The sequence below is a fragment of the Eumetopias jubatus genome, unplaced genomic scaffold, assembly GCF_037043125.1.
Source record: "Eumetopias jubatus isolate StellerSeaLion01/CBP00866 unplaced genomic scaffold, mEumJub1_p1.0 scaffold_11, whole genome shotgun sequence".
NCBI classification, from domain to species: Eukaryota; Metazoa; Chordata; class Mammalia; order Carnivora; family Otariidae; genus Eumetopias; species Eumetopias jubatus.
In genome coordinates, this window is record NW_028274817.1 from 11,126,977 (window position 1) to 11,199,065 (window position 72,089).

At 39.7% G+C, this 72,089-nt stretch overlaps 1 protein-coding gene across 1 annotated transcript; it reads right to left on the reverse strand.

The window, feature by feature from the left end:
• Nucleotides 1-36,106: 36,106 nt before the first annotated feature.
• Nucleotides 36,107-36,979, reverse strand: HAPSTR2 (HUWE1 associated protein modifying stress responses 2). Its single transcript, XM_028123818.1, has one exon. It carries the CDS (start codon nt 36,977-36,979, stop codon nt 36,107-36,109), a length of 873 nt encoding a protein of 290 aa, XP_027979619.1.
• Nucleotides 36,980-72,089: the final 35,110 nt, after the last annotated feature.

A 72,089-nucleotide genomic window follows, 5' to 3' on the forward strand; every position in this document is an offset into this window, starting at 1 on the left:
CAATCTTAAAATTTATTACAAAGCTACAGTAATGAAGACTATGTGGTATTGGCATAAGGATAAACATACAGATCAATGAAATAGAAAAGAGCGTCCAGAAATAAAGCCATCTATCTATGACTGATTGATTCTCAGCAAGGGTGCCAAGTCCATTCAATGGAGAAGGAATAGTCTTTTCAACAAAAGGTGCTGGAACAATTTATTATCCACATGCAAAGAAAAAAAAAGAATTTGGGCCTCTAACTCATACCATATAAAAAAATTAACCCCATATGGATAAAGATCTAAATTTTAAAACTAAATCTATAAAACTCTTAGAAGGAAACATGGACATAAATCTTCAGGGCTTTGGATTAGGCAACTTTTTTTTTTTAAACATGTCATCCAAAGCACAAGCAACAAAAGAAAAATTAAATAAAGTGGACTTCATCAAAATTAAAAACTTCTGGGGGTGCCTGGGTGGCTCAGTCATTTAAGCGTTTGCCTTTGGCTCAGGTCATGATATCAGGGTCCTGGAATCAAGTTCCACATCGGGCTCTCTGTTCAGCGGGGAGTTGGCTTCACCCTCTCACTCTCCCTCTTTGCTCTCCATCGCTCTCTTCTCTCTCAAATAAATCAATAAATAAAATCTTAAAAAAAAGAAAATTAAAAACTTCTGTAGGTCAAAGAACAGTATAAGGAAAGTGAAAAGACAACCCACATAATGGGATAAAATATTTGTATATCATATAACTGATTTAAGAAAAACTTGTATAGACTATATAAACAACACTTAAACTCAACAACAAAAAGGCTAAAAACCCAATTAAAAATGGGCAAATGATTTAAATTGAAGATATACAAATAGCCAATAAGTATATGAAAAGATGCTCAACAACATTAGTCATTAAGGCAATGCCAATCAAGAGCACTCCAAGATACCATTTCATATTTGCCATGATGGCTACAGTTAAAGAAAAAGAAAACAGAAAATAACAAGTGTTGACAAGGATGTGGAGAAATTGGCATACCTAGTGGAATAAGGTATGGTATAACTACTTTGGAAAAAAATTTGACAGTTCCTCAAAAAGTTAAACATAAAGTTACCATATAACCTAGCAATTCTATTTCTACATATGTATACTCAAGAGAATTGAAAACATGTGTTCACGGGCGCCTGGGTGGCTCAGTTGGTTAAGCAACTGCCTTCGGCTCAGGTCATGATCCTGGAGTCCCAGGATCGAGTCCCGCATCGGGCTCCCTGCTCAGCGGGGAGTCTGCTTCTCCCTCTGACCTTCTTCCCTCTCATGCTCTCTCTCTACCATTCTCTCTCTCTCAATAAATAAATAAAAATCTTTAAAAAAAAAAAAAACATGTGTTCACAGAAAAACTTGTACAAAAGTGATCATAGCAGCATAATTCATAATAGCCAAAAGTAGCAACAACTCACATACTCATCAACTAATGAATGGATAAACAAAATGCAATCTATCCATAAAATGGGATTCTATTCAGCCATAAAAATAATGAAGTACTGATACCACATGTGTGAGCCTTAAAAGCATCATGCTGGGGCACCTGGGTTGCTCAGTAGGTTAAGCATCTAACTCAATTTCAGCTTAGGTCATGATCTCAGGGTCATGAGATAGAGCCCTACATTGGGCTCCGCATTTAACGGGGAATCTGCTTGACATCCTCTCTCTCTCCCTCTCCTCTGGCCCTCTTCCCACTCACGGGCATGCACACTCTTTCCCTCTCTCTCTCAAATAAATAAATAAACCTTTAAAAAAAAAGAAAGCATCATGCTAAGTGAAAGAAGTCAAACACATAAAGCACATATGAAATGTCCAGAATAGCAAATCCATAGAAACAGAAAATAGATTAGGAAAGAGAGGCAGAGTTTACTTGCTCAAGGTCACAGGGCTACTAAAGCAGCAAATTCAAGATCTGAAATCACATCTTTGTGATTGAGTGGCTCCTAACAACCTTTCTGTCTTCATACATTGATCATTCACCCAACAAATAGTGATGTACGTAAAACATGCTAAACACCGAGAATAAAATCATGAATAAGACACAACAAACCCTACCTTCCAGGAGGTCACAGTAGACTATGGAAGACAGATGTGAAAACAACAAATAAGTGTCCACTCAAGTCTGAAATGAGGAAAACTGTAGAGGTACCTCAGAGAAGGGAGGGTTGTGTTAGTTCGAGTCTTCTGAAAGCTGAAGCCAAGACAGGATTAAGGGAGCAAGGATTATATTAAAGGAAATGCCTATGTGAGAGAAAACAGGGAGGAAGCCAGGGAAACACTAGGAGAGTCATCAGACCATGATGCAAGTCTGACACGAATGAAGAAAAGAGGGAGAAAAGATTGGATGGTAGCACCCAAGACTGCCATGCAGCCTAAGGGAAGTCACAAAGCTGTTGTTGGGGACTCCTTAAGCCAAATTCACAGTCAGAGAAGAGTCACACCTCCCAGGAAGAAGTCAGCCTTAGTCATCCTTCTGTCTTCAATCATTCACCGGGAGCAACCCAGGAAAAACATGGCCTCAATGCAACCCTGAAGATAAGATTTCACAGCACATCAGCTGGGACTCTTGGTCAATTATGCTCCCTGTAGTTGGAGGTCCTCAAGGTGAAGTCCTTACTGTCACCACAAGGGTTAAGTGTCAGGGAAAGCTTTTTCTGGCATTGGTAATTTATAACTTAGGTTCTAAGATTATACTCTGCTTATGGATAGGGACAGTATAAGGAAGAAAAGCAAGCACTGTGTAGAAAAGGAGACTGGATGAGCAATTGTGGTTCTTGCAAAGACTTAGCCCTTGGACATTCAACAAAGTTTTTCTTGTTCTAGCTATGTCCCCAGTGTCTTATGCTTATAATCTAGTATTTATTAAATATGCTACAAAATAAAATATAACTAGATTATCATTGAATGTTGCCTTGCTCACTGTAATTCAGCTCATCATTTAACACATGGAAAACTTTGTAAATTAATATTCGGTCATTTCGGGCAGAGTACTTCTAAAGATTTGTGAGTTCATTTACATGTTTATCTGCTTTTTTCTCCTTGAGGGTAGGACTGTTCTTCCGCCTGATGATTAGAATGAATTGGATATTTTGAACTCATCCATCAGATTTGGAAATGATATCTTAATTGGCGAAAGTGTTTAACACTTAATTGAACATTTCTACTGTGAATTTGCATTTTTCTTAAGTACAGAAATAGCACAGCAGGGCCGTGGACAAGTAAAGAATGTCATACAAACACCTTTCTGTATCTGTCTTGTTCTCTGCAATATTCCTGCTTCCTTGCAAACTCCTATGCACAGAGTAAGGCACTCAATGAACATTTCATGATTTCATTTTCTATGAATTTGTAAAAATTTAAGTATATGGGAACAAGTGTATCTTTGTTACATGTGGCTACTGAGAAATCTAAGGTGATTTTTTAATAAACTTTGAAAATCTGAATGTTACCAATTCATGCAGGTAAAGTATTTGGTGTTCAGCTCCTATCCAAATATATCATCGGACATTTATATTACATCTTCCTTCTCCTTTCCCTCTTCTTTCCAAACCCTCACCTTACAGCTGCCTAGAAGTTATAATAACATATAGAATCGTCTTAAAGTCTAAAACACAGTTACTTTCTTTAACCCAGAATAGAGAAAATAATCTCTTTTTTTGTGGAATTCTTTCAACCATGAAAAATAATTCTCTATATCCTTACTAGAAAGTCGTGGCCATCGTTCATCTTTAATCTTTCCAGAATTGGTGCCAACAAAGAGGCATTCATATTTCTTCTGATTTGTACCAACCAAGAGGCATTATATTTGTTCCAGTCTACAAACAAGTGTTTTAATGAAACTATTTGTTGGGAGTTGCTAATATGCATGTTAATTTAGTACTCATAACCAAATTATAATTGCACCATCACCTGAAAAAAAAAAGTTATTCAAAGCATATGATACACTGGCCATTTGTCTTTCTTCAACAGTTCCATTCTGGCAGTCTATCTTTCTCTTTGCATTATCCATTTATTTGATTGGCCTTTTCATCTTATTTCCAGATATTACTTACCTGGAGAAGTCTCAATGCAACAGGAAATAGGGTCCACCAAGAAGGAGAAGATACCAAGAGGGAATTATGGGAGAAAATACATATGAGGGGAAATACACCATGTATATGGAGAGAGCCAGAAGAGGCTCAAGAGCTGTCAGACAGTAATACATACCTAACTCTGTGAAGGAGTGAGGGAAGGAAGGAGGGCTGGCTATGAAAAGTCTTACACTGCAGCATAGTTCTAAGAAAATTTCAACAACACCAACAGAAAGTTCTTGAGCCAAAGTCACCCTTCAGAGGAATTCTGTATCTCCCAAAAGTAGGTCGGCTTTAGTATCTATGATGTATTCAGTCATTGGCTGGGAGCAGCCCATGGGAAAACTGGTTTCACGCAAATGCAGTGGAGGATTACAGAGCTCAGCAACTGAGATCATCATTCAACGAGGCTCCTTGAAGTCAGAGATCTGAGAGGTGCCTTTCATGGCCACCACAGTACTCATAAAAGAAAATAAAGGTCTGCATCTCATACTTCACACTCCTTACTAAAAAGCATACAAATAGGAAGCAAAGTATCATTTAGGGCAGAGGTGACTTTCCCCAGGCCAGAAATTCACTGATACATTCAGATCATACTTTAGGTATGCAATTAAGCACATAGTTTACACAGAGTTGCATTCACATCCCACCTCCCACACTTGGTGGTTGCATGAATTTAAGCAAGTCACTTAAAAACTGAAGAAGTCTTAAAAACACAAAAAAACTTAAGTCTCAACTGCTTCATCTGCTACATGGAGATAATGATGACCTCACTTACCAAATTGGGACTATTGGGAAAATGAAATAAGCTCCAAGGTCCCATGAGTGAAGGTATGGCTTGGCCCCTAGTTTTTCTTTTTAAGAGAGAGAGAGAAATAGCATGTGTGTGTGTGCATGAATGGGATGGGGGGGCAGAGGGAGAGGGAGCAAGAGAATCCCAAACTGACTCTGCACTGAGCACAGAGCCTGACATGGGGTTCAATTCCATGACCCTGAGATCATGATCAGAGCTGAAATCAAGAGTCGGACACTCAACTGACTGAGCCATCCAGGCACCCCTTGGCTCCTAGTTTCTTAGCTCAACTCTCCTTCCCCTTCTCCAGTCACTACATGATGCAAAGTCTAAAGAAAGGAATCTCTATTTGTCATCTCTTTACCCAAGAAGTCTGGCTTATTTCCCTTGACCTCAGCTATTATTTATTTTTAAATAGTACCTTCCCCGCTAGGAAGAGTAACCCCCACCTCAGATTCAGAGAACCATGCTTCCCCTTAATCTAAACATATAGTTCCCATGGAAATCACCACAGTCTAACATGACCCCACATGGCTGTACACTTAAGCTAAGCTGGATCAATCAGAGTCCTTCCTGAAAACTTTTAAAAACCAGAACTGAGGAGCAAATCAGTCAAAATCATAAGATGTAATTGTCTAGCACACTCTTCAACAGTCATGGTTTCTGTCAGGAGGAGAAGAAAGTCAGTGTGCACAACCAGAGATGATGAGTCTGGCCATATACTGCTCTAGATTAATGACAGAGATTCTTATTTGTACTCAATTCTCTGGATCAAGTTATTCCTGTGGATGGGTTGGTCAAACCGTCCATGGATTCTGATATCCATTTTTACCTAATGGACTTTGAATTGGTTTGCTCTCACAATTAAGTGTCCTAACAAAAATAACTAAGATCCAATCACTGGCTCCCTTGACTGGTCCATGTTCTTTCCCAAGTAAGAAACTACAAGCCAGTGAACTTCCTTCAAAAGAAACAAGTGTGCACCTGAAACTAATATAACATTCTATATCAACTACACTATAATAATAAAAATTTTTAAAAAGAAACAAGTATGGACTTGGTTCTTCTGTCATGGCCTTTTTCTTCCCCCAAATCTTATAGAGTCGAGTAATTAAGAGCATAGACTTTGGAATCTTACAGACTTGGGTTTGAATCCCAGTTCTTCTATTTATTGGCTATATGATCCTAGGCAAGTTAATTAAACCATCAGAGCCCCAATTACCTCATTTCTAAAGTGGAAACAATAGTTACCTCAAAGTGTTGTTGTGACTATTCCTTGAGTCAGTGCGCACAAAGTACTTTATACAGTACCTACAACAAACCAAGCCATAGTGGGCAAATGAAAAGAAGTAGTTCTACTTCCATGTGCATGGGAAGAAATAAAACACCAGCTGGTCACCTTTAAGCACAGTGGAAAGCTTCAGAGTTGGCATCTATCTTTCCGACAGGAGGCCTCCAATGGGAAGATCAAGGCAGATCAAGGATGCTGTCTACAAGGCTCTCAACCTTCCCCTCCATACTCAAAGTAATCTAGTTACAACTGGACTACCAGAGAGAAAGACTCACTTTTGTCCAATAACCACCTGCCAGCTTACCCCCACCAGGTCTCCTGAGGTCAACAATACTGAGCTATTTAGACCCATACTGATGAATATAAACATAAAATAAACTAACAGACACAGTCAACAAGGAAAAGTTCTTTCAGAAGATTGTCGGCCAATAACTGAAGAAGGGATGATAGAAATAAAAAACCACCATTTTCCTAGCCATAATGAAATAATAAATTCAAGCCAAAATCATCAATAAACCACTGGTTATAAACCACTGGGTAAAAAGCTGATAGAAAACTGGATATTCCCATGATGCCAAAGTATCACTCCACTGATTGTGTTAATCACCAGGAAGAAAATATTACAATGGGAGTATTAGTCTGTCACCACCTAAACCCACTGTTCAATCTTGTTATCACTGATAGTGGACTTATGTGCCATTACTATGTGCTCCTTGCTGTATATACCATCACCTCTGAATTATTCATGCAGAAAAATATTTAACCAGAACCAGATCAAGCTCTTAGTTCTAATACACAGTTTCTATGAAATACAGAGGATAAAATAACAAGTTAGGGGTGCCTGGGTGGCTCAGTCAGTTGGGCGTCTGACTCCGGATTTCAGCTCAGGTCATGATCTTAGGGTTGTGGGATGGAGCCCCACATTGGGCTCCACACTTGGTGGGGAGTCTGCTTGGGATTCTCTCCCTCTCCCTCTGCCTGTCCCCCTGCTCGTGCTCTCTCTCAAGTAAATAAATAAAATATTTTTTTAAAAAATAACAAGTTAGGGGCACCTGGGTGGCTCAGTCACTAAGGGTCTGCCTTGGGCTCAGGTCATGATCCCAGGATCCTGGGATTGAGCCTTGCACTGGGCTCCCTGCTCAGCAGGGAGTCTGCTTCTTCCTCCCTCTGCCTCTTCCCTGGCTTGTGCTTGCACTCTCTCTCTCGCTCACTCTCTCTCTCAAATAAATAAATAAATTAATTAAAAAAAAAAAAAAAAAGTTAATACCATGAGGAAACCATGAGAAAAACTCAGAAAGTAGGGCATTCCACAGGACAGCTGACCTGGTATCTGAAAGAAGTCAATGTCATGATCTTTTGTGTTCTGCTCACTAAATGCAGATGTGGGGTGGGAGGTTCCCCACACACATCCTACGAACAACTCTCCAAACACCAACTGGGTGTGCTGCTATTAAACTCAATTCTGACACTATCTACCCAGAAATAGGATCAGATACCACAGGTTAAGGGTTCAGTACTACAAGATCATCCCTTCCCCCAGAGTTGTTCCCATTACTTGACCAACTGGCTATAAATCAAAGGTTCCCATGACCTCCACCTTGGCTTTGGTTAATTTCCCAGAGCAGCTCTCAGAATTCAGAGAAACATTTTACTTACTAGATCACTAAGTTATTATAAAAGGGTGTAACTCAGGAATAGCTGGATGGAAGAAATGCATAAGGCAAGGTCTGGGGAAAGGGCACAGAGTTTCCATGCTCTCTCCAGGCATGCCACTCTCCCCACATCTCCAACAACCTGGAAGCTCTCCAAACCCAGTCCTTTTGAGTTTTTATGGAGGCTTCATTACATAGGCAGGATTGATTAAATCATTGGCCATTGGTGACTGATCCAACCTTCAGCCCCCCTCCCCTCCCTGGAGGTGTGGGGGGTGGGACTGAAAGTTCCAACCCTCTAATCACGTGGTTGGTTACCATGACAACCAGCCCCCATCCTTAGGTGCTTTCCGAAAGTCACCTTATTAACATAACAAAAGACACCTTTTTTTGCTCTTGCTTTGGAAATCCCAAGGGTTTTTAGGAGCTCTGGGCCAGAAACAGAGCCGAAGACCAAATATATATTTCTTATTATAAATCACAATATCACACATGGGGGGGAAAAGGTGGAGACACAGCAGGACTGTTCTAGATTAGAAGAGACTTAAAAGCTATAACCACCAAATGACCCTTGACTGGAATCTGGTTTGAATAAACCAGCTATAAAAACTCATTTTTGGTACAATCAGGGAAATTTAAATGCAGCCTAGATGTTAAAGGATATTATGGAATTATTGTTAATTTTGTTAGATGTGATAATGGTACTATGGTTATGTAGGAAAAAATGTCCTTTTTGTTAGTGATGCGTGTAAAAATATGTAGGGATGAAATATGACGTATGTAATTTATTTTGAAATATTTCAAAAATAGATTAAACAAGTATAATGAAATTATTACAACTGTTAAATCTGGATGATGGTATATGAGTGTTCATTGAGCTATTTATTCTACTTCTTTATATGTTTGAAATTGTTCAAAATAAAAATGTTTTAAAATAAAGACTTTTTTCATATATACAAAAGCTGAAGGAATTCATTACCAGCAGAACTGGAATACAGGAAATGTTAAAGGAAGTCTTTTAGGCAGAAAGAAAATGTTACCAGATGGAAATCCGGATGTACACAAAGGAATGAAGGATACTTGAAATGGAAAATATATGAGTAAACATAGAATTTTTACTTTTAAAATCACTTTAAAAGATAATTGAGTCTTTCCCACTTGGACCTGGACTAGAGATTACACATAGCCTATGGCAGATTGGAAAATTAAAATCTGTCAAAAATTATAAATGGGCAAATAACCAGTAAAAATATGTATTCTCACTTCTCTTAGAAATTTGGAGACTCTGGCAAGTCTGGTCCTTACATTTCTTCACAGCAGCAATTGTCTTGAGGTGAATGATGGTTCGCCTTGCTCTCCTTTCATAAAGGGGAAAACTGCAGAATAATGAGACTGATATTTGCTTTCTCGGACAAAAAGAACAACAATTTTATAGTTAAGGAAAAATCAGATGAAGGAAGATAGGCTTTAGAAGTACAAGAAAAGAAAGACCAGAGGGAGGCACCAGAAACTGTTCCACCCACAAGTTCATGGCTAGTCTGCTAGGACACCAGGCTTGAGAAGCAAAATGGCTTCTGACGGTGCAAGCCCTTCAGGGAAAACAAATGTCTCTTGGTTTTTTCTGGGAGTTGTTTGCCTGCACTGAATATTTAGTATGACTTGTTGGGGTTTGCAAGAGATAGTGCTTTAATTTTTTTTCTTTTAATAAATGTCTCATGGGTTGGAATAGGTGATACAGTTTCACTAGCTAAAGTGTGCTGTTTTTGTGAAAGTGGGTGTTAGCACTTTCAAAAGAAGGTGGGATTTTCTTAAAGCCATTTTGGAAGACCTCACAGAGGTGAAAAAAAATATATGAGACTAAAAATTATTTTTTTCCTCCTTTTTCTCAAATTTGGAAATTTGTTCCTCTATGAAACGGCCATAAAAATTGTGGAACTCTTTAATGCCACGGTTAGGGGAAGGAATGATGCTTTTATTTATTGCCTTAGAGAGTGAACACTCAAAAAACCTGGTTTCTGGTCCCATTCACTACACATGTGAGTGATGTGAAGAAAGCATCACAGGGATGCTTAGCATCTCAAGTCTTATGCTTTGTCCCTCTCTGCACTGCTTGCAATCTTATCATGAACAAGCATAGAGTCACAGAGTTAAAAGTGTTTCCCAAACTTAGTGGTCTGAACTTGCTTATGTGAAATGGAGAAAAAGAATTTTCCACACAAAACGAAGATAAATGTTTAAATGAAGGGAAAATACTCACAGCTAACATCATACTTAATGGTGAAGGACTGAATTCCTTCCCCAGAGGATCCCAACACAAGACAAGGTGGTCGGCTCTCACCGGTTCTATATTCAATGTTCTACTAAAATTCTAGGAGGCGATTAGACAAGAAAAGGACATAAAAGGCATCCAAATTGGAAAGGGAGAGTTAAAACTATCTCTATTGGCAGATAACATGATCCCACATAGAAAAAGCCATGAAGAATCCACCAAAAAGCTACTAAAGCTAATAATAAATGAGTTTAGAAATCTCATAAGATACAGATCAATATACAAACATCAATTGAATTTCTATATACTTGCAGTGAACAATCCAAAAATAAAATTAAGAAAACAATTCCATTTATAAGAGCATCAAAAATAATAAAATAGGGGCGCCTGGGTGGCTCAGTCATTAAGCATCTGCCTTCGGCTCAGGTCATGATCCCGGGGTCCTGGGATCGAGCCCCACATTGGGCTCCCTGCTCTGCAGGAAGCCTGCTTCTCCCTCTCCCACTCCCCCTGCTTCCCTCTCTCACTGTCTCTCTCTCTGTCAAATAAATAAATAAAATCTTTAAAAAAATAATAATAATAAAATAGTTAGAAATACATTTAACAAAAGAGGTGCAAGACCTGTCCACTACAAATCACTAAATGAAATCAAAGGAGACCTAAATAAATAAAAAGATATCCCATGTTCATGGATTGGAAAATCATGTCACTACTCCCCCATATTGATCTGCAGATTCAACACAATCTCCATCAAAAATCCCAACTAGCATTTTTTGCAAAAACTCTAAATCTGATCCTAAAATTCATATGGAAATACAAGGAATTCAGAATAGCCACAATCTTAAAAAAGAACAAAGTTGAAGAACTCACGCTTCCCAATTTCAGAAAACTAGAGGAGTTAATACTGTATAGTACTGGCATAGGATAAGCATATGGATCAATGGAATTGAGAGTCCAGAAATAAACCCTTATATCCATGGTCAATTGATTTTTGACAAGGATGGCAAGACAATTCAAAGGAAAAAGAACTGCTTTTCAACAAATATTGCTGTGACAACTAGATACCCACATGCAAAGGAATGAAGTTGAATCCCTACCTAACACCATATACAAAAATTACTCAAAATGGATGAAAGCTCAGGGCACCTGGGTGGCTCAGTTGGTTGGGCATCTGACTTCAGTTCAGGTCATGATCTCAGGGTCCTGGGATCAAGCCCTGTGTCTGGCTCCCCACTCAGTGAGGAATCTGTTTCTCCCTCTCCCTCTGCCCCTTTGCCCCTCCCCCCAGCCCCTCACCCCTACTCATGCTCTCTCTCTTACCCTCTCTCTCTCTCTCAAATAAACAAATAATCTTAAAAAATGGATAAAAGATCTCAATGGAAGAGCTAAAACTGCAAAATTCTTCAAAGAAAACATAGATATAAATCTTCATGACCTTGGATAAGGTAATGATTCCTTACATAGGACATCAATATTACAAGTGAGAAAAGAAAAAATAAAGTATATGTTCTCAAAATCAAAATATTTTGTTAATAAAATAAAAATATTTTGATTTAATATTTATTAAAATATTATAACTCAGTAATAAAAAGACAAAGAACCAAATTTTTATAATAGACAAAGAATCTGAATAAACATTTCTCCAGAGAAGATATACAAATGCACAACAGGCACATGAAAGGCACTCAACACCATTAACCATCAGGGAAATGGAAATTGAAACCACAATGAGATACCACTTCACATTCACTAGAATGGCTATAATCAAAAAGACAACAATTACAAGTGTTATAGAGGATGTGGAAAAATGCAAATACTCATACACTGGTAGTGGCCATGTAAAATGGTTCAGCAACTTTGGAAAACAGTCTGGTAGTTCTTAGAAGGGTTAAACATAGAGGTACCATATGACCCAGCAATTCTATTCCTAGGTATCTACCTAAAAGAATTCAAATATATGTTCACACAAAAACTTGTACACAAATGTTCATAGTAGCATTAGTCATAATAGCAAAAACTCTTAACTGCATTGCACTTGTGCAGAAAAAAATGTCCTTTTTGTTAGAAAAGCACATAGAAATTATGTACAGGTGAAACATCATTAGGTCTGTAATTTATTTTTAAATATTTCCAAAACAGATGAAGCAAATATAGTAAAAGTTTTACCCAAGTGTCCAATAACAGGTCAAAAATTTACTCACAGGGTGCCTGGGTTGCTCAGTCAGTTAAACATCTGACTCTTGGTTTCTGCTCAGGGTCATGATCTCAGTGTCTTGGGATCAAGCACCAGGGTGGGTTCTGGCTCAGGAGGGAGTCTGCTTAGGATTCTCTCTCTCCCTTTCCCTCCACCCCTCCCCTCCCCATTCCCCCCCCTACTTGCAGGCACTCTCTCTCCCTCTCTCTCTCTCTCAAATGAATGAATAAATCTTTGAGAAACACTCACAGATACATTCTAGCTATTAAATCTAGCTAATAAGATATTAACTATAAGTAAACACGTCAAAGCAGAAGACAAAAATAGTGATAAGCAAATAAACAAGTAAATTTTAAACACAAATCACTCCTTATCATGTGATCAGGAAGTGTAATGCCTCTATTAACAAATATTTCTTGAAATAGAGTTATAATATAAGGGGAGAGTGTAATACTAATCCAGAGCTCATTTTCCAGACTAATCCTTTACCAATGAGAGGGAACAAGGGATAAAGTAAAAGTATAATAAATTTCTCATCTTGTCAGGGTGAAGTGGGAAGGAGAGACAAAACTACTGTTTAACTTTTTTAATTGATGGAGAAATATAGGTTCAAGTATGTTGTTAATCATTTAAAGGAAAATGATAGAAGAGAAATTTGAAGTATAACTTTTAATTACCCTAAAAAGAGTAAAAACCTAGACAATATGAAACATGTTTGTTCTAGTGAAGTTGAGAAAATAAAATTAAGGAAAACAATAGGAAATCATACTAACCAGAAAATATTTTTTAAAAGATAGAAGGAATAGGGAACAAATAATCTATTACAATAAATGCAAATGTGCTGATTTTCCTTATTGAAACACAAAAACTCTCAAACTAAGTAAAATAATTTTTAAAATCTAGCTATTAATTGTTCACCAAAGGAATACCTAAAATAATTTGATACAGTAAGGACAGTCATTAAAATAAGGGAAAAGAGGAGCACCTGGGTGGCTCATGGGTTAGGTATCCGACTCTTGATTTCAGCTCGGGTCCAGAGATCTCAGGGTTGTGGGATGGAGCCCTGCCTCGCACTCCACGATGGGTGTGGAGCCTGCTTAAGAGTCTTTCTCTCTCCCTCTCCCTCTGCCCCCCTCCCTCTATAAAAAATAATAAATAAAATAAAATATGGGAAAAGATATACCAGGCAAAGCAAATAAAATAGACACAGGAGGCCATATTAATCTCAAAGTTGACTATAAAGCCAAAAGGATTAAATGAGACATGAAGAGATAATTCATAATAATTAAGGGTAAAATTACAAAGAAGATATTAGAAACACATAGGTAATTCATAAACCTAGAATCATATGGGAAATTTTAAGAGGTCCCTCTCAGAATTTTACAATTTAGGTTTAAATAATGCATTGGGTAAGCCTATTTTTAATCAATATAAAAAGAATTTTATATCCTGAAGACAATATGTTTCCTTAAATGTTCTTAGAACACTTCTGAAAAAAATAGAACACTTTAATTAGCCTCAAAGAAAACCTAAAAATTCTAAAGCTTTACATACTATATTGCCTGGCCACAATTTAAAAAATAGCACAAGAAATTAATAATAAAAAAGTAGGTGTGAACCATCCAGAAGAAATCAAAACTGAATTACAGACAATATGAAGACTATAGAAAAGGATCAAAACCTATAAGATGCAATGAAAATCATGCTCAGAGGAAAACCCATAGCCTTAAACTATTCTACCATTAAAGAAGAAAGACAAAATACAGAAGCAATATACTCAAAAATGAACTAGAAAAACAAATTGGGAAGCGAAACAAAGTATGGTGAAGAAATCAATTTAAATCAAACAGAAATTAATGTATTATTTTAAAAACATAAAACTAGATATGATTAGTAAAATCAATGGCTTCCTTTAAACAAACAAAGTGACTAGATAAACAAAACAAATCAAAATCATATACTATAGAAATGATAAAGTGGATGCAGAAGAGACTCTTCAAGTTAAAAGAAAATAGTATGCATAATTTTATGCCATTGAAAACTAGATAAAATGGACCATTTTCTGGGCAACCATAAAATTGCAAAATTGACTTAAGCAACAAACACTATAAGTAGAACAAAAGTCACAGAAGAATTCAAAAAGTGTATCAAACATCTATCATCAAAAGATTGTTTTAAATCTTGCATTCTTCAAATGTTTGGGAAATGAGTAAATGTTGTGTTATTTAAATTATTCTAGATTGTAGAAAAAGTTTATTCGATAAATTTGGAAGATTTTTAACACTTGTACCAAAATCTGATGATGATAATACTAATTCAATCTCACTAAAAATTTAGATGTGTATATCCTAATTATTAGTAAATCAAAGCCAGCAGTGCAATAAGAGAACAATGTACTATAACCAAATAGATTTTAATTTGGGAATGTAAGAATAGTTCAACATAAGGAAGTTCATTACATTAACTGGTTAATGAGAGTTTTTTAAAAAATAAAAAGGTCATGAGGCGCCTGGATGGCTCAGTAGGTTAAGCATCCGACTCTTGATTTCCTCTCAGGTCATGATCTCAGGGTCCTGGGATCCAGCCCCACATGGGGCTCTGGGCTCAGCGGGGAGTCTGCTTGCCCCTTTGCTTCTCCCCCTGCTGATGTTTCTCTCTCTCTCTCTCTCTCTCAAATAAATAAAATCTTTAAAACATTTTTTAAAGTAAAAAATAAATAAAAAGGTCATCCTCATTATGTGCCAAAAAGGCATTTAGTAAATTTCAATAGCCATTCCTCTTATAAAACCCAGGAAACGTAAGAATAGAAACATCTTTGTCAATACAAAAGTATCAGAAACCAATGCAATATCATGATAAAGGTCAATGCTCAATAAAAATTAAAATTGAAACCAAGACAAGGATGTCACTGCCTCCATATTGTTCTCAATCTTTTATCTGTTGCAATCAGACAATAAAAGAAAATGAATAATAAATGTTTAAAAGGGAAAACATATGATACAACCGTCTTCAAAAAAATAAACTATTAGAATTAATAAAGGGTTCAGTAAGGGGACCCATCATAAGCATGCATAAAAACAGTCACTTTCACTTTTCTTTATACGAGCAATAACCTATTGGCAGATGTAATGAAAAGAAAAAATCTCATTCACAATATCAATAAAAATTACTCTCATTTTCAATTACAATAAAAATTATGAAATAGCCAGGAAAAAAAGAGATAACAAGATAAGTATAAGACCCATACTAAGAAAATGATAAAATCCCAAAGAAGTACATGAAAAAAAGACCTAAATCTTGCATGGGGGACTCAATTTGGTAAATCTCTGTTAGTCTCCAGAGATTATTTATGAGCTTAATGTAATTCCACTCAGAATTCTATTTTTTCCAAATTATAGACAAAATAATTATTTTATTTATTACAGATTTATCACAAACTTAAATAAGAATAATAGCTATAACTTATTGTGGACTTACTGTGTGCCAGGCATTGGGCTAGGCTCTTTATAATCAGTAACTCTAATTTGTTTAATACTTGGAATGATTCTATTTTGAAACCCTTTTTACAGATGGGGAAATCAAAGCACAGAGAGGAAAGATGATCTGCCTAAGGTTACACAGCTAGAAATTAATAGAGCAATGATTTAAACACAGACTTTCCTACTTCAGTACCCCTGCTATTTTTTATTTTTAACAAAAGTTGCATATATTTAAGGTGTGCGATATGATGCTCTGATATATGTATATGACAGGAAATGATTACCACAATCAAACTAATTAACATATCTCTCATCTCCCATAGTTACCTCTGTGTGTGGGGGGGGGCATATGTTTGCGTGTGTGGTGAGAAAAGGAGATCTACCATTATCATTGTGAGCCTTGCCTATTTAAGTGTGTAAAAACTTAAAACCACACAAGCATCAGAAGAAAGGAGAGGCTTTTTGTATTTTGTTTGTAATCATGGATTGGAAGGTCTTTCTTTCCTTGACATCAGGGCCATGAAATAACAAGGAAAAACCTAACAGCTCTGTTTACATAAAAATTTAAAACTTCTGTATAGAAATGAAAAAGACACCAGAAACAAATGTGAAAAAAATGACAAACAGGAGTAAATATTTGCAAACAGCTACTAGCCATACAATGCAGAAAGCTTCTACATATCAATTTTAAAATAATAACAACAGAAAAACATAAACAGGGAGTTCACAGAGGAAACCAACAAAATACCAAAAAACAAAAAGATACCAAATTTTATCACAATCAATACGATTCAATTTTATGGAACACTTTAAAAAGATAGGGTGGATTTATTTGTGCTCACATAAAAAATGGTCACAAGATGTTATTGAGTAGAAAAATAGTTACAGAATACCGCGCAAAGTCTGATTCCAATCTATAATAAATTTTATATGTGTGCACATTGTAATTAGAATTTGAAGGGTATACACTAGTTAATAGTGAGAATTTAGGGGAATAGGATTATAAAGTAGGGGAACGTGGAGAGAGTTTCATTTTTTGTTGCATGTGATTTTGTAGGGTTTTTTTTTACAATGTACATGTGCTTTGATAATGTAAATGTATTAATTTTTATAATAATATTGATTAAAAGTAATATACATTGGAAAATCTACAGGATCACACAGAGCAAATTATATATTATACGTTATGCACGTTAGACCTCAAATATATATATATATATATATATATATATGAAACAAGCAAGAAAATGTGAAAAATACAAGGTAAAATAATGATGTTTATATTTGTATTAGGGGAGGGGAGTGCAGAAGAAATACACTTAGCTGTGAATGGTTATCTCTGAGGTTCGGGGATGCAGAGGCCTTTAACTTTTATTTAATATGGTCCATTTCTGTATTGTTAGACAAGTGGAGGAAAACTGCACCTGTTAGTCATGCGTAAACTAATAAGAATTTCACTGGCCCAGGGCTGAGAAAAACAAGGTTCTTTTTTTTTTTTTAAAGATTTTATTTATTTATTTTGACAGAGAGAGAGACACACAGCGAGAGAGGGAACACAAGGAGGGGGAGTGGGAGAGGGAGAAGCAGGCTTCCCACCGAGCAGAGAGCTCAGACTGGGGCTCGATCCCAGGACTGAGCCACCCAGGTGCCCCTAGAAAAACAAGGTTCTGATGCTAACTCTGTCCTTCCCTCTTCCCATCTGAGCTTCCAGTTTTCTCATCTGTAAGATTGGTTAACTCTCTCCAATTCCTAAAGGTCTCCCAGTTCTAACAAGCTGTCATTTTATGATTCTACATAATTCAAATTTCGTTCATTAAAAAACAACACTATCAGGATTTGAAAATTACCTAAAAATGATAACATCTCCCGAGGGAAAAACCCTGAAGAGTTCACGAGTGCCATCCTCAGTGCCTCTTGCACACCCATTTAGATTGCCTCCCCAGACAATAATCTATATCCTGATGGTTGGAAGCAGCCAGCAAGTAGGGACTGGGGTTTTGCACAATAGGAATGACCTCTGGTGGTTTCGTGATCTAAAAAAGCACAGGTCAAATTAGAAAGTTTTGTTTTGTTATTTTGTTTGTTTTGTACTTTTGTAAACACACATAAGTTAGACATTCAATTCCTCCTTTGACATGGTTCTCTGTTTTTACCAGTTCACAACCCCCCACACGCCCCGCCTCCACCCCATTCCAAACCTCTGCCCCATAGGTTCCTTGTTAGCAGCATTCGCTCTCAGAGAGATTGTAACATTACTGAAAGAACACCAAAATACAATTCTGCTCACCATTAATCCTTGTCTTCTCCAGCCCTCCACAGTACAATTGCCTCTCTATTTCATTCATTGCTCCCCCATCTACAACCTGCACATATTTGCAGTCAATCGGAGAAGTAATTACTTTTGTACGGGAACACCACAAACCAACTCTTATTTCCACTAGAACACAAATATCAATTAAGCATAAAATTCAATTTAGAACTGAAGTGCTGCCGAACCTCCCACCAAAAAAAGAGAAAAAGATTCAGTCCTATTCTTTAACAGGATTTCAGGCCTCATTTTTTAAAAGGTTGGGGGAAAGCAGGAATCCCTTCAAACAGTTTAAATTGTCCTATTTTTCATTCTTGGAGCAATTTTTTTGGTGCAAAACTTAGGTTAAAAGCTGCAAAAACAGATCTAAGAAATATAGAAAACGATGTTCTACATTTTTCAGTAGCTCAAAAGATCTTTTTTGTAAATCAGATAAAAATTGCCATTTGAAGAGTATCACTTGGATAATAATGGTAGAAACATATTCAAGGTAAATGAGAGTTGGTAAGGATTAATTCTGCAAAAATAAGAAACTTTGTTCATGTGATTGACTTTACTGAGTCATGCAACCATTTGAAATGCATATGCTATGAGAAATCAAATATTGCAAAAAAAGTGAGAATCAGATTTCATTATATAATCAAATAATTTCTCCTATATTATAATTGCTTTTCAAATACTTAAAACTTAACGAAATCCACTATCCTGGCAAACACAAGAGAATCCTCCTAAACTAAAATTGCATGAAGATATTTTGTCTTGGGAAATGGTCTTCCCTTTACTGTTCCAAGTTCTGTTATTCTCTTAATGATCTGTTTTTCATTTGAAGTTGTGTGTGTGTGTGTGTGTGTGTGTGTGTGTGTGTGTGTGTGTGTACATGTATACAATTCATCCACACAGAGACAAATGCTCACATACCTGATACAAACAAGGCGGGGGGGGGGGGGGCGGTGCACTGGTCCTTGACCAGCCTGTCTTCCTTCTCTTATTAATACAACTTCTAATCACACACCAGAGCCTATAATCTTGAACTTTGAAAAATAAAATACATTCATCGACGTTTGAAAAGTAACCCCCAAGAAATACATTCCTAAATCCTTTAAAATAAACAAATTAAGCGTCCAAGAATAGGAATTCAAGGAGATTTAAATTTGAATTAGCTTAACTACTTTTGACAAGTTTACACATGAAAGACACCAAGATTGTATGTACTACTTGCTGCTTTAAGAAGTTTCATTCTGTCTGTCTATATAAAAAGTTTCGGCCAAAGTTAAATCAATCTCCTCTACTGATTTTCAACATTAGACAAATACCCAGCCCTTTTTTTCTTTCTTTCTTTTTTTCTTTTTTTTTTTTTTTTGAACCCTGCTTTCAGCCTGACTTTTTCCCCAATTGAAATTCAGGCCCTCAATGGTTGGTTTTTCTTGGTTCTAAATGTTGATAAAAAAGGGTTTTCTCCACTCCCTCAATTTGATGTGACAGGCTTCTGACATGAATAATGGAAGCATTTCTTTCACAGGCAAATCAACTTAATTTAGCAAGCCTTTATACTCTCAGTGGGCAAGCCACAATCCCCGAGATTCCATGAGAGCCTTTAAGTTAGACGAAATCTTTAGAATTTGCAGAAAATGTATAAAGTAAACAACACTTATTTTGTCACAATACTTGAATAACTTTTATGCAGGAGTTACAGATGAATATATTACTTCCTAATCAGATCTTGATTTACAAGCAATTTACAAGCTCAAGGGAAACTAGCCCTTAGTAAGAAAAATAAGAGAAGTCTCTACACAAATAAATTTTAAAGCCTAAAGATTGAAAACAAAACACAACGAAAAGCTGAGAAAACAAAAAACAAACACCCTCTCCCTCCGAACAAAAAAGACAAATAAAAAACAAGATACATATACCTTGCAGGGCCGAGTGGAGTTTATAACAGCATTAGAGAAGAACTATTTTGAACAATCCTTTTAGGCAGGATCTTGGGAGAACTGAGAGGGCAGCACTTCCTAACCATCAGACTAAAAGGAATAGATCCTACAGTCATTTCCACTTCCAAATTCAGGATCCAGTTATTCCCTGCCCCCCCCACCCCGAGAACATTTCAAGACAGAAAAAGACATGTTAATAATGCATTAGTGAAAGAGGGATGGGACTCAGAAGAATAAAACTAGACATATGGCTTCTGAGTTGGCCATTGAGGAATGATTAAAAAATGAAGGAAACCAGACTCAGAGCGCAACAGATTTTGCATTAAAACAGTCTCTAACAGAATATGGAGGTTGGCATTTGCCCTCTGGCCTTCTGTATCATTTTTTTAAGGGGAAGATAGGAAGAAAAGAAAGAACACAGGACTGGGAATCCGGAGACCTTCTCCCAGCTGAGCCAGAACATTTCCTGTGACCTTCAGTAAGTCCCTTCCCCTCTCTGGACCTCTGAGTCCTCTTCTTTTCAATGAGAAGGCAGAACTAGATGATCTCTAAGGTTCCTTCCAATTCTAAAATGCTCTATTTCCATACCCCAGTGACAAAAGTCTAGATGAATAGTGATAAAAGTACACAATTATTACATATAATTCAGAATTCTTTCAAGAGTGCTTTACAATTCTGGGATTGGGGCTTGAGCAGATTTAGCAGATCCACCTTGAGCTTCCTCTGGCAGCTTTCCAGAATTTTCTGTTGGCAAATATATAGAAAACAATGTGCTCGCATCTGCCAAGGAAAACCCCAGCAACTGAGAGTTTCTTGGAGCAAAATCAGTTCTTTTTATCCTCAACTGTTTTTCTTATCCTCAACTTCTGAGAATATTTATAAAATGGTAAATGATAATTGAGAAGAGAATTTTACCTACATGCACACTTTTTGCAGGGCTCTTGATACATTACAATTTTCAGCGTACAAATAAAAATAGAATTCTGTCCCAATAATATACTCTTTTAGTTAAGACAGTTTCTGTTTTACTGTTATTTAAAATTTTTATAAAGATCCGTTCAAGTAAGAAAATAACTGGCTTCTTTCCTCAATATCAGACTTTTCACCTTATATTTCAATCTCACTCTATATGTTAAGGTTGTGGAATTTATAAATTAGGAGGCAACTGTTACAGTTAAAAAAAAGATGCTCTAAATTTCATATAATAATAAACTGCAGTGAACTATTTTCACATAAATATTTTTTCAAAGAATAAAGAACCATGTTTTTTAAAAAATACACACTCTATACATCTTTAAGCCATTCTCCACCCCTTCTCATAATTAGTTAATCAGCCAATTAGGGGTTCCAACAATTACAAATGTCAGGGAAGGTACAAAGGAAAGAAAAACAGGAACCTATCAAGGTAGAAGAAAATCCTTTTACTTTAAAGGGTGTCCACCATTAACCTCTGAAGAATTCTACTCCACCTTGACGGATTTGTTATGCCCAGTCTCGACCCCTCCCACCTTCTCTCCCTATTATAATTGTTAGGTCAGTTAATTGGCTGATTAAGGATATACTGGAATTTTTATTAAGTGGCAATTAGAGTCAGACCCAAGGCATATAGAATCCCTTCTGATTGGGAGTGTCACTTAAGTTACAAAGATTAATAAAGTCAAATGGGTTTTAAAGTATGGTTTGGTTAATTTAGCCTTCTCATATGGATATTTTAGCATCATCCATAGCTTTACTATCATCTCAGTTGCTTTCCAACCAAACTGCATTTGAGAGCAGCAATCATTTATTCTCCAAACAGGAAAAAAAGGGAGGAATATTGTATAATCACAAGCCCTAGAGATGTTTCCATCCGCTATGATAACAACTCCTGCATTTTATTCATGACATTCTTTTTTTTAAGATTTTATTTATTTACCTGGCAGAGACAGAGATCGTGAGAGCAGGAACACAAGCAGGGGGAGTGGGAGAGGGAGAAGCAGGCCTCCCACCGAGCAGGGAGCCCGATGCGGGGCTCGACCCCAGGACCCTGGGACCATGACCTGAGCCGAAGGCAGAGACGCCCAACGACTGAGCCACCCAGGCCCTATTCATGACATTCTTATTTCCTTTCTATCCAGGTCCATTCCAACAGAAGACCCAAGTTCCGCCTTCAAAAAACCCACAGGAGTATGATACATGGCATGCCCTCATCCCCTTGGCCTAGTTAAATCCTCTCACAGTCTCTTTTCATAACTTCTCTAAGACAAGGTGGCACTTACGAAGATCCATTACACAGGATGTCCAGTTATGGCCAAGGTAAATGCTCCCTTACAATCCAAAAACATGTGATATTATAACAGAATAGTATCCTTGTATTAAAATTATGACCCAGTGAGGTAGAATGGAGCATGTCAATAATAACATGGACAAGAAGCTGCAGAATGCACATGTGGAATGGGTTGGATAATCCCAGAAAAATGCTAGAGGCAGTATAAAGTAAAAGTTACATCCAAGAGCTTTGGATCAGATATGGCCCAAGTCAAAATTCTGGCTCTACCAGGTACTTAAAAGTGTGACCCTGGGTTAGTTACTTGGCCTGTGTGAGCTTTGGTTTTTTTCATCTATAAAATGAGGATAATAACAGAAGCCATCTCATAAGTTTAATGGGAGGATTACGAGATAATGCATGCAAAGAGTTTATCTCAGTGCATGGCACATAGTAACTGTTCAATGAACAAAAGCTATTATTGACATGACTGTCTTTCCTTGTTCAATTTACTGGCTGTTTGAATAAACCAACAGGCTTACAGGAACATTTGCTATTCTGTAGACAGTCTGAGAACTTAGGAAAACCTATAGGACAGAGATCAGAGAACACAAAATCCCAGGGTGTGAAGGGTGGAAAGAGCGCAACAGTGGTAAACCCAGGACTGGAGAAATGTAACATTCCTGGGATCTAGGTCTACATCAGGTTGACAGGACTGGGAAGGCCATGGGGCTGTCCAATTGCTGAGGCCTGGGTTATTCACAAAACCTATTGCACTTTCAGAGTTAGGCACATGGAGAATTACACCAGACAACTCGATATCCCACAGGCATAGAGGTTAAAAGCAAGGATTGTGGAGCCAGACTGCTTAGGTTTTAAATGCTCCTTTGCATTTAAAGATTTTAGTTTTTTTAAGTAATCTCTACCCTCAACGTGGGCCTCAAACTCATGACCCCAAGATCAAGAGTTGCAAGCTCTACCAACTGAGCCAGCCGGCTGCCCCAGACTGCTTGGGTTTTAGTTTCTGCGGTCAATAGCTGTGTGACCTTAGGCAATGTAGTTAACCTCTCTGTGCCTCAATTTCCTCCTCTGTAAAATAGGGGATGGTATTAGTTCCTAATTTATAATCCATGTTATAAAAACTAAATGAGTTAATATTTGTAACTCTTAGAAGAGTACCTGGTAAAAATGAGCTTTATACAAGTTTTTGTTAAATTAAATAAATAAAACCTGTAAAGCAGCATTCACTTTGCCCTCATGTCACTAGCATCCTGCCCTCCAAACAGCAAGTGTTTAGGAGACATGATGATGTATTTGATCCTTGCAGCAGCTTTGCAAGATGGCAATGAGATGACCAGAGGCCAGAAAAGGAAGACAGAGATGGAGCCAGGAATCCAAAAGCCAGTACTCACTTTTCTCAACACTGGTTTAATACCCCAGTGACACACAGGGACATATAGTATCCATCACTTTTGTTAGTCCTTTAACCTGAGAGCAAAAGGGCAGCAAACAGTGGACAAAACTGGAAAGGCAGTGAAGTCTATCTTTGAACCTTGATTCTTTTTTTTTTTTTTTTCAGATTTTGTCTATTTATTTGACAGACAGAGACATAGCAAGAGAGGGAACACAAGCAGAAGGACTGGCAGAGAGAGAGGCAGGCTTCCCACGGAGCAGGGAGCCCAACGTGGGGCTCGATCCCAGGACCCTGGGATCATGACCTGAGCCGAAGGTAGACGTCCAACAACTGAGCCACCCAGGCGCCCCTGAACCTGATTCTTTCAAAACTCTCCCTCAACTCAGAAGTTGCTTTCTACCAGGGCGCCTGGGTGGCTCAGTCGGTTAAGTGTCAGCCTTCAGCTCAGGTCATGATCCCAGGGTCCTAGGATCAAGCCCCACTTCAAGCCCCACATCGGGCTCCCTGATCAGCCGGGGCTCTCTGCTTGTCCCTCTGCCTTTCCCCCTCCCCCACTGGCTTGTGCGCTCTCTCTCACTCATACTCTCTCTCTCAAATAAATAAAATCTTTTTTTTTTTAAAGTTGCTTTCCCCTCTCCCTCCAACACACAAGTGTTAAACCTACTCCTGTAAAAAAATAAAAAAAATTCAAACGGAAACACAGAATGTTAGAGTTGGAAGGTCTATGTCCAAGTTTTATGTCCTCATATTATAGATGAGGTCACTGGTGCCCACAGAGGGGAAATGACTTTAGTTAAATGATCAAATTCATACTTTTTTCCATTCTCTTCAGATTCAGTATCAAGTTGCATTTAGAGAACAATGGACTGCTCTCATCCCAACATTTGCCGTTTGGATTCTTTGTAGATTGGCATGCCTTCCAAGAGTTCAAGCCAAATGCCACTTCATGAGTTCTGATGTGCTGTTTGCATGGGGCATTCCAATGCAAATTGAGTGTCTTGGTCATAACATCTTGGTCTTGTTCTTCTCCCAGATTTGCATCACTAATATATGCAAGTGCCATATAGTCCAAGGGCATCTGGGGGATAAAACTACATAGGAAATGTTGCCCTTTCATGGTTCTGTTTTCTCAATGGAAATTGAGTTACTATGGCAAGTTTCCCCAAAGCAGCATTTTTACTCTAATTGTGAACCTGAAGGATTGTTAATCACATGACCAAGGAAAAGTAGTGTGTATTGCGTGTAGGAGCATGGAAGCAGAGGTAGAATTTAGAGATAAAAAAAAGAGATTGTACATTGTGACTACAGTTGATAACACATGGCGACTATAGTTGATAACACCATATTGTATAATTGAAATCAGCTAAGAGAGGAGAACTTAAATATTCTCAGCATAAAAAATAAAGGCACATACGGGAGGTGATGGCTGTGTTAATTAACCCGATGAGGTGGGGGGAACCCTTTCACAGTGTATACATACACCAAATCATCAGGTTGTACATTTGAAATATCTTACAATTTTATTTGTCAATTATACCTCAATAAAGCTAGAGAGAGAAAAAGAAAGATATTGTTGCATCCAACCTTTCCTTCATTTTATGTATGAGGAAACGAAAGCCCAGAGAAGGCAGGGCAAGTTAGGATTGACAACCTGGTCTCTCAACTCCTGGTCCAGAGTTCCTTCCCCAGCACAATTTGGTGTACAATTTTCAGTTTATACGAAATTCCTTCAGCAATCAATATATGCATCGAAGTGGAAGTGCATCATGTTATCACAGGGTACATCCCTGGAACTTAATCTAATTTACATTCACAATCCCTTCTGTGTTAAACATGTTGCTTTCCTTTCTTGGGCAGAAAAATACTATAATTTCAGTTAAAACCTTTCCAGGAATTCCAAGTATGGGAGGTGGATGTTGCTAGGGAATGCTAATAAGAGGTCAAAATAGCACTCAAACCCTCTATGTGTCAGAACAGAAACTTCCCAGAAATATTTACTCAGCACTCTACCTTTTATCATTTGAAAATGCTTTCAATTAAGAAGAGGTCTCTTTTTAGAAAGCCATACTGCATTTAGTGAAATCCAATCACATAGCGTTTTAATAGTACATCTCTTCCCCTAATTTTCGTAGTTATCTGCTGATCTTAATTTTCCAATGAAAACCATACATTAACATTGCAGTTTTGAAAAAAATGAATAACATTTCTTGTTATGTTATAGGTCAATAGTTAATGCAGTCGAAGTTTCATTTATCTCCCATTAAAATTGCTTATTTGCCTCATCTCGATGTATATCAAATGGTAATAAGATACGGAATATATAAGGTTGTGACCCATGCCAGGAGGTTTTGCTGTTTCTAGGGTTTTCTTGTTAATTGGTTGCATTGTATGTCAGATCTGATTCTTCCATGCCATTGTTAAGGCTGATGATTCTTCAGAACACCACTGAAAATAGAACTAGAAGGAGTTTCACCAAAACAAGGAAATAGAAGTAAAATTTCCTAAAGGCAGAGCAATGGTTTTTACTTTTTACTTTTATGGTTTGGAAAATAAAATGCATTCCATCCTGTGAAACTCATTGAGTATGAAAAAGAGTGTTTTACCAGGAAAAAAAGAAAAAAAAAAACTACTCAATATGTAATTCATCACTGATTTCAGAGGTTTCAGGTTAAAACACATTTCTGGAAATAGAAAATTGACATATGAAGAAAATACTCTTGCCAGCTTCAAGAAATACCTGCTCCATGGAGCTATGTATATTTTCCTTCACCTAATAAACGCCCTCCTTAGCTATCGGGCATAAGATATTTTCGTAAATGAAATTGTATGCTAACCCCTCCAGAGGAGCTCACTTTTTGAACCAATGGAATAATTGTTTTGCAATGTGAATAATCCCTCTCTCATTTATCTATTGTTAGTGGTTGGATTTTTGTTCGTTAAAATTCATAAAAGAGAGCTAGCCTACATATTCTTATCTCTCATCACTTGAAGGATAGGGCTTGGGGAAAGTGAAAAAGCAAGGTAAGGACACTGGCCAGGAAGTCAGAAGACCATGGTTGAATCCAGCTCCAGCACTTACTAGCCAAGCGACTGGGGGCAAGTCACTATACCATTCTTGGCCTCAGTTTCCTTACCTGTACTGGTGTCAGATAAAGAAACTAAAAGAATCAAATGTAATTATCTATGCAAAAACACTTGGTAAACTATAAAATGCTTGACAGATAAAGCTGATAAGCATAACAACTAATTAAATGCTCCCTACTCCCCCTTTCAAAGCCAACAATGGAAATGAAAATTAACAGCTATGTAACAGGAAAGTCGGACCTCAAAGAACATAATTTCAATCAAATAGCCTAAGGTTGGAGCCCTGGCTTGAAAAGGAAATGAACTAGTCAGGTAACATCGGAAAAGTCGCATTCAGTTGGAGCTAACTTAGCCTGTGTGGAGTCTCTGACACTGGCACCAAGGGGCACATTGTGAGGTTGGAAAATAATTTCACTGAAGCCTGACCCAGTGCAGAAAAGGCGTGCAGAAAATCCCCAGGTGATCAGTGAATTTCGACTCTGTTAGAATCTACTTCAAATTTGATTCTGTATATGTTGTGAGTAATTCATTAGATTTGAAAACACTTGATCCTTTAAGGCTCAGTTCAGTTACCGCTTCCGTAATCAGCTGTTAAATCTCTTCAGTTGGAATTAAACTCTCCCTAGTCTGCGCCCCTAATATAAGTGGTATGCCTCCAGTATGACACTCACTACAATACAGTTTATCTTAGAGTATGTCTGTGCGTGTGTGCATGTGCATATGTGTATTCATAATCTTGGGTACTGCCTCAATCACAAAAGTATAATCTAAGCTCCTGAGGTCAGGAACCACATCTTGGTCATCATTATATATCTTTCACAGCATCTAGCACATTGTCTTACATATAGTAGTTGCTCAGTCAGCACTGCTGATTGTTAAAGGGAATGAGAACATACATTTACTGTTAAGAGAAGTATTTCCTTTTTTTCTATACTATAAAACGATCTATTTGAAGCTTTTTTTTTAAAGATTTTTATTTTATTTATTTGACAGAGAGAGAAACAGTGAGAGAGGGAACACAAGCAGGGGGAGTGGGAGAGGGAGAAGCAGGTTCCCCACTGAGCAGGGAGTCCAATGCGGGGGCTAGATCCCAGGACCCCAGGATCATGACCTGAGCCAAAGGCAGTCGCTTAACCAACTGAGTCACCCAGGTGACCCTATTTCAAGCTTTAAGGTGTGGTTGATGATCCCAGATCTGACAATAGGGATTCACATTCTTGATGGAGCTGAGTATGGTTGTTAAATCCCTCAAGGGAGGTCAGTGTACTTGAGTTATAAGTTCCATCCCATCTGGAGACTACGTCCATTTAGGACAGTGTTGTCCAGTACAGGAGTCACTAGTCACATGTACCTATTGAGCACATAAAAAGTGCCAAGACTGAATCGAGATATACTGTAAATACAAAACACATACCAAATTTCCAAGACTTAGAACAAGATTTAAAAAATAATATAAAACATCTCATTAGTAATTTTTATATTGATTGCATGTTGAAATGAAAATATTTTGGATATACTGGGTGAAATAAAATATATTATTAAAAGTAATTCACCTTTTTTAAAAATTTTTTTAATGTGGCTACTAGAAAATTTAGAATTACATGTGTGGCTTGCATTATTTATTTTTTTAAAGATTTATTTATATGAGAGAGGGGGGCAGAGGGAGAGAATCCTCAGACTCCCCGCTGAGCAGGGAGCCCAACAAGGGGCTCGATCCCAGGACCCTGAGATCATGACCTGAGCCGAAATCAAGAGTCCGATGCTTAACTAACTGAGCCACTCAGGCACCCCGTGGCTTGCATTATATTTCCAGTGGACAGCACTAAAATTGGAAACCAGCCCCCAGAAGAGAATCTATCATTAAAACAACCCAAATGCTACTAATTAGCACATCCACTAATTCCTCTTGAGACCAGTAAGACCCCAAAAACCAAAGGGCTATGACACAAAGCACGGATACAATACTACGTCTTCATCTCTGAAATACCTAAGTCTGTATCCAAGCAAGGAATAGGAGTTCCAGATGAAGGCCTTCCAAGCAGAGAAGAGAATTCTAAAATTTTCAGGAGTTACAAAGAGAAAAGGCATTCTTAAAAAGTTTCTGAACAAAACCTCGATATGTACCAACTTAACTTGTGCTGACATGGTGCCACAACAAACTGAAAAGGTAAAATAAAATCCAAATGCTTTGCGTGAGGTAGCACAGTGCCTTGCATCCTAACAATGTTTGTTGAAGTGAATTGAATTTGGAAGAGGTTGTCTAATTGGATTTGATCTCTTTTTAAACTGAAGTCAATGAACCAGGGTATGTCCATACACAAGGCTAAAGCTCTCCACTGAGTCTATTACCATGTATTGAGGGTGGATACTGTGCTCTCTTGGCCCTTTATATAGCAACGACTGGATCCCTGCTAGATCATCAGCCATTACAGAGAGGAATTAGGTATAAATTTAACCTTCATTGTAATAAATACCATCTTATATCTATGTTTCACCTTAAGCAAGAGGGCTCCTGTAGCATCCCTGAGACAGCATCATAACAAAGCCTTCGACTATTGCACACACCTGCGGTAGCTACATTTCATCAGCCACGAAGATTTAGGTGCCATCTATGAGGCACAGACAGCACCTGAAATTGGGAAAATTAAAAAGAGATTTTAAGAAATAGGAAGAACTCGATAACCAACTAGTGGGGGGTGGGGCTTTTACAATGTGTAAGTACATCAAATCATTATGTTGTACACTTTAAACATCTTTCAGTTGGATTTGTCAATTATACCTCAATAAAAAAAAGACATAGGAAGAACCAATTTTTAAGCAAAGGGAATGTAAATACTGAAAGAACAGCCCTGTTAAATTACACATAATTCCACTTAAGACGTGAAAAGCCAAGAGCATTATCAACAAGTCTATTCAGTTAATTCAGGGAAATATAAGAAGAAAAACATTCGACCCAGGCATTTGGCATTGTGAAAACAGACTAAGCAGTTGATTGATTGATCTATTTTCAACAGGTTGTGTGGACATCCTGTAGGCACAGACTTAGTCTGAGGCTATTGGCTTAAGAGGTAAAAATCCAATCAGCTATAGTAAAGTGGAGATGGCCACAGTGACCCAATAACCTCTGTTCAAACTTTACCCATATTAGGACACTCTCATACTAAGTTGTTTTGAATGAGACCCAAAGGTATTTATGTATTTTCCTAGTCTTCTTTATCACCTTCTTGTGTACTACTGAGCAGTTTTTGAGGAGACAAGTCACTATTACAATGTTGTCAAGGCCCTTCTCGTTTTCTAGTTCAAATCCTTGTTCATGCTGTTTGCTAAGTACTTGTTCCCTGTGACAGCTTTCAGCCAAACAGAACACTCTGAATGCTGCATTCCAAACCACTCTGTCCTGCTGGGCTCCGGGTGAAACAAGCTCTTCAAACTCCATCATGTGAACTTTTCACAAGGAACAATCTCCCTCAGACAATTCCATTCAGAGATACTATCCGTGAAACTGGGACTCGGGGAAGGGGTGACATCACAGGCTTCCCCTTCTGGCCAGGGTCATGACCACCAAAGTTGTACTTAAGAGGCTCCCACGTGGTTCAGCACATGATTTTCTTAATGATCTAACATTTCCCCTAACTTTCCCATAAGCTTCCAATTTAAGATATTCACACTTAAACACAAAATTGGGTACCGGTGTCAAGAAAGCCTGGGATTTCAAGAATGAGAAATTTGCAACCAGGGTCTCTATTACTATTAGGGGTAGGAGGGTAAATATAAAACATACTATATAATATGTGCCATATGTGGGGTTTTTTGGCAGTGTTGGGAATCATAGAAACAAACAGTATTATATCCAACCAAGAGGATGGAAAAGAAAAGAGAGAGAGAGAGAGAGAGAGAGAGAAAATTAGATTGTTTTAAATGTCTAAAGCCAAGGTTTGGACACGGAAGCTATAAAAAGATGCAGGATTATTCCACTGAGATGGACAGCCAGTTTGCCTGCAGTTAGGTTACAACAGAACGGAGCAGCACACCAGGCTACATTTTGAGGAATCTGGGATTGTTTTCAGAAAGACCTGCCTGGTAGCTCCTGAAAAAGGCGGCTTTGGACTCTCCTAAAAGATGTTTAAGATGAAGACGGTAAGCCACGGATCCAGGATAATTTCCAGTCCTGTTCTCACCAGAGTTGGGGCATGTGAACTGGGTGGCTTTCTAGGTCCCCCTTTAGTCCACTGAGTCTAGGAACTTCTCTGTGTAACATCGTACGGCTCAACTTATTATTTTTGAAAAAGAATAATGCCTGAATAAGGGGGCATTTGCCCGTAAAAAGCCCCTTAAGCATTCAAAATTGTTTTTATAATTCTTGACCTGCTGAGGAAGATGGAACCAAAAGAGAGAGGTAAGCCTGGGAGTCCTTGTTTCAAGGGGCTTGCGGAGCTCAGCTAGTCAGACACGAGATTATCAAAATGAGAATATCATAGAAAGAAGGTAATTGCTACCACTGCCTATTGAATTAGATCACAGATCAGAAAGTGCCAGAGCTGTGGACACCTTAAATATCATCTAACATAACTAACTCCTTTATTTCATATATAAAAAGCAAAAAAGGCTGACTTGTTCCAGGTCACTTATTGGGAAAGTCAAAACTTAAACCCGGATCCCATGGGCTTGCCACTGACGCCTGAGACACTATAATCATATCTACAAATAAGGAGGAATGTTGATAACTTATTATTATAGGCTACACTTCTTTGAGGAAACACATATAATGCCCCATAGAATAAAACTGCTCCTCCAAAGTTTTATTTTGAGCTTTCCTTCCCACAGTATAATTTTATGACAAAAATAATTCTTCCGTTAAAAAATATAAAAGTATGGTATAATGTTGAATATCTTTTTAACCTACACATGCAGTAATGGAGATGTGTACACACCTCCCTAGGGAAGAGACCCCACTGGGATGAGACTTAATGGTTTGCAGTCTAGTGGGGCAGACTGACACAAACTGACAATTCCCGTGATGAGTCCAAAATGAGAACTCTGGGGAGGGGACTTTAACCCCAACTTGGAAGGGAGAGGAAGGTATGAAAATTAAAAAGGCTAGAGGCCAGAGAAGATAGAAAGGAAACTTAAGTAGTCCTGTTTGGCTGGTCGCTGAAGTGTGCTGGTGGCAAGGGATGACCTGTATTCCCTGAATGCACGAGGCCAACAGCTTCCCCCAAAGAAACACAACACAGTAAAGACAGTATGCTTGCCATGCCAGAGTGGCCTCACAATACAAGTTTCCTAGCCCCACTCAATCATCAGCATATTAATTAAAAGGTCATACACAATATAACTCAGGGAGGCACAGTGAACAATGGACTGGAACCTGGTATGTGGTATTAGTCTTACCAATGAGTCACTGTAGCCCTCCTGGGTGAGGTCACTTGTCCCATCTGTAAACTCAATAGTTGACCCTGCCCTAGATGATCTTTAAGGTCCCTCTTGGCTCTGAACTTAGGAAGGATCCCACCATGCATTTGCTACTAGAAGAATTCTGTAAGCCTCCACGAAGGCCCGGGCTGATCAACAACCAATCCTCCCCTGACCCCCTACTCAATCATCATTTCATAAACGGCAAAATGATCTTACGGCAATGTTTCCTAACTCTCAGTTCATAAGGAATTTTGATTAGCAAGCAGTGGTTTAATGGATAAAATAGTCAGCTAGAGTTTAGGAAATCAGAGCCTTTTCTCAGGTTCCTATAAAAGGACACAAATGAGGAGATTTCATTTAATAACAAGTTTTAGACTCAGTCTTCTCATCCGCACTCCTAGAAGGAAAATTTATGAGATATGCAAAGTGAGGGGTGCCTGGCTGACTCAGTCAGAAGAGCATGTGACTCTTGATCACGGGGTTGTGAGTTCGAGTCCCACGTTGGGTGTAGAGATTACTTAAATAAATAAACTTAAAAAAAAGAGGGAGAGATGCAAAGTGATGATAAAGATAGTAAGTATGAAAGGAGGGAATAACTTTAAGCCTGCACAGAAATTTCACCACCAATGATCGATTTTAAATTAGCTCCTTGAATCAATCACAAATCTCACAGTGGGGTCCCTTGGGTTTCAGACTTCTCTGTGGTTCTTTAACCACGCTATCGTGGAAGGTTAAGGTTAAGGTGACAAGATTGCTGACTGTCTCAACAGCCACTTCTTAGGCCCTTCAATATAGGATAAATACATACATGCATACATGCATACATACATAGAAATTAGCTGAGGGGCTTCAGACTTTACTAGGCATCACAATCACTGAGGCTTCCTCCTGAAAGCAGGTCGCTTCAGGACCCTCCTATTGAGATTTTAATTCACCTGGAGCTGCTACCTTCATAAGCAACTCAGGATATTCCCAAGGGAGGTGGTCATGAGACCACTTTTCAAAAAGCTGAATCTGATAGTTAGGAATAAGGTTAAAGGCATGCAGGGGAGAAATCATCTAGAAATTAGAGCATGGGCTTCAGGTGTCCTTCCTGGGCAGTAAGTAAACAGAAAGGGAGAAAGGAAATAGCTATGCCTGAGTCTGGACGGGGGCTCACTCATCCACTCATCTAATAAATATTTACCGTGTACCCATATGGATCAGGCACTGTGCTAGGCACTGGGAATTACAGAAGAAAACAAGACAAATGAGGTCCCTTCCCTCATACTGACATGCCCTCTTACCACTCTCCATACCTACCTGTTAAAGTTACTGTGGTTGCTCAGTCAATCCTGCAGCCCCTAATGCCCCAGTGATTCCACTGGAAGAGGGCTCTGGGACACAAGAAGCAGGAAGAATGACAGAAGGGAAGGCATGACTATTTTGTTTCTTCAAGACTAGCCCTCCAGGAGATTCTGCAGCTGGAATTAAGGGCTTTCTCAGTCTCCAAGAAGCAGTACAGAATGCACACTGGGGGTGCCTCCTACCTGGTATGGTTTGAGGTGTGGGAGGGTATGAGTGAGCAAAGGCTTCCCAGAGAAAGTCCTGTCAAGGTAAACATCTCCACAACCCTGATTAACCAAAAGGCAATGTCCCCAGTAACAACATCCTATAGGGAAACCCTGTGCTATCCCTGCTGGACATCCAGGCATCCTGCTATCTTCTTAAAGGGGGTGGTATCATCCCCTACCCTAGGATAAAATCTAAAGTACTGGGCCAGGCATTTGAGACCTTCAAATATAATTTGGCCCCTGCCTCCCCTCCCTAGCTCCTGTGATCCCCTGAACACACTTTACTGTTTTTCCCTCCTTCTCAAACTTTGTCAGATACTCTTCCCCTGCTGGTATCGCCTGTGCCCTCTCTTTCTACACATTTTTCTGGGCTCAGTTCAAATGCTACTTCCTCCAGAAGCTGTAACCCTCTTGGCAAGGAGGACCTTCTTCCTCTGAATTCTTCCACACAGTCCTTAGGTGCTTTTCCTACAATTAGAAGTGCTTTTTTTACTACATTAATTTACCTTCCAAGTTAGGATGTGCCCCTTGAGGATAAAGATTGTTTTTGTTTTTGTTTTTACATCCCTTCTCAGGACCTAGCACAGTGCCTCAGTAAGTATGTGAAGATTGCCTCAACAGCAAGTTTTTATTCTATCCGGGAATTCACTTTATTTTGTTGTATCATTTTAATGCATTCGTTGATTACAAATCTACTCCAAAGCCCACACTAATGAAACAGAAACAATCTTCTGATATGAACCTAAAGGCAAGGTATTACTCAACTATCTACAATATTTTATATACTTGCTTTGGAAGAGCCTGGGGGAGATATGTACATTTTAACTTCCTCCCACCCCTTCGATAACTTCACTGCCACCTCCTCTGCCTCCACACGGACTCTTTGATCACCTCCACTCCACCCACCCCTATTCAGAACCACTTTGGCCTTTTAGGTGTCCCTAGGATTTTCATTTCCAAATCCTTTCCATTCTTGTCCCCCCCCCCCATATTTTTTCAGGCCAGAGGAAGTAGATCTTTCATAACTCCAGTTATAAGGTGTATCCCTCAGGCAACTTCAGGAACTCCAAGGCTGCCCTAATATGCAGAGTGACAATCCTGAGTACTCACGAGCTAAACACACAAGACCTGGGATATTTAGGCAAGTTTCAACTATCAGAAGAGTAGTTTCCTGTTCAAACACAGAGATTCTACTGATTCCTAAATTGATGTTTTCCTGCTTTTTCTAAAATATAGTGGATTTTAATGTTTTACTGACTTTTACTTATAGAGAAGGGAGAACATTTATTGAGTACCTTTAGGTGTTAAGTACTGGGCTAGATACTTAAATTACGGATGTCATCTTATCCTCATGACTACTTTAGGAGACACACAGTTCCATTTTACAGATGAAAAACTGAGGTCAAGAGACATTAAGTGATTTGCCCAAAATAATGTAATGAAGATGTGGGACTGGGATTTTACTGTTGGTCCTTTTTTAATACAAAGCTCATGCTCTTTTAGTTATATCATGCTGTATCCTTAAATAAAACCCAGTTCATTCTGACTGTCTTCCAATTCAAAACAGAGATCACCAAAAAGATGTAACCTTAGGAAAAGGAACTTTTTACATTCCTCAGAAAAAGGAGCACTACTGGGCCACCAGGAATACCATCTTTGATCTCAGGATCTCAATTTTTGGTTTAATTTTCCTAAAGAGCACTGAATTGACTCAGTATCAAGTATTACCTGCCCAACCATTATAGCACCCCCTTTACACCATCACATAATCACCATAAGCAGCTATATATATATAAAAAAAGCACCTCACAGCCTAATATGTATTACTTGCACACTTTGTACAAATTAGGTGCATGGTAAAGTGGAGCAAAAATAGAAAACTCCAGATTTCACCAAGATGTCAAGTTTTACATTTTGATAAGATGTAACTGAACTGGCAAAAAATGGTTAAAGCAAATAACCAAATAATAGAGGATAAAAGTATCCTATAACCAAGTAAACACCTATTAGTCCTTCCCCTTTAAGAATTTTAAATAAGGTCACATTTTTCATTCAACAAACATTTATTGAGCACCAGCAACTGTGCTAAGTGCTAAGGAATATAACTGTGAACAAGATAAACCAGGCTCCCGCTTTGACCAGATACTTCTGTTTTTTCTGATCTTGCTAACTACTACATAATACTTGTTCTCTGCTAGAATTATATTTTTGGGAAAGTCAGAGTCATACGAGGCCTCTTCTAGAATACTTTAAAAGTTTCTTTATGGCAAACTTGACAGAAATCTTTGTTTAACTTTGAGAAGAAAACGATGGTCTCGAGCATCCTTTCGACAAGCATGTAGAAGGTCTAATTAGCTCTCAAACAACATGGCGGCTGGCGGCCAACGGCACGGTTCAGACCATTCGGTTGCGCTTGTGGGTTGGGGAGTCTGTGACACTATCCCCGCACTGGGCCGAGGTGCGCTTGCGGGTCCCCCCGCTGTCCAGGCGGAGGGCCAGTTCTTCTGAGTTGAAGGGGTTCAAGTCGTCCTCGAGGAAGCTACTTTTTCGGCGCCCGCCGCCGGTGCCATTGGTGGCGACGCCATTGGTGGCGACGCCATTGCTGGCGACGCCGCTGGCTTGAGGCGGGGAGCCGGGTGCACCAGATCTCACGCTGATACTCGCCATGGCACCACTGAGGCCATGCAGGGCGATGGCCTCGTGGAAGGGCTGCAGGTCGACGTCTACGGACGAACTGGATTCAGTGGCTGTGGCCTGGCTGGTGGCCGCGGCGGGCGGCTTCGGCGGCGTCCTGGGGGTGCGCGATGATGGAGGTGCGGGGGGCACTTTGCCGCACAGGAAGCTAATCAGGTCTTCGCGGAGAATGGTGCTCCGGCCCTTCTTCACCCACTCCAGGACGTCTTTGATGCGACGCTGGTAGCCAACCTGGACGCCCAGGTCAAAACTTCTTTGGTGGGCATCCCCGCTCTCTTTGTAGAGACTGGTCACGGCCATGGCCGCATTCTGGAAGGGGTCCCACATGGACAGTTCTGGCTGTTGGCACCCGGAATCTTTGTAGAGCTGGGCCACGGCGGTGGCAGAGGTCTGGAAGAGGTGCCACAGCCTCTGCTGCTCGGTCTTGAGCCCCGCTGCCTCAGCGGCCGCCTCCTCCTCCAGCTCAGGGGGCAGCTGCTCTTCCTGCTCGGCCTCGGCCAAGCACTGGCGTTCCCACTTGGAGAACCAGTGCTCCGCGACCTCGGCCTCGCCCTCCTTCGGCTGCTCCTCCATCCTCCTTCTGGCCGCTTGTCTCCTCCACCGCCGCCTCCTCCTCCGCCTACTCTTGCTCCTCCACCTCCACCTCACCTCCTGCTCCGAGCTCCCCTCCTCCTTCTGTGGCCGCCGCCTCCTCCGCGTGCGCCGGCGGGCGGTCGCGCGGGCGGCGGGGCCCTGAGGCCAACTGTTCCGGCGCGCGCCGCCCGCGGCCCTGGTGCACGCCCCGCCCCGCCCCGCCCGGCCCGGCCCCCAGCTACGCCGCGGAGATAACTCCGCAGCCGCCGGCGCCGCCTTGCTGCCCCCTTCCGGCCCCGCAGTCCGCTCCTAGGGCCCCCCCATGGCGCCGCGGCCTCCCCGCAGCCGCCGCTGCTGCCGCCTCGGTCGCCGCCGCCGCCGCCGCCTCAGCCGCGGTCCCGCAGCTCAGCCCCAACCCCCGCTCCGCCGCGGCTGCCGCACCAAGAACTCGGAGGGGGACCGGCTGGAGCGCTGCTTCAACGCGGCGCTTGCCTACCACTTGGCCCCCTTTTCACACATTTTTGAGACTTGTCGGCTTCATCCAATGAGCTGATCAAATTTTACATCCTATGTTGCCAGAGAGGATTATGGGGCAACTTCATGGTGTCGATCACATCCAGGGCGCCGATCCGGGAAGGCCAGGGGGTGGGGGGGAGTGGGTAGAGTGGAAAGAGCATGGCCCCCGTGAATAGGCAAGCAGTCTGAATCCCAGCAATGCCCTCTACATAGTAGGTACCCAAGAAAAGTATTTTCCGCTGATCGACGCAGTATTTTGTAGAAGAAAAAAAATCATATAACTCTGCCCCCGCCCCCGCTTCCTGGGCCTCAGTTTCCCCAAGTGCCAAATGAGGTTGCTGGACCAGGTCTCTGAAAAGCACTTACAGCCGTGATTTAGAACTTTCCTGCTGCCTCTGCAAAGCACCTCTTCCGGGCTAGTTGCATACTTATCAAATCTAAGAGTCACGTCAGAAATGGTAATAATTTTTTTCCCTCAGTATCCTTGCAAGGTTTTTGTCATTAAAAAACCTGTGGTCTCCTTTCAACTACTGAAAATTCCAAATGAAGTAAGGGAAGAGAAAATAGGAAAATGAAATCTCAAACACGGTATTCTCTGCTCTAGTGTAAAAATTGACTGTCTTTTAGGAAAGAAAAAAAACTTACCTAATTCAACACCCTAAAAATTATAGCTAGGCAAAACATCATAATAATACCACAATTAAGCTAAACCTATGTGATACTAAAGTCTTTTCCTTGGGTTCAATAACAACCCTCCTCTCCTGTAATGATGCAGTTCTTTTTCAGTGCAGACAGTTCCAGAGCAAACCGTGTTAAGAGAAGAAAAATTATCACTGAGCTAAGAATAACAAAAAATGGGAGGAACTAACATGTAATAAGTTTTTTAATTTAGGAAAAAAGTTAGAATTTCACAGTTTTTGTTGTAGACAATACCTACTAGGTCTCTATGAAGCCTTACAAAGATAAAGGAAGCTAAATCTTCTAGCAAAATATGTTTAATAATTCTCAAATATGAAAATTAGTATATAAAATAAAATGATCTAATCATTAAGCTTTATCATCTTCCTTAAAAGAAATACATGTTTCTAAGTTAAATATAAAAGAGAAGAAGAAGAAGAGGGGATTGTGCCCTTTCTCTGCAAACCAGGCTTTTTCACGATTCATTAAACCCTTTTTCCATATGTGTAATTGGACTCTTCTCATTTACATAAACGAGGGATGAGGCAAAAGACCTAAGATCAGTCCAAAAAGAGAAATACATTTCTCATTCTCCAATGTTAAAAAAATATAATTGTAGAAAACTCCAAGAAGGCAGATCCCCTTCCTCCCACACACACCCACATACACCAGCCCTGAAATAGTTCATGGCCAAGGAGATACTGAGTTTGCCAGAGCTTTGGGGGGTTGCTCTGCACACAGTGCCTCACAGTTATTATCAGAGGCACATGTTTTTATTTTATTTTCTCTACGTAAAAAGCTTAGACTGAAATGACTGACAGTAGGACACGATATCCTATTTTCTCCCCTCATTTTTGATTGGGTTAAAAACCAAGAAGAAAGACTGCACTGTCTTTGAAAGAGCACAACCCTCTACTTGGGCTTCAGTTGTCTGGCTGGTATCCTCCATTCAGTTGGTCTCAGCACCTGATTAATTAGTTAATTAGTACTTAGAGCTGACTAGCCCCAGTCGGCAATTTTCATGCCCTGCATGGTGAAATGTTGAATCCAGCATTGAAATTTCTGTGTCGCACACCCTAATTATTATCACCCCACTACTTTTAAAACCATTGCACCAAATTATTATAATAGACAGAGCCAGACAACTGTGTGGGAATATGTTCTTCCTGAGAAATAATGGTAGACTTCTAATATTTTTCACTATTGCCCTTAACACATTTAAATAAACCAATGAATGGGAAAAATCCTAATTCAATTAGCCTCCAACTCCTTCCATAGAGAAAATGATTTTATATGGGAGAGATGTTAGAAAAATCACAGCCAACATTTTTAATTTTTATCAGTTCTTCAGGTGGCAAAGAGTACATTTACAAGATAACCCATCTGAGATTAATTTTGTTCCCATATAAGTCTAAAACGTCAGGAATAAAAATCAAAATAGAAAATAGAAATAATATAAAACCAAAAAAACCCTAAGATCATTTTAACTAGCTATAAGGAAATGATGCTATCTGTGTGTGTTTAAGGTGGGGCGGGGACTTTTGATGTTTAAAAATACTAACATGATTTAGGAATGAGTTTTCTATGGGAAAATATTCCTTGGCCGCTGCCCCATTCTCCCATAAATTTGATGTCATAGCTAAGGTTAAATATCAACTAGGGAAAAATAGTTTTAGAAAATAAATTAGGACACAAACCTAGGGGAATCTAATTTTTTGGCATTTCTCAGTGTACCATTACCAAAAAGGGCTCCAGTGTGTCAATGATTTTCAGTATTATTGGTATCTATTTTCACCTGAAACAATCCTTATATATCAGTAGTGGGCTGCCTGTAATTGTAAGAGCTAAATGGTACACAAAACTGGATACACAACCACACAGATCAGTAAATGGGTCGGACTGAAAGCAAAAGTAAACACCAACCTTAGGAAATGAAAGAAGTTAAAAGATAAGTGTTAAGGACCTTATTCTTTTTGGAGAATAAAACAAGATTTAGTAGCTTTCCACTTAATTTAAATGAAAAGAATCACTACCTTACATATTGCAGTGATAATGTAATGGGGAAAGAAAACAAAAAAGTCTTTGTACAAATGACACCTCCTATAGTTGTTGTGAAGAAACTTTTCCCCTTGGTATCTGCTAACAAATTCTAATTAATGCTGCACATTCCTTTACTGAAATCATTTAATGCGTAACAAGGGGGGTAAAAAGAAATGCTGAATGCTCGTGATTGCCCTGTTAGAATTATGGGAGTGAAAGCCTGGGGCCCCAAACTTACTGTCTATTAAAGCCAAGCTTTGAAAAAGAAATGCAACCTACAAAAGCTGTCAATCTCCCTTGCCCCTAAAGCCTGGGTTCACATGGATTCAAGTGACAGCCCTCCTCCCCCATGCACAATACATCAATCTGTCTCTCCCACAAGCACCCACAGCCCATTGTGCTGGCCGCAGGTGCCTATTATGGCACCCATGGCTGCCTCCCACAGCTCCGCCCCTGAGAAACAGGAACTGCAGACAATGGAGCCCTGTGGGAAGACAGAGGTGGGTGTTGGGAGGGATAACAGACAGATGGTAAAGGGTATAGGGTAGTAAGGTAGTTTCAAAACAAATGTCAAACATTCAAAATTATGGCTTTCTCGTGTCTCCCCTTTTGAACTGCCTTTGCTTCAATCACCATCTGCCATAATTATAAAAACACTTACCTGTTATCATGAATTTTTGCTCCCCTTTTTGGGTAGTGGTGGACTGGATGACCTTCAATACTCTACTCCACCTATTTAGCCTCAAGGTTTCTCAAGGTCACAGACTGAGGAGTTTTAGTTAAGTGACACCAGGAGACCATAGAGGGGAAAGAAAGAATATTTCTAATTTTTTTTTCAAGGTTTGTGGTTTCCCTTTGAGCTTAGTTTTGGGCTCCTTAAGGGGCGTGGGTTATAAAAATAAGTTACTTTGGGTAATATATTTATGAAATCAAAGTACTATAAGACTTTTACAAATGTCATATCAGGCAGGTGGAAATTCTTAGGCCATTTCTTTTCTGGTAAGGAGTCACATAAAGAGAGATGAGGTGCATTTAATAATAAAAGTACTGAAAGTTTCTCACTCAAACTTTTTACCTATTTCCAAACGTGTCAACAGAAATAAGTAAAATTGTAAAAAAAAAATACTAAATACTATTCACATCAAGTGCCATTATCACAAAAAGTACATTTTAAACAATTCATTTCATAAAATGTCACTTGCCTGTGGTGGTTTTCACCTTCTGAGTTATGGACTAATTAAGGAGTAAGAAATAAAAGAATTAAGATATATGCCAAAAACACATGTATTAGTTCAAGTAAACTTGATTTAGTTGCTTTTGTCCTTGCTTTATCATCTCAATATACCACCTTATTCCTGTTTCCAAGATAATTTGTCGAAAATTAAAATCAAGCTAACAATAATTTCATTACTGCTACTACTACTACCTGTCTCAAACAAAAAAACCACCAAGAAAATTCTGGCACAATTCTAAGTCATGGTCAAGAGGATTGGTGACTTGTTGGAATGAGGGTACTGCTAAAAATAACGCCAGGGACTAAAACCAGCCAGTTTTCCTGAAGCAAACAAGAGGGTCTTGGTTTGCTGTCAAAAACTACAAACTAAGCTTTAACTAGGGACTGTCAGGGATCCAAGTGAGCTCTTGGCCAGAGAGCTTAATTAACAGAGTTGGTTTGGGTTTTTAAATTACAGTAGAAAAACAACCAATACAGTATGAAAGCATACAGTGGTCTAATGTAGCACAAAATTCACTATTCCATTATGTGTGTGTGTAGTGATTTTGCACATTTCGTTAACAATTTAAATTTAGATTTTAAACATTATTTTTGTGCCCATTATTAGGGCATGTTTCTTTAGTTTTCTTCTTATGAAAATCTCTTCCAGAGATTTTAATGTATTTATCACCAAATACTAATATGTGCCCCCTCTTTTTTATATAAGTAGTGGCATACTACATACACTCTTTTGTTTTTTAACGTGAGAGATATTGGAGATCAGTCCATATCAGAATATTAAGAGCTACTAGAGTATGTTTCTTAAATGTGAAAGTTTTGAGTCATTTTTGGTATCTGTAAAAGTTAAGAGTCCAGCTCTACAGTGGGCAAATATGATTCCAGTATTTAGCTACCAAGTGATCAAGCCATTTGAAGGCTATTCTTATTTCTCCTAACTATTGAATTAGGTATTCCATTTCAAATGCTCAGAAATGAGTACAGCTAACTTCATTTATCCATCTGTGGGAGCCAGAGAAAATGTGAGGAAAAGTCACAGATAACCCATAGATACAAACTTTGTTAAAGATGCTTACATGGGAAAACTTTTAAGAGATTTATTGGTAGGGTTTGTGAACTGTTTCTATACCATCCAAAATAATGAAAGTCGAAAAAAAATTGCTAAGGGCTTCCCATTTGATCCATGGTCCATTATTCATACTTACGGTATCTCACAAGAATGACCTTGCTGAATTGATTTAATTGATTAAAAGATGCCAGGTTTTAGCTGTAAAATTTGTTGACAATACACAGTCCTTTTACCTGTGCTCCAAAGCCAAGTTATTTTGCCTCTAGAGCTCCATGGGGCTCTTGAGCCTACCCATTTAAAAATTAACATAGTTTGTTGGTTAAAATCCAAAATTTTATTGCCAGACAAACCTGGGTTCTAATCCTGGCTCTGGAGCTTGAAAGTGGTGTGATTTTACTTCTCTGATACTGAGTTTTCTCTAAAACAGGGATAATAATAGTACTTACTTCATAGGTTTGTGTAAAGACTAATTAGGACCATGCATTGACTCTAAAAGCAATGCCCAGAACATAGCAAATTCTCAAAAAACAGTATCTATTATTAATATTTCTAATATTAGTTATAGGACTCTCAGGATTAGCTAGATGAATTCTCAAATCTGATGGGCAAAATCGCCTGGGAGGTAGTTTTTAAAAAATGCACATACGCCAGACATACCTTACCCAAAGAAACTCCAATTAAATTGGTCTGTGGTGGTGCCTGGGAATTTGTATTTTAAAGCATTAAAGGAATCCCAAGATGACAACTGCTAAGCTGACCAAGAAAGCATTAGGTCGTAATTAGAACAAGAAGTCAAAGGGTTCAGTGAAGAATATTCTTAAGATGGATGCAAATTCTATAATCAACCTATATCACTAAGAAACCAGAAGCTATTTTTCTGTGCTTTTGATTGACAATGGAATACAATTAGGAACTCTAAGGAGAACAAAAAGCTGTATGATGATTCTAGTTCTAATAGGAAGCATGCTAAAATGTGGCATCATTTGAGCCATTGGAGGAGTATAAGAAAAGATAATCCATTTGACTTTGACATTTGAAATGTTCTACCAGCAGCACTTTTTTACAGCTCTATGATTACATTTATTTTCTCTGTAGGTCCAAACACATTACTTGGCCCTGCTGTGAATAATATTTACATGGAGTTAATATTGGGAAAGCTGTTTGTTTGGTTCTTTAGTTAAATTTCTTATTTTGAAGTAAAGTTCACATGGCAGTTGTGAGAATATATATATATATGTATATATACTCAGTTTCTCCCAATAGCATCTTGCAAAAGTATAAAACAATATCAGAATCAGAATATTGACACTGATACAATGAAGATGCAGAAGAGTTCCATCACCACAAGGATCCCGTATGTTTCTTTTTTATAGCCACACTCTCTTCCTTCCCATCCCTTCCTCTCCTTAATCCGTGGTAACCAATAAACTGTTCCATTTCTATAATTTTGTAATTCCAAGAATATATGCAAATAATATAAATATGATCAGACAGTTTGCAATGTTTGGGGATTGGCTTTTTCCACTCAACATAATTCTCTGGAGATCCATCCAGATTGTTGCCTATATCAATACTTCCTTCCTTTCTACTGCTGAGCAGTATTTCTTCTTATGGCTGTACCACACTTTGTCTAACCATTCACCTGTCAAAGGACATGTGGGTTGTTTCCAGTTTATGAATAAAGCTACTACTAATAAAGCCACTCTGAACACTTGTGTACAGATTTTTGCGTGAACGTCAAGCTTCATTTCTCTGGGACAAGCGCCCAGCAGTACAACTGCTGGGTTGTATAGTGCTAGCATATTTAATTTTTTAAAGAAACTGCCAAGCTCTTTTTCCAGAGTGGCTGTACCATTTGACATTTCCACCAGTAATGTATGAATGATCAAGTTTCACCACATCTTTACCAGCATTTGTTATTCTCACTAATTTTAGTTCTTCTAAACTAAAGAAGATATAGATAGATACATGCTGATATCTCATTGTGGCTTTCATTTGTGTTTCTGCAATAGCTAATAATATTGAACATATTTTCACATGCCTATTTGCCACCTATACATCCACCTTGGTGAAATGTCTCTTCATGTCTTTTGCATTTTAGTTTTATTTTTTAAAATCAAGTTATAGAGAGAAGCATACTGAGGAGTTAATTTGAATTGTAAAACATTTCATTTTACTTTTAATTTTGCTATTTTATTTTCTAGCTTAACACTTAAAAAGCACTTACTATGTACCAAATGCTATGTTAAGTACTTTGAAATATTTATTTCAATTTAAGTAAAATTTAATCTTATAGCAACCCTATGAAGTAGATATTACTATTATCACCTCCAGTTGACAGGTGAGGAAACTGAGGGCACAGAGACATTCAATAATTTACCTAAGATTACATAGATAACAAGCGGTGGAGCTGAGATTTGAACGTAGGCAGTAGTTATAAACTTAATAATGTACACATAATATTATAGGTGACAGAAGTCAGAAGCAATGGGAGGAGGGAGAGTGTAGGAAAGTATCTCTGAAATCAGTGCTGATATATATTGTCCAGAATTAATGGATCCAAAAATAAAAATTAAAGTATATGATTTAATGTTATAAAAGTAACCACTAAAATGTCCTGAATATAATAAAAATATAACTAATAAAATTTTGGGAAAATCATAAGTAGGTAAAGGAGGTGGCATAAGTATGCTAAATCATCTTTCTTGAGAGTCAGAAAATGCTGTCTAAAATTGATAAAGTAGGAAATAGAAACATATTCTTTAGAGTAATGGTATTAATCATCAGAAAAACTCAAAACTAGAAATAAAGTGGTTACCTCTGGAGACTGGAAACTAGCCATTAAACATGAAACTTCTTTCTCTTCTATACTGTTCATTTTTTTAAAAAAACTATATGCAGGTTATATCTATGATAAAAACATGATATTTTAAAGCACCCCAAGTAATTCTGATTAAGGCTAGGTTCAATAACCACCAAGCTAAATTACACCCAATATTCTTGGGGGTCTTCAAAGATAGGTGAGGATGAGTGGTTTAGCATGTTGCCTATTAGTCTGGACTCACTAGGTGCTTTGGATTGACTTGTAGTATCTGTTAACCTTAAAAATAAAGCTGTCAGGGGCGCCTGGGTGGCTCAGTCATTAAGCATCTGCCTTTGGCTCAGGTCATGATCCCAGGATCCTGGGATGGAGCCCCACATCGGGCTCCCTGCTCCGCAGGAAGCCTGCTTCTCCCTCCCCCACTCCTCCTGCTTGTGTTCCCTCTCTCGCTATATCTCTCTCTGTCATATAAATAAGTAAAACCTTAAAAAAAATAAAGCTGTCAGTTATTGTACCAGCAAAAATGGGGTTATTCAGGAATAGCAAAGAACTGATTCAGGACATGCAAGCTACTGCAAAACCAAGACAAGTCCAGAGAACAAAGAAGAAAGCTCTCTTATTGAGAAATGGGTGCAGTTGGGAAGGCTGTTATAAATAAAAAGTCCACTGGAGTAAACTGGTAGTTCAAAGTATAGTGGCTTTTCATTGGCTGAGTTGTGACAGTTTCTTATTGGCTGGCCTGCTGCTGCTGAGAGAGAAGAAAACCTTTCTTCCTCCTGCCAAGGGTAGTAAAGTTGGAGCTAAAGGAGTATCCACTTGCAAGGTTATGTCTCTTCCTGTTGGGTCTGCAGTTGACCACCAATGGTAGGGCCTGGGAGTGCCCCTTTCTGGCCTCCTAATTCCATTTTAGTGAGATTTCCTTTTATTAATTTTCATATACCCTTAACTTCCAAGTCTCCTTAGGATGCTATTCCTAACTCTATACTCTGCTTCTTGCCCTTCCACCCCCACCTTCTCTTGTCCAAACTATCCTCCCTCAAATCAAGAATCAGATTGGTGGAGGGTTAGCAACATGGTTAGGGTCAAAGATAGGGAAATGATTAATTTCCATCTTCCAAATTCAAGCTCCTGACACAGTATAAAAATAGATCTCAATTCTAGGTAATAGATGCTCAGAAGAAGGCATTTTTCATTTGAAAAAGTAAGATGTGCACATGGTTACAAAATTCAAATCGAAAAAAAAGGTATACACTAGAAAGAAGTCTCCCTCAATTCTAGACCCCATATTTCCTTGCCAAAATCAATCATTTGTTAACATTTTTAATACATCCTTTCAGATTATGCAACACACACATATACCTAGGTGCATACTTTTCACATTATCTTGTTCTTCACTTCTTTTTTTCACATAGTAGCATTTTTTGGAGATTATTCCAAACATAACATGTAGATCTACTTCGTTCTTTTTTTTTATTTTAAAGATTGTATTTATTTATTTATTTATTTGAGAGAGAGAGTGGGAGAGCGAGTTGGGGGAGGAGCAGAGGGAGAGGGACAAGCAGACTCTGGGCTGAGCACAGAGCCCAACTCAGGGCCCAACCTCACGACCCTGAGATCATGACCTGAGCCAAAATCAAGAGTTGGATGCTTAACGAACTGAGCCACCCAGGCGCCCCCTACATCATTCTCTTTAACAAGAGCATGATATCCCCATGTACAAGTATACCATGTTTATTTAATCAACCTCCCATTTGTGGACACTTTTATTACTATACTTTTATATTTATCTTTACGAATAACACCAGAGTGACCACCTTTGTACAAAAAGCTTTACACCTGCTTTTATTTCAGTAGATGTGGAGATACATACAAGCATTTAATATATACATATGTGTATAGGTAATTTCTATATAAGTACAATCTATTTGATATCTGCATAATATTCTATTATATGACCACTGAATATACCCTAACTATAACTTACTGAGGCAGTCCCCTCTTATTGGATAGTCAGTTGTTTACCATCTTTTGCAGAAAATGGGATAAGGATGACAACAAGTTTGTGGCTTGGGGTGAGCATGTGTGTGTGTGTGTGTGTGTGTGTGTGTGTGTGTGTGCGCATAGAAGCATATTTACAGTCAGTGAATACTTAAAAATTTGGAATCAGACCAATATAATATTGGAATCTTGATTCCAAGAATTTGGAATCAGACCACTGGATAATATTCACAGTATTGGAAATGTACCAAATTTATCATCACATTTGAAAAATAAACCTTATAATACTTTTTCCAAATGTCTTCTATTTCCTTAGAAAAATTAAAGCACCAGGGCACCTGGGTGGCTCAGTTGGTCAAGCATCCGACTCTTGATTTTGGCTCAGGTCATGATCCCAGGGTCATGAGATCAAGCCCTGCGTGGGGTTCTGCACTCGGCGCAGAGTCGGCTTGTCCCTCTCCCTCCCCCTTTGTTCCTCTCTCTCTCCCCCAAATAAATAAAATCTTAAAGAAAAAAGAAAGAAAAAGAAAAATTAAAGCACCAATGAAGTACGTTTTACCTGTTCCCTCAGGAAAACTTACTTTTTTAAAAAAGGTTTTATTTTTAACTGATCTCTACACCCAACGTGGGGCTCGAACTCACAACCCCAATATCAAGAGTCACATGCTCCACCAACTGAGCCAGCCAGGCACCACCCCCTCAAGAAAACTTAAATCCCAAATCATATATACAGTTTTTTGTTTTTTTGTTTTTTCTGTTCTGCTCCATCCAGCTACATGGACCTCACTCAAATGCTTACTTGGAGTCTGGGACCTCATGCCCTATAACTGATAGAGACTTTTCACCATCCTTCAAATTCTATTACTTAAACCTCAGATTTTTTTATCTTTCTAAAATTCCAAGGAGCTAACAAACCACAGAGAATATGGTAGCATGAATTCCTGCCCATAAAACTTTACAAATACCATGGTTAAATGTAATTGCTGATATTCCTTACAATGAAGCACCATTTCTCAGGCAACGATAGCATTTTCACTTACAATCTAGGTCCAGAGGGTTCTTAACAGATGGAGACAACAGACCCTTAGCTCATTAAAGTACAAGTATAGAGAGAAAATACAAGAAAAACAAAAGGAAATAAAAAAACAAGGACAGTTTTTGAAATGAATAGTGCTGAACAACTCAGTACTCATTTGGGGGAAAAAAATCAATCTCAACCTTGTATCAGGCAAAAACCATTAACTCTGAATGGTTCATACATAAACCTAAATGTACAAACCCAAAGTATGAAACTTCTAGAAGAAAACATAGGAGAAAAATTTGAGACTTTACAGGAGGCAAAGATTTTTTAGGACACAAAAACATAAACCATAAAAGGAAAAATTTGATAAATTGGACTTCGTCAAAATTTAAAAATTTGGCTAGCTCAGTTGGTAGAGCTATGCAACTCTTGATGTTGGAGTCATAAGTTCAAGCCCGACATGGCGGGTAGAGTTTACTCAAAAATAAATAAATAAGGGTTGCCTGGGTTGCTCAGTCATTTGAGCAGCCGACTCTTGATTTTGGCTCAGGTCATGATCTCAGGGTCATGGGATCAAGCCCCACATCAGGCTCTGTCCTCAGTGGGGAGTCTGCTGGGGATTCTCTCTCTCCCTCTCCCTTTGCCCCTCCTATTGTTCGTGTTTTCTCTCTCTTTCAAATAAATAAATCTTTAAAAATAAATAATCACAAAAAAATTAAAACTTCTGTTATTCAAAACTTAGCATTAAGAAAATGAAAAGGCAAGCCACAGACAGGAAGAAAAACATTTGCTATATCTGACATATATCCAGAATATATAAATATCTCCTATTACTCTGGAAAACAGTATGGAAATTCCTCAAGATGTTAAAAATAGAGCTACCCTACGACCCAGCAATTGCACTACTAGGTATTTACCCCAAAGATACAGATGTAGTGAAAAGAAGGGGCACCTGCACCCCAATGTTCATAGCAGCAATGTCCACAAGAGCCAAACTGTGGAAGGAGCCAAGATGTCCTTCAACAGATGAATGGATAAAGAAGATGTGGTTCATATATACAATGGAATATTGCATCAACATAGATGGAACTGGAGGGGATTATGCTAAGTGAAATAAGTCAAGTAGAGAAAGACAATTATCATTATTGTTTCACTCATATGCGGAACATAAGGAATAGTGCAGAGGACCATAGGGGAAGGGAGGGAAAACTGAATGGGAAGAAATCAGAGAGGGAGACAAACCATGAGAGACTCTGGACTCCCGGGAAACAAACTGAGGATTACATAAGGGAGAGGGGTGGAGGGAGGGGGTAGCCAGGTGATGGGTATTAAGAAGGGCATGTGTTGTGATGAGCACTGGGAGTTACACGCAACTGATGAATTGTTGAACACTACATCAAAAACTAATGATGTACTATATGTTGGCTAACTGAACATAATAAAAAAAAATCTATTACTCAAGAGAAAAGATAAGTAATCCAATTAAAAATTGGCAAAATGTTTGAGCAAACACTTGACAAAAAAGTATGTGGATGGCCAACAAGCACATGAAAAGATATTCAATATCATTAGTCATTAAGAAAATGTGAATTAGAACCATAATGACACATCACTATACACCTACTCAAATGGCTAATGTTAAAGAGATTAACAATACCACATCTTGGCTAAGATGTGGAGCATAGGATCTCTCATAGAAATTGCTGGTAGGAATCCAAAGTGGTTGTAACCAGTATGTATTTTCGTAACCAGTATTTTCGTAACCAAAACAGTATGGCAAGACTACATGTGTGTACACACACACACACACACACACACACACACACACACACACGTACACACACATATATAGTCCTGCCATAATATCTTAAAATAAACATATAAATATATATGTATATACAATAAATATATATAAGTAAAAACTTAAACATGCATTTAACATACAACCCAGAAATTCCACTCCTAGGTATCTATCCAAAAGAAATGAAAATATATATCCAGAAAAGACATACACTCAAAAGTTAATTCCAGCATGATTCATAATAGTCCCAAACTGGAAAAAATTCAAATGTGCATCAACTCATAAAGAGATGAACTGTGCAATTAAAAAAAAAAAAAAAACTACCGATAGACCCAACAAGGTGGATGAATCTCAAAAAATATTTTGCTAAGTAAACAGTCAAACACAAAAGAGCACAGTGACAGAAAGCCAGGCCAAGGGTCTTGAAAGAATATACATGGGCACAAGGAACTTCCTTAGGGTCATGGAACTGTTCTGTAACTTGATTATGATGGTGGGTATATGACTTCATAACAATTATTTTTTTATTTTTTAAATTTTTTTTAGATTTTATTTATTTATTTGACAGAGAGAGACACAGCGAGAGAGGGAACACAGCAGGGGGAGTGGGAGAGGGAGAAGCAGGCTTCCCCCTGAGCAGGGAGCCCCGATGTGGGGCTCGATCCCAGGACCCTGGGATCATGACCTGAGCTGAAGGCAGACGCTTAACGACTGAGCCACCCAGGCGCCCCGACTTCATAACAATTATTAAAATTCATCCATTGATACACTTAAAATGGGTAAATCTTATTGTATATAAACTGCAGCTCAATAGAGTTGAAAATTTTCTGAAAAAGGAAAGATTTTAGGTTTCCTCTTCACCAAAGTACCTATCCATGCTAGTTGCCCAGAGTCAACTTGGGGGAAATCTGCCAAGTGGGCAATAATTTCAGAAAGCTACCACATTCAGGGTACAGGGAATCCACAACCCATGCAAACTGCTATCTCCTTGGAGGATGGCATACGGAACTTTCTTCTAAACGTTAGCCATCTAAGATGGTTCCTCCTCCCCTCTCCCAGTCTTTCTCAAGGCTCCCTTCTTCCCTTCAGAATCTAAGCTGTATGTATTTAAACTCCTAATTTCCCTTTCCCTTTTTCCTTCCACCTCTGTGTTCCCCACATCTCAGTCACAAAATCTTTGTGGACTCTACCCAGGAACACAGCTTCCATTTTTTACTTATTAGCATGGTCTTCAACGTGTATAACACCTCCCCCCAACCTCATGCTTTTGAATTCCTTTGCCCTCTCCTATTCCTGTCACAGCTCAAATGTTCCTGTCTACCACTTCTTTGAGGGATAGAGTGTGTGGTCTAAACCCCCACATGTTGTTTTCCCAGGCAATCTAATCAGCTTACACATTAAACAGCCTATCCCCAAGAGGGTAACCATGACTTGGAAGAGGAAGATGTCATTGGAGGCTCTGAGAAGTCAAGCAAGTTTCTTCACAAAGTGGCCTCTCCAATCCCAGTGTCTGCTTGGGACCAATGAGATGGGACATTCATCCTCACAAGGCTTTTACATATGCATCTTTGATGGTGCCCCCAGAAGCTTCTGAAGTGTATCAGGACTTCACTTCAGTGAAGTTCACACTAAGCCAAGAGAGCCCCATTCAATTTCCTGTCTCAAATTACACTCAGCTCTGCTGTCCAACTGAGCACATTAGACAAAGTCAAAAGATATACATCCAAAAATGACACGAGGACTGCCTATCAGATTGGTAAAGATTAAACAGGTTCCTAAGGCCCAGTTGGTGGATTTATGGGAAAAACATATATTTTTATATACTGTTGTCATATACACATTGTGTTAATATATACACAAATACACAATAGTGTATAAAAATATGTGTTGTGCTTCTGAGCCAATCATTCAGCAACAGAGTTAGAAATTTTTCACGTATATACTCTTTGACATAGCAATTCCACTTCTAGGAATTTGTTAAGAGCATAGGATCTGGAGTGAGACAGACCCAGATTTGAATCCTGACACCACCACCTTCTTCCTGACTATATAACTTCTCTCTGTCATAGTTTTCCCATCTATAAAATCAGGGCATAATGACACCTGACAACACCAGGAAAAACATGGATGAGTATTATACTGTCTTTAACCAGTCAGATGATCAGCTGAGGGGGCTTCCAGGAGTGCTATATCTAGGAAAGTCCTGAGCAAACTGGAACAAGATCCACATCACCTCTTCCAGGAGCTACAATTTCTTGACTAGTCAGTTCTACAAAGTATCAGAACCATTCCAAATAAGCCTTTTGACCATTTATGAAATAGCAGCTATACCCCAGGCCCTTTTTATATGTATCAGTGGCTCTCAAACTTGAATGTGCATCATAATTACTTGGAGGGCTCATTAAAACAGATTTTTGGGCCCCACCCCAGAGACTGACTCAGTAGGTCATGGAAACACATACTAGGCATGGCCAAGATTGCAATCAGAGGCAAGAAGATGGGAATAAGTGGGGACCCGTAAGACAGAAACAGCAGGTACACACCATGAAGTTCACAACTGATGCTGGCCTCCCTAACAACACTGAGTGTTTCCTAAACAGGGGACCCTATCTCATTCATCCTTGATATGTACCCCCAAGTGTGCCTAACCCAGTACTAGGTGTATGGCATGTGCTCAACAGACATCAACAAATCTTTCCTTGGTGCTTTCGAGGAGATGAACCTTTTAAGCATAAGCTGGGATCATGCCCATTACCCCCACTTGACTATTTTGCTACCTAATTTCAGGACATTTATCTTGAGATCTGCTAGCACTGCCACAAGACAGGCTCTATTGAGTGGCCTTTCATTCATCTATCATGTATTTATTGACCCCTATCTAGGCCGTGGACAGACCCCTGAGGGCAAGCATGGGCTGTTGCATCAGCCATACCTGGGTACAAACCACTGCTCTTCACTAACCAGCTCTGTGCACGTGAGCAAATTCACTTTGGTCTCTTCTATCAGAAAAAGGGGGATGGAAATCTTACCAATTTCACAGGATGCTGGGGGGGATGAAATGAGAGGATGACAATGGCACTTTGACAGAGCTGAGCAGTGTCTGGCGCCTAGTAAATGTGCCACAGACGTCAACTATCATTACTCAGGATCCCTGTCCCACAGGACTGCTGTGTGACCACAGGCTGTTATGTGTGGAGGGAGCCCAGGATCCATGCAGAGTCATATCTGGCCACTTCCTAATTGGCCAGCAATCCTGGACCACAGGTGGCAGAAGCTTGAGAGGAAGGGATGCTCAAAGCCCAATCCCAAGGACCTCTCAGCTGCTCTAGGAAGGACGAGGTATCAGCTAAGGACCTAGTGGGCAAGCAGAACACCTAATAATAGGCCAGGGTGAAGGTATCTGGGCCCCAGAAAGCTTGGTTTCGAAAGTCAGCAACGGGGCTGTGATAAGGATCAAATAAATTAATTCACATAAAGCCCTCAGCACAAGGCCTGGCCCCTAGAACATGTTCAGTGAGTACCAGTCACTATTAGAAGAGCTATGGTTCCCACCCCTCAAGGTGCCAGCTAGTGTAAAAGCCTACTCACTAATGGGACCCTGACCAAACTTGTAGGGAGTGGTCTCCAATGGCGGTATTTTCAGAGTACTAACCCGGCCCCACTGCCTGCCCACTTGTTTTGAGGACTCCTCCTGCATGCAGGGCAGACACCACTGATGAGACACTCTGTCCCACCAGCCCAGACGAGGCTTCTTTACATGGTCTTCCAGGCAGTAATTGCCAGAAGACCCGAAGTGCCCTGGGAGCTCTACCACTTGCCTGCCCAACATACAGGTTCTCTCTCATTTCTTTTTTCCGTTCAGATTTGGAGGTTTTATAATTAAGTTTATCTGTCACTGTTTATGATATCTTTTTATTGAAATCTTTATTGAGATCATTGTGGATACTCATGCAGATGTGAGGGATTATAAGGAGCTATCTCATGTACCCTATGCCCAGGCTCCCCCAAGGGTAACATCTTAGGAACTATAGTGCAATCAACATATTGATATTAGTACCATCTATTGATCTTACATTTCCCCAGTTTTACTTGTATTCATTTATGTTTGTGTGTGTGTAGTCAGTTCTGTGTAATTTTATCACGTATGTAGGTTCATGGATCTACCACCACAATCAGGATACTGAGCTGTTCCTTCACCACATGGATCCCTCCTGTTGCCCTTCTACAATCCCACGTACCCTTCCCAGGTCCCAGACTCCATTCCTAATCCCTAGAAACCACTAATCTGTTTGCTATTTCTATAATTTTGTCATTATAAGAATATTATATAAATAAAATCCTAGAGTATTAACCTTTTGGGATTGGCTCTTCTCACTTAGCATCACCATCTGGCAAGTCAGGCAGATTGTTCCATGTATCAACAGTTCACTTGTATCATTGCTCGGTCATATTCCATGGTGGATTTCCTCCCTTAAAGAGCATCTGAGCTGTTTCCAAGTTTTTTTCTATTACAAATAAAGGTGATATGAACATTCGTGTTTACAAGTTTTTACATGAACATAAGTTTTCATTTTCTGGAACAAATGCCGAGGAGTGAAATTGCTAGGTCATATTATAGCTGCATGTTCATTTTTTTCTAAAAGAAAATGCCAAACTGTTTTCCAGAACGGCTGTACCACTTCACATTCCCACTACATTCCCATCAGCAATGTACAAGTGATCCAGTTTCTCCATATCCTTGCCAGCATTTGGTGTTTTGCTAATTTTTATTTTTATTTTTATTTTAGTCATTCTGCATTTTCCTCCTAATGATGTTGAGCTAATCGTGCTGGCTATCTTTTCACGTACTTATTTGCCACCTGCATATCCTCCTCAGTAAAATGACTATTCATGTCTTATGTCCAATTTTTTTATTGAAGTATAATTAACATATGATGTTATAGTAATTTCAGGTCCCCTCTGGCAACCACCACATTTTTCTCTGTATTTAAGAGTCTGTCTTTCTGTTTGTTTCCTTTGCTTTTTAGATTCCACCTATAAATGAAATCATATGATATTTGTCATTCTCTCACTCATTTCATTTAGCATAATACCTTCCAGGTCCATCTGTGCTATCTACACCCAACATGGGGCTTGAATTCACAACCCCAAGATCAAAAGCCACATGCTCTTCTGACTGAGCCAGCCAGACACCTCTTTTTTCAAATTTTACTTTAAATTCCAGTATAGTTAACATACAATGTTTTACTGGTTTCGGGTGTACAATATAGTGATTCAACAATTCCATACATCACCCAGTGCTCATCACCTATTTTATCCATCCCCCCCACCCACCTCCCCTCTGGTAACCATCAGTTTGTTCTCTATAGTTAAGAGTCTGTTTCTTGGCTTCTCTCCCTCTCTCTTTTTTTCCTTTGCTCATTTCCTTTGTTTCTTAAATTCCACATATGAGTGAAATCATATGGTATTTGTCTTTCTCTGACTGACTTATTTCACGTAGCTTTATACTCTCAAACTCTGTCCATGTCATTGCAAATGGCAAGGTTTCATTCTTTTTTTGTGGCTGAGTAATATTCCATTGTATATATCTAAACCACCTCTTCTTTATCCATTCATCTATCGATGGACACTTGGGCTGCTTCCATAATTTGGCTATTGTAAATAATGCTGCTATAAACATAGGGGTGCATGTATCCCTTTGAATTAGTGTTTTATATTTTTGGGGTAAGTACCCAGTGGTATGATAATTAGATAATAGGGTAGTTCTATTTTTAACTTTTTGAGGAACCTCCACACTGTTTTCCACAGTGGCTGCAGCAATTTGCATTTCCACCAATAGTGCAAGAGGGTTCCTGTTTCTCTACAACCTTGCCAATACTTGTTGTTTCTTGTGTTTTTGATTTTAGCCATTCTAACAGGTGTGAGGTGACATCTCACCGTAGTTTTGCTTTGCATTTCCCTGATGATGAGTGATGTTGAGCATCTTCCCATGTGTCTGTTGGCCATCTGGATATCTTCTTTGGAGGAATGTCTGTTTATGTCTTCTGCCCATTTTTAATCGGATTATTTGCTATTTGGTGTCGTGTTGTATAAGTTCTTATGGATATAACCCTTTATCAGATATGTCATTTGCAAATTCGTCTCCCATTCTGTGGGTTGCCTTTTAGTTTTGTTGATTGTTTCCTTTGCTGTGCAGAAGCTTCTTATTTTGATGTAGTCCCAATACTTTATTTTTGCTTTTGTTTCCCTAGCCTCAGGAGACACATTTAGAAAAATGTTCCTATGGCCAATGTCAGAGAAATTACTGCCTGTTCTCTCTTCCAGAATTTGTATAGTTTCAGGTCTTACATTTAGTTGTTTAATCCATTTTGAGTTTATTTTTGTGTTTGGTGTAAGAAAGTGGTCCATTTTCATTCTTTTGCATGTTGCTGTCCAGATTTCCCAACACCATTCATTGAAGAGACTGTCTTTTTCCCATTGGATATTCTTTCCTGCTTTGTCAAAGATTAATTGACCATATAATTGTGCGTTTATTTCTGGGTTTTCTGTTCTGTTCCATTGATCTATGTGTCTATTTTCATGCCAGTACCATACTGTTTTGATTACTATAGCTTGATAATATAACTTGAAGTCTGGAATTGTGATGCCTCCAGCTTTGCTCTTCTGGAGAAGTCTCCTAAAGATCCCTGCCCTTCCAGCACATGCTCTGAGATAAGTAAGTAAATCTCTTTCCTGTATACCCTTAGTCATTTTTCAAACTGCTGCTTCTATGCTATATCTCAGCAGTGCTGTCTATCATGCTGTCTCATTAGGGGCAGGGACACAGTTTCCTATGGCCTTCTGGTTCTCCTAGAGATGAGACCACTGATTTTTAAAGTTCCAGCTGTTAAGCTCCACTGATGTAAGAACTTGTGAAGTTAGGCCCCTCTGGTTTTAAAAGTCAAATGTTACAGGGATTTGTCTTCCCAGTGTGGGTCCCCTATGCCTAGGGTACCTGTATGGGGTCTGCTCCTCTCCCCTCTCTGTGCCCTCTGAGTCCCTCCCTCCCACAGACAGTACTGTGTTGTCAGTTTGGCTCCCAACCATGTCTCCGCCCTTCCTACCCTCTTCAATATGGCATCTTCTCTACATTTAGCTGTGGAGAGTCTGTTCTGCCAGCCTTTGGGTCATATTCTGGGTTATTTACACTATTGTGGGTGTTATCTAGGTGTTTCCATGGGACAAGGTGAGCCTAGCATCCTCTTACTGTGCCATCTTCCCTGGAAGTTGGTATTTATTTCTATTTTTAATTTTTGGGGGAACCTCTGTATTGTTTTCCACAGTGGCTGCACCAGTTTACATTCCCACCAACAGGGCATGAGGCTTCCATTTTCTCCACATCCTTGCTATGTCTTCTCTCCAATTTTTGATTGAATATATGCTTTTACTGTCTTGTGAATTCCTAGTGTTTTGTCAGATATATAGTTTGCAAATGTTTTCTCCCAGACTGTAGACTGTCTTTTCATCCTCTTTGCTTGGGCTTTTTCAGGAAAAATGTTCGGATTTTGATGAGGTCCAATTTATAATTTTTCCCTTTATGGAAGATGCTTTTGGCTCTGTGATTTCAGATAAGGCACAGTTGTTCTGTCCTTTATCCTGCAGGTCAGCTACCTTAGAGGTTTTGTGGGTTGGGGTCAACACCTAATCATTACATACCAAGCATGTGCCAAACATTACTTCATTTAATCCTTCCAACCACCCTATTATAGATGCCATTACTATCTGCATTTTACAGGTGATGAAGCGGAGACACTGAGAGACCTGGGGATTTGCCCAAGGTTCCACAACTAGGAAGTGGCACAAAATCTTGGTCTGTTTCTGCTTCCAAAGCACCTGACTTTGTCATCATTTCAAGTTTCCAGCAGGCTACACAAAATTTGACTTGTGGTATACAGCGTGTTTATCAATCTGACTTCAGACATAATCATGTACCCAATGCATATTCCTACCCAAATAGGAACTTTCTTGTTACTAGGTCAAAAAACAACAGGGACAACAACTGTTGCAAAAGCAGAAGCATTCCCATTCTCCCAATTTTTGCTGTGTTCTCCATCCAATCCCTCATGCTTACAATCCAAACGGTTTTGCACACCCAGTGTGACCCCTGCCCTCAGGCCAGCATGAGTCTTGAGGCTTGGTGGCAGTGGATTTCCTGGGCCACTGCTAGGCCCACGCATATCAATCTTTAAGAAGCCTTCCAATCTGGCCCCAAGCTTTATTGAGTTTGTCTGGATTCCTGGGTTTAAATTCCCACTGCATCCATGTAGTTAGAGGAGTCTCATACCCAGCATTGGCTCTTAAAGCCTGTGTTGCCCCCAATGAGTCCTTCCCCTCTGTGGCTCAAATAGGCTTCTCACCAGCTCAGTTGATCATGGAGACAGCTGCCTGCCCACATTTGTCTCTTCCCTTCCCTTCTCTTTCTGGCCTGTGGATTTGGGTTAAGAAGCTCATTTTGGATTTAGGCTCCTGGGCAGAGGACTTTCATATTCCTTTGGTTTTTGATGCTTTGAATATGTTTTAAATACTTTCCAAAGACCTAGCCTAGCTCTAAGAAATTTAATCTTACATTCTTCTCTCCTTCAACAGCTTCTCTCTTCTGATGTCATGGCCCAAATTTTATTTTCAGATCTTTTCTTGAAAGCTATTTGTTTCATTTGTTCATTCATCATTCATTTAACATTTTCTTCTTGAAACCCTATTCTTTGCTAAGCTCTGTGCTAGGCACTGGGGATACAGCATATAACAAGGCAGACACAGACCCTGGTATCCTAACACTGCATTCTTTCTGGGGAAAATTAATATTAAAAAAATTATTACAGGGGTGCCTGGGTGGCTCAGTTGGTCAAGCATCTGCCTTCAGCTCAGGTCATGATCTCGGGGTCCTGAGATTGAGCCCTGCCTTGGGCTCCCCGCTCAGTGCTGAATCTGCTTCTCCCTCTCCCTCTACCCCTGCCCCTGCTTGTGCTCTCTCTCTCTCTAGCTCTCTCTCTCAAATAAATAAATAAATAAATAAAACCTAAGAAAAATTATTACAGAATCATTATTGGTTCTAGTCTGCACCCCTGGGTTTTTCTCAAACTTTATGCTGTAGTGAAACTGGATTAATCACCTTGCCCTAAACAGGCTTTGGGCTTTCCCCACTCACAGCGTTTTTACATTCTCTTCACTCTGCTAATAATTTGCCACCCCATTTCCAGTAATCCCCACCTACCACAATGTCTATGATGTCCTTAAGACCCAAACAAAATCCTACCTCTTTAATGGAGGCTTTCTTTATAATCCCTGCTGTATATGATTTCCCCCTCTCTATTTTAGAGTATTGGGCACCACTTGCGACACTAACTATACACACACTAGTGGCTTTATGTCCTAGTTATTTTCATACCCCTACCCACATGAAAGCCAGTAGGATCCCTGAGGGTAGGGTTGACTTCTGACCTGTCTTCATGCCCCTTGCACATATCACACAATGTCTTCAACATAGCAGGCAAGAAATATTTGCTCAGTGGGGGAATGGCTGACCTAGAGCTGTTTGTTTAATTTAACCAATACTTGGGTAGCAGTTACTATGCACCAGGCACTGTTATTCACTTGGGTGGCATTTACCAGGTGTCAGACACTGCTCCAATGTCTTGACAGACATGACTTCCCTGGATTCTGACAAGAACCCTTAGAGGTAAGTATTACTAGGAGGCACATTTGACAGACCAGCAAAGTGAGACTCAATGTGTTGCCCAAGCCTGAGGTACCCCACCTGGTATATGTCAGAGCCAGGATTCAAACCCCGGTAATCTGCCTTAGGCCTGAGCTCTTAGCCCTGGACCTCTGAACAAGGCCTGGAATGATTTGGCTGACGTGGAATCTATAGCAGAGTGAATATGGAATCCAGATCCAATTCCTTTTGGCAGGCCACAGTGCCATCTCCCCAGTCATGTTCTTCATAGGAACTATGCTTCAAAGGGGTGCTGGGGCCAGCTAAATTATAAAAAGTGCTGAATTAAACTGAGTCCTTCTGAAGGCTTTCTGAAGGGCAGAACTTCCCCAGCCCTCTGTCAGCAGCCCAACTTTTATTTTCATTATCACCATCCCACCCCCAGAAGTATTTCCAGATATTTTCCCCCTAACTGCCCCCTCATAAAATGTTAATGCACTGTATATCTGTTAATGTGCTGTATGTATGTCTGTGCTTTACACATAGAGTGATTTTTTTCATCACCCAAGAACCAGTGTTCTCCTCGTTTGGGGACAATGTCGCCTTGTTAACAATCCCTGCTCAATGCTGACGAGCACTGAATCCTTCTAGTCTCTAAGAGGAGAAGGTAAGCAGGATTCTCACTCTTTGACCTTGTGGTGCCAAGATTTTCAGGATCTCTTCAATAAAGTAACACACATTTGCAACACTGCTTAGAGCTAATAATAACTATGATACTATCCACAACAACAGCGATCTTGTCATGGATGCTGGGGAGATAAAATGATTCAATCCCAGTCTCAGGTTCTGAGAGAGTAAGTTAATCATGGGTAAAGTACATTTCCTACAACTCTCAAAGCCTCAGTTTCCTCATCTGTTAAAGGGGGCAATAAGTCTTTAAGTACTCACTTTAAGTGGCTTTCGTGAGACTCTGCATGAAGGTCTAAACGGCAAATTATTAGACAGTATGCAAAGGTAGGTGGCAAAGTTATAGCCACCTATAGGGAAATGGGCTCAACTCTTTTGAAGACTGAATTGAAAAGTCATTTTTACTTCATGTGAACTTTTAATAATAAATACTGCAATGTCTGCCTGAGTACTGGATCCCTCCTACAGTAAACGCATCCTCTGCCTAGACGAGATTCTCTAACTGTAGCCACAGGAGCAAAACTCACGTAATTGAAAGTTAAGTAGGGTCTTTTAATTGTTGTCGCCATATAGAATGTCAATTTTTCAGACGGATAAATATATTACATGAAAACGAAATCTTTTTTCCAGCATTTCCTAAACACTCTCAGGAACCCCTCCAGACTTATATGGGTGAATAGGTGTGACTGGGAAGTTGTATTTTTTTTAAGTTTATTTATTTTTTAAGAATCTCCGTACCCGATGTGGAGTTTTAACTCACGACCCTGAGGAGATCAAGAGTCACAGGCTCTTCCTACTGAACCAGCCAGGCACCCCGGGAAGTTGTATTTTTAACAAGCTCCCTAGGTGAGTCCCATGATCTGCAGTGTTAGAAAACTACTTTTACCCAATCCCCCGGCCTTGCAAGCCTTGCCTTCGCTTTTTATTACTAATTAATTTATTCCTTCTTTATCCCGTGAACTTTCTGGAGTGAGTCCCATGTGCTAGGACCTATACAGGTACATTGGAGTATGGTCCCTGGGCCCCTCCTCTCACGGAGCTTGAATTCTAGCAGGGAAGACTGACATTGAGCAAGTCATTACAAGACAAAGTGGGTCACAAGGAGGGAAGTGCTGGATCAAAGATGAGGCGTGAGAGGCTGGCGAGAGCTTGGAAGAAATGTTAAGGATTTTTGGAGGTTATCGTAAAGGTGTTAAAAAGTAGAGCGACATGATCAGATTTACATTTTAATAGCTGACATTTATTGAGCCTTTGCAATGGGCCAGGCTATGTTTCAATCACTTTACGTGCATTAACTCACTGAATCCTCACAACACCACCATCAAGTGAATACTGTTTTCCCTATTTACAGATGAGGAGAATGAGGCACACAGGAGAACCAAGTAATGTACACGGAGTCACAAAACAGAGCTTATAACCAAACCAGTGTCCATGTGTTGAAACATGCTGCAGCCCCTCTAAAGGAGCATCCTACACTGTGAAATTGGACACTCCCCAGTGCAGAATGGAATGAAGGGGCAAGAAGAGATGTAAGAAGACCAGTTAGGAAGCTGTGGCAGGTATCCAGGTGACAGATACTAGTGGTAATAAAGATAGAAAGGTATAAATTTGAGAAATGCTTAAGATCAAAACCAGTGGTTTTTAACCTCGGCTGTACATTGAATCACCTGGGCAGCTTTAAGAAATACAAATGTCTGGGACACCTGGGTGGCTCAGACAGTTAAGCGTCTGCCTTCGCAGGTCATGATCCCAGGGTCCTGGGATGGAGTCCCGCATCAAGCTCCCTGCTCAGCCAGGAGCCTGCTTCTCCCTCTGCCTGCCATTCCCCCTGCTTGTGTGCTCTCTCTCTCTCTCCCCCTCCCCGAGAATATTAATAAATAAAATTTTTAAAAAAATACAAATGTCTGGGTCCCACTCCCAGAGAGTTGGATTATATTGGTCTGGGCACTGGAATTTTTAAAAGCTCCTTAGATATTCTAGTACACAGGCAAAGTTAAGAACCACTAGTACGTCCAAGACTTTAATGCAAAGAAAAATAAATTTAAAATATTTTTCCAGCTTTATTGAAATCTAATGGACATATAACTTTGTGTAGGTTTAAGGTACACAAATGTGATGATTTGGTATATACTGTGAAATGATTAACACAATAAGGTTAGTAAACACATCTTTTACCTCACATAGTTACTTTTTTTTTTTCTCCATCTGGCTTATTTCACTTAGCATAATGCCCTCAAGGTTCATCCAAGTTGTCAGAAATGGCAGGATTTCCTTCTTTTTTATGGCTCAGTAATATTTTATTTATAAAAACAGATTGGAAATGACCTGTCAATAGACAATTTACACAAAAAGAATACAAAGGAACACCCAGAGAAATATGAGAAAATCCAGGATTGTGTGTTGTTGTGGAAGGCAAGGGAAGAAAATTCTGAGGAGGAAATGATCAGTAATGTTGAATGCTGGGGTCCCTGGGTGGCTGAGTTAGTTAAGTGTCTGCCTTTGGCTCAGGTCATGATCTCAGGGTCCTGGGATCGAGCCCTGTGTCAGGCTCGAAGAGAGTTGTGTCAGATGGCTTCTATTTTCCCTAAGAGAGATATGAGTCATCATTTGAGAGTGGAGATGGAGGTGAATAGTAGGGTCAGAGGTTTGAGGAAAGTGGAAAAAATTTAAAATAATTATTGTTCAGAGTGGGGAATGATTGAATTGCTAAGCTAGGTTTGAAGAACCACTTGAGGTGAATAATCATGAATTTACAGTGGAATGAATTTACCTTGTTGTGTGACTTTATCTGGCAGTGCTCAGCCAATCCAAGAAGGGTATAAAGAAAGTAGGTAATTTACTTGAATTCATAGAGGTTCTGGAATTTCCTAGATAGAGGGTGAGCTGAGTGAGCTTCCCTCCCACACCCTACCTCTATTGGCACAAAATTTAAGGAGGCATTCATCCTCAGGATCATGCAAGTGTAGCATTGGCACCTGACAGTGAGTACCTCCTTACATTTTGGGGGTGATGAGGAAGAAGAGGTAGCAGGGAAAGCTCATTTACCTCACCCTAGGCCCATCCCTGCACAAATAAGTTTGTTATATTGGCAACAGTATCATGAAGAGGGGCGCCTGGGTGGCTCAGTTGGTTAAGCATCTGCCTTCGGCTCAGGTTGTGGTCCCAGGGTCCTGGGATTGAGCCCTGCATCAGGCTCCCTGCTCGGCGGGGAGTCTACTTCTCCCTCTCCCCCTCCTCCTGCTCATGCTTGCACACACACTCTCGCTCTCTGCAATAAATAAAATCTTTTTTAAAAATAGTGTCATGAAGAATTTTGACAAAAGAGTAATTACAGTAATGGACCATATTATGTAAGATGGATAGAGAGGAAAGTAAAAATACAAGAAAGTAGAGGGAGGAGGCAGTGGAGAAAACTGACTGAGTAAATTGAAAAGCTAGGAAATTGTAGCCAGAGAGGAATGTCTGAAGTTGTGGTCCTTGAGGTAGAACAAACTTAGCATCCTGAAAACTTCCAAGATGAGGTGGAAGATATGGGTGGCTAAGTTGGAGGTCAAGGAGCTTCAAGATCAAAGTGTTGGATGGGTTGTTGTTTTGTCTGTTAGTTCAGCAACAATGTAAGGTAAGATTTGGGATAGAGGGAAAGAAAGGACCTACTGTAAATGCCAAAGTCACTGGTGAACACAGAGGAGTATCTAGAAGACCAGTAGGTGACAGCAACAAGGAAGGTTAAAGAGAAGTTAAATTGATTGGCATATGTCTCAAAAGGAGCACGTTTTTTTTGTTCTGTTTTTTGTTATTGTTATTTGTTGTTTCTGTTTTAGTTTATGCATGGGTAGAGGAGCAATAGGATGAAAGTAGCTTTGGAGAGTAAAGAACAAACTGGCCCTGCTGTTCCATGAAGTATGGGAAAACAACCTGCAGGCAGCTCAAGATACAGTTGGGGTTATAGTCTCTGAAGAACCAAGTTTCTTTTCTTTTTTTTTTTTAAGTATCTCCACACCCAGCATGGAGCCCAATGCAGACCTTGAACTCACAACCCTGAGATCAAGACCTGAGCTGAGATCAAGAGTCGGACACTTAACAAACTGAGCCACTCAGGTGCCCCAGAACCAAGTTTCACTTAAGGCTAAGTCATGAAGTGACTATTTTATGAAAGGGTTGAATTTGGAGGTCAATTTGTTAAACAGGTGATGTGAATTCCAGAGGACTTGAAGGGGCAGACTGAAGCATGGCAGAATTAGCTGGGTCAGAGGATTAAGGAGACATAAGTCACAAAGAGTTCCATGGAGGATGGTGGGCATCCAGGACTCTAAGAATTCTATTTTGGCCAGCACATGACATCCTGAAACTACCACACAGGGCTCAAATTTTTGTTTTTGCTTTTTTCTTTCTCATGGTCCTCAGGGCTGGGATAGTAGTCGGTGATGATAGGGAAAATCTTATTGTGACTTTCATTTCCTTGATACCTTCCTTCGGCCCACCTGATAATAATAATGAAAATAATAATAGTAGTAATAATAATTGTAAATCTAGAAAATAACCAAATACCTGCTGTGTGCCCCTGTTCTGAGTGTTAGCAACAGCTTACATATATATGACAAAGTTCTTGACCTCACAGAACTTAGATTCTTTAGATAGTCAGGCCATGAACAAAGAACAAAAATAAATATGTATATAAGTTTAGGGAGCTGTAAGTGTTAGGAAAGAATTTAGGTGGAGTAAACACAAAGACAGTGATGATGATATGTGTGTGAAGAGCTATCTTAGTGAAGGTAGTCAAAGGGGGCTCTTTCAAGGACAACCTGAATGATAATAAGGATCCAGCCATATGAAGATAGAAAGAAAGAGCATTTTGGATCAAGAAAATAGCATGTGCAAACGCTCCATGGGAGGGAAGGGGCTTGGGATGTTTGAGGAACAAGGTCATTATGGCTGAGAAGAGGTCTTGCTAACTCCCAAGATATTAAAGCATCCCTTTTAACCACCTATTGCTAAGGATGAGTTTGGAGGGTCTCCATGGTCTATTTGTATAAGGACCTCAATCTCCCACAGCTGGTCCAAGAGACTGAGGCTCTGTAGGAGCAGCAGGCTACCCTCAGGGGGTAGTAAAGGAACTGAGGTATTATTGTCACACATTGGAGGGGGAATGAACCTGCTTGGTAGGATCGCCATCTTGGTCCCGGACCTACTGCAAATCACGGTGGAGATAGGGAAGTTCTCTTGCCCCTTTCATATCTGAAAACACTTCATCATAAACTGGGACCCTTGACTTGAGGCTATTACATGAGGTAGGATTTACAGAGGCACCAGCAATGTAGTTAGCAGAAAAGTGGCATGAAATAGAGGATTTAAGTTTTTCATAAGAAGGTCATATCATAGAACTCAAGACAGGAGAGGCCAAAACTAAAAGGAAGCAAGGACAATGTGTTATAGAATAGCACAACTTATGGAATGCTAGATACACACCCATCTCAATGGTTCCTTTAACTGGGTTACCTCATGTCTGTGAATCTGAGCTGGGTCCACAGAGTTGCCTTAAATCCCTGAGGCTATCATTACTTTAGTCTAAAGGCCTACATCTGGAGCTCTAAAGGGATGAGAAACACTAAAAGTAAGGACCAGGTTACAGCATGGAGTGGGACTCATCAAATGCCCTGGCATACCCATGAGCCTAAACTGACTAATAAAGTAGCTTTCTTTAATTGTGAATTAATCCAGCCATTTGGCCTAGAAATTCACATAGTTATGGAAGATGGTAGGTAAGGGAGGCCAGCCACAATAGCTATGCAAATATGTAAGCTTTACTGGGAGATCACTTTGGAAATGCCTGCGTTTTTGGAATTCAGGTCAGTTTAGTACACAATATGGAGTCCCCACCCACAACCACCTCAGACCTCCCTGAAAATTTCTGTGAGGCTAGATCACTCAAATCAAACTCCTGGGAAGGTATGTATTCTTTAGAGCACAATACCTTTGTCCAGGCAAATGTAGGAAAACACCACTAGTTACCTTAGCAGGGCAGGAAGTGGAGTCTGAGGGGATATTGCTATCTAGGCTCCATCAAAATTTTTAATTTTTAATGACACCTCACCACAAACAACCAAGACCACAAAAATCATTTGAATGGCTATTGCAGTTGCCCCCAACAGCTCAGAGAATATCTCCATGTTCTGCCTCCCAACCTCCTGTTTTAACCCTCCTTTTCTTATCTGGTTTTCCTTGTTTTGACCCTGTTGGCTTATGTCCAGATTCTCCCTCTCTGCCTAGCCTGTCTGAATTGATGTCTCATTTAGATGATTGACCTTGAGTTGGCATCTCCCCAGGATGCTGTCTCTCAACTTGGCTGTCCTAGCACTACACACTAGTTCTAGGCAGTTCTAGGCAAATATTGCTCCTCCTATGCCTACCTGAGGCCCCCACACACCAAAGCTCAGGGATCCCACTTCTTTGGAGGGGTTTTGAATAATTATAGTGCTTATTAAAGTTATATGTTTACATGTTGGCCTCTTTCAACTTGCCTGTGAGCCCATAAAAGGCAATAGACCTAGAAGCTAAGAGATCAGCTTCCCCATCTATGAGAACAGAAATAAAAAATATCTTCATTGACTACCCTATAGGGTTATTCCGAGGATAAAAGGAGAAAAATGACAAGAGAGCCACTCTGGTAAAGTGTAAAGTATCATAAAAATGTGTTGTTGTCATCTAAGCTCTATTGATAGGGTCTTGAACTCTCTATAATCTGGCTCCTGCCACCTCTCCAAACTCAAGCTTTAGCCAGTCCCATCGCCTTTGATATCCAGCAAGCTTACCAAGGCATTTGGGGTTGTAATTGGCTAGGAGAAGCAGCTGGCACTGACAAGGAAATTTGTCATAGTTAAGAACTTCATAACAACCACATCCATCTTACTCTACCATCTAAATACAGATAGTGCAAACGTACAATAGAAACCAGGGGTAAGAAGACTGAGAAACCCACTGTGACTCAGCCAGGGTGCTTGCCACGCACATATCCTGCCTTCCTCCTCAGCAAGCCTGTCTTCGCACCACCCAAGAGGTACTCCGTTGTTGGGCAGCCACTTTGTTGTGCTCAAGGCATGCACAACTCATTCCTACTTTGTGGTCTTTGTTTACACTGAGCTCCCTCCTTGGAATAACGTCCTCTTGCCTTTTACCTTGTTAGATTCTCCTCATCTTTGAGGACCCAGCTCCAACTCCATCTCCTTCAGGACACCTTCCCAGAATATTTTTTTGTCATCGCTCTCCTCCTCCCTCTGACCTCCTGTAGCACTTAGAACCTACACCTCAACAATTCAGCATCTGCAGTTAGTCTCTTGTCATGTATCTCTCTCTAAATGTTTTGGGCTGGTTAGGCTTGTCTCCTTGACTTCTGTATCTTTTGTTGTGATGTCTAGCCAAATCCTGTGTACACACTAAGTGCTCAATAAATTCTTATCAGTGGAAGAACATGTTTAAAGGCTAATGAAAGAGGAAATTGGTAACATCGAAGACAGACTTCATCCACCTCTCAATTTTGCCTCTGGCTACCCTTTGACAGGCAACTCCACAGATGAAGCTCTTTGGTTCCAATCAGATGGCATGCTGTATAAGGGACTAGAATTTAAATTGATTTGGTATGGGAAAAAGTCTGTAGTCTTAGTAATATCTGATCTCAGAAAAAAATTATAATGGCCTGCATGAAATTAAACATGATATACAATTTTGCTATTAGATGGACAGTTTATTTTTATCCTAAAGAACTGAAAACATTTTATGTCCTCATATATGCTTTCACTTAACATTTTATGAAGTGTCTGCTCTATGCCAGGCCCAGCACTGGGCCCTATGGACAAGAAGATGAAAGAAATTCAGCTTCTGCCCTCAAGGATCTCAGCCATTGGGGGAGTTGGGCATGTAAACAATCACTTAAGTACAATGAAGGATAGAGGCCTAGACAGAGTGTCACAGCTTCACAGAGGAGATAACAAATAAAAAAAACTTCTTGAAAGTCCTATAAGTGGGGATCCTGGGTGGTTCAGTTGGTTGGGCATCCAGTTCTTGGTTTCCGCTCAGGTCATGATCTTGTGGGTCATGGGATCAAGCCCTGCCTAGGGCTCCATGCTCAATGGGGAGTCTGCTTGGAGATTCTCTCCCTCTGCCCCTCTCCCTGCTTGTGCACGCTCATGTGCGTGCTCTCTTTCTCTCTCATAAATAAATAAATCTTAAAAAAAAAAAGAGAGAAAGTCCTATAAGCTATTGGTCCATAGTGAATTTTTTAAAGATGATAAAATATGGGGGTGCCTGGCTGGCTCAATCAGTGGAGCATGTGACTTGATCTCAGGGTTGAGTTTGAGCCCCAAGTTGGGTGTAGAGATTACTTTAAAAAATGTAAATGAAATCTTTAAAAAAATATGATAAAATACAATATTCTCTCTCCCTGTCTATATCTGTCTAGTAGAGCACATTTTAGGGATAAAAAAAATCTAGACAGTTTAAACTAAAGGAGCTTTTCTGACTATCGCATCCCACAGTCTTTAGTGAAGTAAATAATAATTTATTTTCATGAAGCAAATGCAATGCCCTAATTGCCAGCCTGATAACTAGTACACTTGAAAAAATAAATAGCAGTGGAACTCGCATCCCCAAGGATTTTCCTGGAAAGAAAGTACTAGAACTTTCTAATAGGAGTCCATAGGTATCTCAGTTCTGCAGATACCCAACTCCTAAAAATATCCCAGAACTTTGTATTAATATGCTTGGAGGGGAAAAAAAAAATCTGACAGTTCCTCAAACACAGGCTTTAGGCATCCATAAGAGGTTGTGCTCAGGGGTGCCTAGGTGGCTCAGTCGGTTAAGTGTCTGCCTCCTGCTCAGGTCATGATCCCAGAGGCCTGGGATTGAGTCCTGCATCTGGCTCCCTGCTCAGTGGGGAGTCGGCTTCTCCCTCTCCCTCTGCCCTCCCCCCACGTTCGTGCTCTCTCTCTTTCTCTCTCACTGGTGCTCTCTCTCTCTGAAATAAATAAATAAAATCTTAAAAAAAAAGAGGTTGTGCTCAGAAAGTTTTTCCCTTTCAAAATCCCCAATTGGTCCTTTTAGAGCTTTTCCTTAAGGCTACTCTATTTTTATTTATTTTTATTTTTTTAAAAGATTTTATTTTATTTATTTGACAGAGAGAGACAGCGAGAGAGGGAACACAAGCAAGGGGAGTGGGGAGAGGGAAAAGCAGGCTTCCCACTGAGCAAGGAGCCCGATGCAGGGCTCGATCCCTGGACCCTGGGATCATGACCTGAGCTGAAGGCAGACGCTTAATGACTGAGCCCCCCAACGCCCGAGGCTACTCTAATTTTAGACTGGCCATTATCTTTATTCTTCTGTCAAGCTTCTCCTTTAACACCTTAATCCAGCAGGGTTAACCAATCTTAACTTTTTTTTAACTTGGAAACATCGAGAAGAGAGTTACCAAATACATATATACAAAGTTCTGGATTTGGACCAGCCCTTAGGAGAGCAATGGTTCAGTGAGGTTCACTTCAGTGATCCCAGCTTTCCTCTTTCGTTTTTCCTTCCTACTTTCTATAACCCTCTCTCTTCACCATTGTGTCCAAGGCCTTAACTCCAGTGTGTATTATTGCATTATATGGTCTGTATAATTGCATTAGGTAATTCAGGGGTGTTTACACTCTGAAAGGAGCTGGGGGTGCCCACCGGAAGAAAAATCACTCCCCTTAGCATGCCTGAAAACTCAGAGACACCCCTGCTGTGATCTGATCTGAGGAGTTACTCCAAAATATTTCCCCACCCCAGATCTCTCAAAGCCTATCATAGCCTGGCTGATCACCTTCCCCCAGAAGGCGGAGCCTATTTGCAAACCACAAATTCTGATCCAAGGTTCAAAGGAAGAGTTCTTTTGCCAATTCCAGGTGTAAATGGCAGTCTGGGGGGCAGTGTTTGGACACATATATCTGGAACTATATAAACATTTACATGTTTTATGGTGACAATAGGGCAACTTATTTTCAGACTTTAAATAATCTGAAAGGGGGGGAAATCAGAGGGGGAGACGAACCATGACAGACTATGGACTCTGAGAAACAAACTGAGGGTTCTAGAGGGGAGGGGGTGGGGGGATGGGTTAGCCTGGTGATGGGTATTAAAGAGGGCATGTTCTGCATGGAGCACTGGGTGTTATACGCAAACAATGAATCATGGAACACTACATCAAAAACTAATGATGGTGGGGCGCCTGGGTGGCTCAGTTGGTTAAGCGACTGCCTTTGACTCAGGTCATGATCCTGGAGTCCCGGGATCGAGTCCCACATCCGGCTCCCTGCTCGGCAGGGAGTCTGCTTCTCCCTCTGACCCTCCCCCCTCTCATGTTCTCTCTCTCATTCTCTTTCTCCCAAATAAATAAAATTAAAAAAAAATAAATCCAAAATAGTTATTAAAAAAAAAACTAATGATGTAATATATGGTGATTAACATAACAATAAAAAAATTTTAAAAAATACTAAATAATCTGAAAAACATCAGGAATAGAGGCAATTTGGTAGTATGATTCTATTGCTCAAATGTGGGCTTCCAAAAGGGAGTGAGGAAAACCACTGGCCTTCCTGTTCAGAAGGTTCTAGCTAGTGGCTCCTCAAATCCTCATTTGTCCCACACGCTTCTGCTCAGAGGTCCCACTCGTACTCACTCCACCCCTGGGTTTTGCCAGGCTCATTGATAGGCCTGCTCTCTGCTGCCGCCTCCTGGCCCAACCCAAGACCTGTCCCAGTGGCAGTTGCACTGAAAGGCACCTGCTCCCTTATTTGCAGCCCCAATCCTACCTAGCTTGCCCAGCTGGCCCACTAAACAGCAGGTCTAGAAAGAAGAACGATTCATTTGAATAGCTTACATTTGACATCATCAAAGATTTTCCAGACTCTGACACTGATATCTGTTTCAGAAGTTGTACATTTTTACAACCCATCTTAAGATCACCGGTTCTCTGTTTTGATAATTTAGTGTCAAGGTGACAAAGTGACCAGGTTAAAGTGCTTTTGTTCCCAACGGACACTGAAAAATTCAAATTTCTTTGTGGTAAATTTTGACACTCACTGAAAAAACTAAAGAGAATATCAAGGAAATTTGTTTTGTGTTCAGATGCCATGCTGAGAATAACCGAGGGAAAGCGCACCTAGAAAACACATGGAGAATTGCTCTCACCCAGTCTTTTGTCCTCAGTACAGTAGAAGATGCTAGGGTGACCACTGGGTAGCAGAAACTTTGACTAGGAAGCACTAGGTCCTGCCTAGGAAGTGCTGTTGGAATTTCTTCCTTTGCATTCAAAATGAAGTCCTCAGCAAAGTCAGTTTTCTTGACAAGGTCAGAGCATTCAACAGTATCTAAGACAGCCAACTTGGCTGAAAAAGATTTCTGTTAAAAAGGACCTCTAAAGAGCACTGGACCAGGAGTCAGGGGATCTAGGTTCTAATTCCAAGCATTGCAATTAATTAGAAGGGAATTCTCACAAGTAAGAGAAAAGTTAGGAGGATGATAGTGGTCTAACTATAAAAGCCAT

Excerpts from the sequence above, each read along its gene's own strand:
- HAPSTR2 (XM_028123818.1), bottom strand. The coding sequence starts at position 36,979 with ATGGAGGAGCAGCCGAAGGAGGGCGAGGCCGAGGTCGCGGAGCACTGG.